Below are 70,543 nucleotides of genomic sequence, written 5' to 3'. Positions count from 1 at the left end.
TCACTACTCGCCGGTGGGTTTTGACCGACAACAACGGGCCGCGTAGCTTGTGGCGTAGGCGGTATGATGAAATGGTGCCATGCCGTCGTATCCATTTAATGTGGCAGACGGGCTCTGCACGAATGCAGTGCATGCGGCTGCACTGTGTACGTCGGTAATATGTGGTCTACAGTGAGGCCTGACAAAAGCTGCCCCACGTGCCGCGGCGGCAGAGCATGCCACAACCACCCGCATTGAATGCGGTGGGTGGGCGAGTCTTCCAGCGGGAGACTCGCGCCCGCGCCTACGCCTGCGGGACACGTAGCGCCCCCGGACCCCGCCTCGGCGGTGTATTGGGGGGGGTCCGAGCCCTCGGCTGTTGGCGCGGAGCTTCCCCTCCTCAGGGACACGTGGCGTCTCCGGACCCGTCCTAGAGCGGGGAGCGGGTCCGGGGCCGTTGGCCGGGTGAGATAAGAGTCTGACCCGTGGGGCCGGCTGCTCCGCCCCTTAGGGCGTAGTTACGGATGACTACGCGAGTCCTGCCTTGTGGTAGTAGGAGTGGGTATCCCTGCTACATGGTACCGACAGTGGCCCCCGGGCCCACCTCGGGAGAGGTGACGAACCCGCAGGTGGGGCCACTACTGTGATTTGGCTCTGCATAACTTGAAGCTTCTAGCGTTAGACTATGCACGCTGCAGGAGTCTTGTCCGGCTTTGACCATCCATCGGGTTTTTCGCTGCCTCATCACATTGCAACGGCTTACTGACTTGTGGCCCCCACATACAGTGGTACACCTAGTCATGCGAGCGACGCTCGGCATTGTTGCGGCCGGGGTAAATGGGATCTTTACCACCAGCACAGTTCCTGAAAAGCCCGGTCTTGCCAGCGCTTTGTGCGCGCACGTCAGCTCAACTTCCGCCTCGCTTCGCGCGCGGGCGACGGTTCAGATCCCTCCTTTTTACACCTTCGTTTGTTACCCGCCTCCCCTGACAGGCGGTCCTGGCCCCCCTGGTCAAGGATGGGGCGGCTAACGCCAGGCGTGAGCGTCGCTTGGCTTCCAGCGACGGTTCCGGGGCGCACCGGATGGATCAGGCATTTGCCTTCTTCCTTCCAAACTTTGCGCCCCTTTGCCTTCGAGCCTCCTCGCCCCTTGCTCTTCTGCGCAGATTGTTCCTCGCCTCCACAGCAAGATGGCGTCCCTCGTTCGTCCCCGTTGTTTCCAAACCGAGAAGGAACTGAACACGGTGTGCCACCTGCTTGGGTGGAGTTCACAGGAGACTGCCTGGGGGATTCGAGCAGGCTCGGTTCCCCTCGGCGATCTACGCACCGGGGAATTTGTGTTGTTTATTTTGCACATTTCCACCGGCTTGGGGCTACCGATCTCTTCGTTCTTCCTGCTGCTGGTGGTGGATTTCGGCCTCCAGCTCCAGCATCTCACACCCCACTCCATCCTCATGACGTCGATCTTCGTCCACCTATGCGAGATGTTCGTGGGGGTCCGGCCCTGCGTCATTCTCTTCCGCCACTTCTTCGTCCTGGTGAAGTCCGGGAAGGGCAAGGATGAAGTGGGGGCATACTACTTCCAGACGAGAAGCGATTTGCGGATGCCCTACATTCCCGGGCTTACTGGCGGGAAGTGGGAGGATTGGCGCAAGGAGTGGGTGATCTCCACTACCGAAGCCAACGAGCGCCTCGTCATGCCGACCGGGGGACCGCCTCCGACCGCCAGTCTTGGAGGGCCAAGCCATCCCTACCGTCGGAGTTTGACCCTGTGCTGAGAAAGATCAGGATGCTGGCGGAGAGCGGCCTCACCTCGCTGCACGTGCTCGGGGACTTCCTGAAGCACCGAATTGCCCCTTTGAAGCAACGCCCGCGTCCTGCCTGGAGCTGCATCGGACTCCAAGACTGCTGCAGGACCCACCGCGGGGAGGGCAGCGATCTGATCCAGGAAGGCCTGGACGTCTTGGTGCGGGTGGTGATGGGGGAGATCTTCATCCCGTAGCACCTGATCCTCCCTCAGGGTGTCGTTCTCCTCTGCGAGGACTCGAGCCTGAGGGCTGCGCTGCTGGCCACCCTGCCGACCCTCGACGACGGTGGGCTATCAGCGCGCCAAACTGTGGGATCCGGATCCCTGGTGCGTCCGGGGAACAGGCCGTGCCGAGCACCGCGGGGTCTGGCACTTCTGCCAAGGGCAAGCAGGCCGTGGCTGGTAGCTCCGCAGCGAGCGGTCCCAGCCATGCCCGAAGCAGCTCCGGCGCATTGCCGGAGGAAGCGAGTCGGCGCCGGTTGCACCGTAGCGACGGGACCCCAGTTATGGAGCCCGCTGCAAAGCGTCAGAGGACCGCTGAGGACGCGGGCCAGGGTAGCTCCCGGGCCCCCGGCACACACGGGACCCCTGGAGTAGCCGCGCCGCCACCACCACTGCCGGGAGGTGCCTCCCCCCGGCAGCAACAGCAGCAGCAGCCACGAGGTGTGCCTCTGCCGCCGCCACGGCAGCCACTACCACCGCCGGGAGGTGCCTCTTCCTGGCAGCAGCAGCAGCAGCAGCAGTAGCCACGAGGTGCGCCTCCGCCGCCGCCACGGCAGCCACCACCACCGCCAGGAGGTGCCTCTCCCCGGCAGCAGCAGCAGCAGACAAGAGGTTGCGCCTCCGCCGCCGCCACGACAGCAGCAGCAGCAGTCGGCCAGCCTCCGTGGACGCTGGAGACCCGGTGCTTTGGGGTAAGTGTTCTTCCGTTCACTCCTCTTATTACCGGTGCTTTGCTTTTTGCTGAAGGGCTTCTTCTCTTTGTTTGCCAGTGCCACTCGCCCAGGCAGTTCTTCCGCTGCCGCTGGCTCGTCAGCGGGAGTCCAGGCAACCGGCGCCTCGGCGGCAATGGCGGAAGCGATGGCGGATGTGGGGAGCTCGGGTGTGGCGACCTCCGCTAACCCGATGGCGCCCAATGCGGCGGCAGTGGATGCGCCAGTGCCAGGCGCAGCAACGCCCGACGTGGTGGCCCCTCAGGCCCCGGTTACGGTGGCAGACACGCCGACACCCGAGGTCCCGACATCTGTGCCGGATATCCCCTCCCCCAGCTCCCAACCTGTAGCAGAGAAAGAGCTGGAGGTGGTCTCTAGTAGGCGGCTCTTGCAGGGTCCCCCAGAGGAGGATGCGGTTCCCCTCCCCCGGGTGCAGGTCCGGGTCCGGCGGACGATAGAAGAGGCGACCTCTACTACCGAGGTAGCATTCCGGCGGGACTGGGCAGCTCTAGAGAGCGAGCGTCAGTGCCTCGGTGACTGGCATATCCACTGGAGGAGCGCACGAAGGACGAAGCCTCCCGTGCTGCCGCCGCCCGGTCCGAGCTTGAGGCCGACCTTGAGTCCTAGAAGAAAGGGCTCCGGAAGGTGTTCGACCGGGAGCTCGCGGCAACGAGATGGGGGAAAGCCCTAGCGCTGCAGGAGGAGGCCAGCCTTATGGCCCAGCGATCCGAGTTCGAGTCTCACAGCCAGGGACTCGAGGTCCGCAAGCTGGAGCTCGACAAACTCTCCGAGTCCCTGCATCAATGGCGCCAGGAGCTGCAGGAGACCGCCAGGCAGCAGGCTGTTGCCGAGATAGAGCTCGAGGGGGAGAGGAAGTCCCTTGCCATGCGGGAATCCCTCACCACCAGCATGGAGCAGGCCCTTGCGCGCCAGCGCGAGTGTCTTAAGACCCTGAAGGAGTCAGCGGCGCGAAAGGAGGCCTCGCTCCAGGAGAAGGCCCGCTAGCTGGAGGCAGCTCAGGCGGCACTGGATGCCCAGGTGCAGGAGGTGGTCCGGAAGCTACAGGAGGACCAGCGCATGGGGGCCCAACGAATCATCGACTGGGCGAGCGAAGCAAGCTCAGCTCTAGTGCCACTTGGAATGAGTCCAATCCAAGTGGCGGAGCCGCCAGCCTCAATTGCTGACGCACTCCTAGTGCTGAACTCTGCTTCAGATAGACTCCGGCGCCTGGAGCCGATCCTTGCTGGCCACCTTGAAGCCGAGGGCCGCGAGCTGTACCGGATGGTGGCGGAGTACATTTTGACCTTCCTCCGGCGCCACGACCCTGCCATCTCGCTAGCCCCCGTCGTCGATGGTCCAGTGGCGGAGACGGAGGCCTCCCCTCGGGAAAGCTTGCGGGATGTCATCGACTTCGTAGCTGCTTATTTCAAGCGGGAGCCTGCAGATTCCTGAGCTGGACCATCACAGCAGGCGAACTTTTGTTTTTTGTGTTATGTAAAAACATTGTACTTGTTGAAATTTTAATAGAAGAAAATTTCAACTTAGCTATTTGTCAGTTGCTCTGGTTTGCGGTACGCAGCACCCCGGCGCCCTGGCCCCCTGGTAGATAGGTTTAGTTGTTAGAACCTATCTGCCATCTGAGCCGAGAAGACGCTCCGAACCCCCATATGAGGTTGAGCAAGTGTCCTTGGGCATAGGTGTAGCATAGATTGCAAGTCAAACGAGCGACTTATTTTCAGTATAGCAGAAAAAACTACAGAGAGGACAATCAAACTCGCTGGGATGGTAGTAATGATACTGCAACTTAGCTGTTTGACGCATGCAGAATCGATCCTTGGTGTCTGGCTCAAAGCGAACGCTCCGGGCCCCCTGGGAGACAGGCTCAGTTGTTTTGAGTCTGTCTACCACTGAGACTGGACCTCGATCTGCATGAAGCCTTAAAGCGGATGCCGGGACCCCCTGGTAGGTAGGCTCAATAGTTTGAGGCTAGTTACCACCAGTCAAGGCCTAAACTGCATACCACTCAAATTCGAAGCTTAGTAGCAGGCCCGCGGGACTTATTCTGGACCGGCCCCCAAGCTAGTACGAGGTCTGGGGCTCCGGATATGCAGGTCCAGGAAGCACAATGCATGTTACAGAGTGGTGGAGTGTGTAGGCTTAGGGTACGGAACCAGGCTAAGGCGTTACATAGGGCTTCGGACCACTCCAGGAAACAAACACAACTTTACCGGACCTGGCTCCTACGTTCCGGACCGCTCCCTAGCAGTGGATGAGGCCATTCTGTCGTACTCGATCCTTTGAGATATGGAGCTGGAACTACCGTGTAGGACTTAGGAAGCCAACCCTTGAGCTAGAACGAGGTCCGGGCCCCTAATTACCCAGCTTCGGGTACTAGAGCACTCGTTACAGGGTGGTGGAGTGTGTAGGCTTTGGGTACGGAACCGGCTAAGCGGCTACACAGGACTCCGGACCACCCCAGGAAACAAGCACCCTTCCACACTCGCCTCCATGGATCTCCGCGAGCAACTCGCAGCCCTCTTCCTGGGAAATACACCGCATGAAGATACCATTGGCGCCACGGCAGTAGAGAACCCCTTCTACCACCGCATAGCGTTTAGCCAATCGTATTATGCGCTCAGCGGACACATTGTCATCAGGAAGGATATTGCCTTTCAGGTAGTCCCGGATCTCGGAGATCCATGCATCGGGACCTCCCTGAGAAAGTGGGAGTGGCTCTATGAGGTCTCCAAGGTCCTCAACAGCGCACACAACCCTGGGCGGGCACCACGGATGGAATGCCGTCGGGACTGCTAGCTTCGAGGTGCTAGCTTGATCCCCTTCACCCAGTTCGGCAGGCTGGGCGGTAGGTCTCAGCAACCGTTTTTCGAAGACGCCCTCGGGCACAGATGCCCAGGTAGATGCTCTCGCGGAGTGATCATCTGCTGCTGAGTTGAATTCGCGGGGAACATGTTGCAGTTCCAAGGCGTCGAAGTCCTTCTCGAGCTTCCTCACATGGATGAGGTATGCCGCAAGCTGGGGATTGTTGCAGCTGCAATCCCCTCGGACCTGCTTGATGATTAGCTGAGAATCTCCCTTCACCAGGAGCTGCCGGACCCCTAGAGACAGGGCTTGTGTCAGGCCAAAGATCAAAGCTTCGTACTCTGCCATGTTGTTGGTGGCCTTGAACTCAAGGTGCACCATGTACTTCAGCTGATCTCCGTTTGGGTCGATGAGGACAGCACCAGCTCCAGCCCACTGCTTGCGGATGGACCCGTCGAAGAAGAGTGTCCAGTGGGGCTCGGTGAAGACTGGTGTCCTGACTTCCGGCTCCAGGGGTCCGGCGTTGTGGTCCAGTCCCCTAGAATTGCTTGGGAAAGGAGCCCATTCTGCTATGAAATCAGCCAGGATTTGGCTTTTAACTGCATGGCGGGGCTGGAAGTCCAGCTGGAACACAACCAACTCTACTGCCCACTTGGCGATGTTGCCCGTGGCATTGGAGTTGTGCAGGATCGCTCTCAGTGGGTAAGAGGTCACTACGACAACTCTGTGTGCCTGAAAATAGTGGCGCAGTTTCCTAGACGCAATAAGTATGGCATAGATAAGCTTATACATCTTAAGATACCTAGCCCTTGCCTCGTGGAGGACTTCACTGACATAGTAGACTGGCTTCTGGATGGTCCGGACCCTGGCCACCGGGTCCGGCTCGCCCTTGTCTACCACGTCAGGTCCTTGGGCCCCCAGCGGTTCTGGGTTCCCACTGGGTTGAGGCTCCTCCGGACCCCCTTGTGCGGGATCCAGACTTTCAGACAGAGGAGTGGTTGCCGGACCCCCATGTCCGTGGTCCGGCACACCATCCTTGGCCAGGGAGACCCTGGTATCCCCCTGGCAAGCTTACTCCGTCCTCTCGGCCACCAGCACCATGCTAACCGCCTCTGCAGACGTAGCAAGATACAAAAATAACGTCTCACCTGGCTCTGGAGCCACCAATACTGGCAATGAGGTGAGGTGCTGCTTCAGTTCCTGGAAGGCTTGTTCAGCCTCTTCAGTCCAAGAGAATGGACCGGACCTCCTCAATAGCTTGAAGAAGGGGAGGGCCCTCTCAGCCAGCCTCGAAATGAAGCGGCTAAGAGCGGCCAAAGATCCAGTAAGCTTCTGGAGGTCCTTGATGCGGCCAGGAGGCCTCATCGCCTCGATCGCCTTGATCTTGGCTGGGTTTGCCTCGATGCCTCGATGTGAGACCAGGAAACCCAGCAGCTTCCCCGCCGAGATGCCGAAAACACACTTCTCGGGATTCAGCTTCGTGCGCGTGGCGCGCAGTTGGTCGAAGACAAGGGACAGGTCCTCAACTAGTGTTGTCCCTACCTTAGTCTTGACTACAATGTCATCGACATACATCTCAACTATATCTCTAATTAGATTACAGAAGGTTTTGTTCATAGCTCGCACAAACACGGGTAAGGCATTCCGCAGTCCATATGGCATGACAATATAGCAATAAAGTCCATCCACTATTATAAAAGCAGTATGTTTCCTACCCTCTCTTGATATCTGAATCTGGTGGAAACCAGAGTATGCATCTAGGAAAGACAAAAGGTCACACCTGGAGGGGGAGTCCACAATCTGATCGATACGTGGAAGAGGATAGGGGTCTCTAGGACATGCCTTGTTGAGGCTGGTGTAGTCGATGCACATCCGAAGCTTCCCGTTGGCCTTTGGGACGATGACCGGGTTGGCCAACACTCGGGGTGGTGGACCACCTCGAGGAAGCCGGCGTGTAACAACTTGCGGATTTCTTCACGGATGAAGTTCTGCCGCTCCACGGACTGCTTCCGAGGTTTCTAGCGTACCGGCGTGGCGTCGGGGTAGATCCTCAGATGGTGCTCGATCACTTCCCTGGGGATCCCGGGCATCTGTGACAGTTCCCAGGCGAACACGTCCACATTTGCCCGGAGGAAAGTGATGAGCACGTCTTCCTATTTCACCTCCAGGTTTCCCGCAATGCGGGTGGTCCTGGAGGAGTCCGCTCCGATCTGCATGGTCTTCACGGGAATATTGTCCGGGTCGGACGGCTAAACCTTAGGTGCCTTTGCGGGCGCCCTGGCTCGCGAGGTGGATGGGTCCTCCTTGGAACGTGCAGCCTCTGCCGCCAGAGAATGCAGTTTCTCAACTGCAGCGACGGCAGCGGTGCGGTCACCCCGCACGGTGAGGACACCGGCATGGGAAGGCATCTTCAGGACCAAATACCCATAATGGGCAATGGAATTGAACGGGAGGTTTACCTCCGCAACATCGAACTGGACGCTCTCTGTGCGGAAGTTCTCCTCGATCCCGAACGTGACCGGCAGAGTGATGCTCCCCAAAGGGAACACCGGATGTGGGCCCACTCTGGAGAATGGGCGAGAGGGAGTCAGCTTGGACTCCGGGATCTGCAGCTGCTTGAACGCTGCATAGCTGATGACATTGAGGCCAGCCCCACCGTCAATTAGCACGTGATAGAGCCTGATGTTGGCTATGACAGGGGCGATGACTAGAGGTAGTACACCAGCCCCGGCCATGTTCTCTGGGCAGTCAGATGGCCCGAAAGAGATGGTGGTGTTCCTCCACCTGTGGTGCGGCGCCGCCTTCGAGACCCCCGGCTTCGCCGAAAGGACCTCTCGGCGAAGGGTCTTCACGTCCCGCCGGGAGACAAGCTCCCCGCTTCCGCCGTACATTATGTACAGCTTCTTGCGGCGGTCCTCGTTGTCAGAGTCGGAGTTGTCGTGGCTGTAAACGCCCTTCAGCTCCCGAGCGGGGGATTGGTACCCCAGCTCCTCTCCAACAGCGGTCTCGCTGTCGGAGGCTTTCTCCTTGCCAGACCGCTGGTGAGCAGGGGGTGAGCCGTCCTTGGAGGCCTACTCACGCCGCCCCCTGACCCGCTTCGCGAGTTTCTGGATCTCGCAGCAGTCAGCGGCGCTGTGGCGAGCGGTGGGATGAACTGGGCATGAACCTCTGTTGCCACCTTGCGGGCACGGGCGCTTGCCATGTGCATTCTGGCCCCCAGCCGCTGCCGCAGCAGCTGGTGCCGTTGCTGCAGCGACTGGACCGCCAGGATATGGCTCCCTGCGACCCCGGTTCTTGTTCTTCTTTTTCTTGCCACTGCCTTGGACGGTAGCCCCGGAGCCACCAACCTTGGCATCTCCGTCTTGGGGGGCTGAGTGCCATGCGCGGCCCTCAGCGGCCCTGGCACACTTGTCAGCCAGGGAGAAAAGCGTGGTAACGGTTTCCACCTCGTGCGTCGCCAGTTTCTCGAGCATCTTCTCATCACGTACCCCCTGACGGAAAGCAGTAATGATAGATGCATCAGAGATACGAGGAATGGTACCCCGTACCTTGGTGAAGCGCGAGATGAATGCCCGGAGCGTCTCTCCGGGTTTCTGTCTCACGGCGTGGAGGTGAGCCTCCACACCATGCTGCTGGTACACACTGGCGAAGTTCGCAGTGAACCTCGCACAGAGCTCCTCCCAGGACTGAATCGTTCCAGGAGTGAGGTTCATGAGCCAAGTCCGGGCTGGCCCAGTCAAGGCTACATGAAAGTAGCTCGCCATGATAGCGTCGTTACCACCAGCTGCTGTGATGGCGGTAACGTACACCTGCAAGAATTCCGATGGATTAATGGTACCGTCGTACTTCTCTGGCAGGTGCGAGCGGAACTTGGACGGCCATGCCACCGCGCGGTGGTGATCCGCCAGCGCAGCGCAACCCACCCCAGCCACCGGGGTGCCCGCCTGTATCCGGGCGTTTCCCGGATGCTTGGGTGCCACTGCATCCTCGTCGGCGTTGAGGTTGCAGCCCTCAATGTTGAGGCGGCGTTCTCGCGCCCTTTCCACAGAGATGCGGGCATCCTCACCCGCGCGCCTGCGGTTGAGCTCCGCCCGCAGGTCTTCTGTTCGTGCACCCCTTGCCGTGGGGGAGCGCACGGACGCTGACGCACCGCCCTGGCGCCGGTGGTAGGGTACCACCGCATTGCCAGGCGGAGGTCGTTACCCAGTCCTTGCAGAACTGGGGGAGGCCCGAGCCAGATAGTGGAGACGGTCAACGTCGTCCCACCAATGCCTCAGGGCATCTGGCGAGGCTGCAGCAGCCGGAGGGTTGCGAAGCAACTCCCTAGCTGCCGCCAGCGCTCCGCCGCTCGCAGCTTGTGAGGGGGGCCATTGACGGGCGCCCTGACTCTTGCCGACGTGCAACGCGCGCCGCTACCGACGGTGGCTGCTCCACGAGCACGGTTGCCCCTGGCGTAGGAAGCCGAGAGGCGTGTGGCGCGGATGACGCTACACCCTCCGTCATCTCCACGTCGTCGTCGTGGTGGGAGTGCTCAACCACCCGAACCATGGAGATGAGCAAGAGATGAACTAAGACCAGCTAAACCCCCCTACCTTGCGCGCCAAATGTCGTGGTGTGCAAACCCACAGCCGGGTGGCGTGGTGCACCCGCCTAAACCCTGAGGATACGTACTCGGGGGTTAGCTAGGATTAGCCCAATCTCGGTGGAAGAACGCAATGAACACAGCAGGTTTAGAGTGGTTCGGGCTGCCGGAGCGTAATACCTTCTGTCCACTGTGTGTTGTATTGTTTGTGCTCTCAAGAGGTTGAGAGCAGGGTTGTTCGGCATGAAACCGAGCTTGTGTTGTGAGATTCTTGGAGTATCTGGAGTGTGCAGCGAGCGCCTCCCTTTTATATCTCAAGGGAGGCGCGTACATGGCCGTTGAGTCCCCGACAGATGGGCCCAATGATGTAGTATAAAATAACATATTGTACATACATTATGGCATTGCAGGCGACGGAGATCTCATTCCTGGATTTTCTCGCTCTGCCCGTGGGAATCTTCCGTCCGGCATAGCCATGCCCTGTCTTGTCGAAACGGCTCCATGGTGTAGCTTGCGGCGTTGCCTGTAGCGTAGCTGAACGGGCCATGTAGCTTGCGGCGTAGGCGGTATGATGAAAAGGTGCCGTGCCGTCGTATCCATTTAATGCGGCAGACGGGCTCTGCACGGATGCAGCGCATGCGACTGCACTATGTACCTCGGTAATATGCGGTCTACAGTGAGGCCTGACAAAAGCTGCCCCGCGTGCCGCGGCGGCAGAGCATGCCTCAACCACCCGCATTGAATGCGATGGGTGGGTGAGTCTTCCAGTGGAAGACTCGCGCCCGCGCCTGCACCCGCGGGACACGTGGCCCCCCCGGACCCCGCGCCCGGCGGTGTATTGGTTCTACGCGCGTGGGAGGTCCGGACGGACGCGGGGAGGTCTCGACCCCTATGGGGGGTCCGAGCCTTCGGCTGTTGGCGCGGAGCTTCCCCTTCTCAAGGACACGTGGCGTCTCCGGACCCGTCCTAGCGCGGGGAGCGGGTCCGGGGCCGTTGACCGGTGAGGTAAGAGCCTGACCCGTGGGGCCGGCTGCTCCGCCCCTTAGGGCGTAGTTACGGATGACTACGTGAGTCCTGCCTTGCGGCAGTAGGAGTGGGTATCCCTGCTACAGGGTACCGACACTTGTAACTCATATGGCTTTGGATAAGAATTCATATCATTGAGGAACTTTATTTTATTTTTATTTTTTTTGAAAACAAATACTCAGGATATCAAGCATCACGTAGTAGAAGATCATAGCAACTCTACTTAACCATATCATAACCCACAACAACCTAGACTTAGTTCTGTTTTTTGCTACCCATAAGTTTCAAGCTTAAGGTTTGAATATTAGCCACCAAACCCAAAACTAGGTAGAGCATAAGCATGTAACTAGGCATACGAAAGAAATTCACAGAGCAACTATTTATCATCTCAACATGGAAAACTACACATGCTTACTACACATATTAAAAAGCAAGTAAATATTTTTGGGTTTTCTAAGTTTTGCAAATTTTTATTTAATTTTAGTTATGCAAATTTTTATGGATTTTCTAAATTTTGCAAATTTTTATGGAATTTCGAGGTTTTGTAAATTTTTATTTTGTTTCATGCAAGTTTATGAAAGCGGTAAAGTTAGAGTTTGATATAAGTTACCTCTCGTGGGGGTCCTCCCCCAAACTAGCTTCAGGCTCACTGCTGTTGGTCGGGATTAAACCCAGCCCAACGGTAGTAAGCCATCCACTCCTCATGTAGCTGCAACTGCCGCTGCTTCATGTTGTGGATCCTCTCGCCTGTGTGTCGCTGCCATTCCTGGGTGGACTAAATATGCTGGCCAAGCGACTCGTCGATGTTGTTGGTGCGGACGTTCAGCTCGCCCAGATGCTGAGTAAGAGAGCTGAACCCTCTGGACGAAGCTGAACGTCGGACGGTGGGTGGAATCCCACCGGAGCTGGAACTGGTGGACCGACGTCCTGTAGCCTGCCGTGCCCACTCACTGGAGCTCGCACTCTGCCACGTCGAACCACCAGCCTCATGTTGATGTGAAGGCTGTGGTTGTGGCTGCTGCATTTCTTCCCTTCTGGCCCTGCTTCTCATAGTCCTGCCAGGTAAACCAGAAACACTATGCCGACGGGTTACCTCTTGTGGAATAAGAGGTATGGTTAGCGAACGACAGTTATACAAATGATATTCTGCATTTGGCAATGGAATTTCATTTGAATAACCTAAGGAAAAGAAAACCAAAGAATCATTCGGGCCTTTCTTGAGTATGTGGCCTTGAACCAAATAAGACTCATCGATCAAGACACGGTCATCCTCAATGAAAGGAACGGGGTTCCCCTCTAAGATGCCCATGTTTGATACGATGCGTGTAACCAATGAAGTGCACTCAATAGGACCCGTCATCCTGAAATTTGTAAGCCATTGCTTAACCATTGCTCTTGCGGGAGAGACTCGGATCTTGTTGAACATGGCATATAATATTTTCAACTCATCGTTCCGCACTAGTCGTGGATCATCTCTTGGAAAGAGAGTGATGGCCACCCACCTGTGCATTAAACAAAGTGTCGGATTTTGAATGTCATTGCACCGAGGTGCAAACTTGCCATGAATAACTTGACTCGAAATCAATCCCCAAAACTCGTGTCGATCAAAACCGCGGCAAGATTTTTCAAGGGAAACTGCAAACAGTCACTAAAACTAAGGAGGTGACTGAAATCTCGCCAAGTATAATAGTATTCGCTCCCAAAGAATCGGAAATGAATACCATTAGCCTCCTCCCATACTGTGCAAAGAAATTTGATGGTGAGGAGACGAGAACCATTCTCCTCAGCGGGCAAAAAGTCATCTCATCCGACCGCATGCCAAACATTAGCGAAGTCAATGTCCATACCTGTTTTCTCAAGGAGGTCCGGGTCGAAGGCTCTGGTATGACCAAAGCTTCGACGCTTGATCATGGCGTAGGCTTGACGTTCGCGATCGCTTCGCAAGTCGAGGTACGGTGCATCTTCATCATCAATCTCCATGTCCTCGGCTTGCAGTTTTGCATCTTGCTCCTCCATAAGTTTGTCTTGTTCATCTTGTTCATAGTCCATCGTTGTTGGTGTTGATGTAGGCTCTGGAGAATGATGGGAGCTCGACCCACCCCGTGAACGGGATGAGCTTGACCCCGTCATCTTCTTGAAAGCTCCGGATATCTTCCGTCCTACACCCTTCATGCTCGCAACAAGAACGAACGAGAATGAACCAAGAACAACTCGGATCGGGTTACGTTAGTGAAACAAAAATGAAACTCTTACCCCGAAAGTTGTTCCTCCAAGTGTGTGGTTGTTCTTGCCGCAAGGAAATGAGAAAGAGAGACTTCTTGAAATCAAACTTGAGTCAAAATCCAATAAAAACCCGAGCAAGAATTTGTGAGAGGGAGTGAGAGTGAGAGAGTGAGTGAGCATGAGAGCTTCACACCCCCTTCTCGGCCTCTATTTAAAGGCAATCTGAAGCATGCACCCAAGTAGTGCCCGGCCACAATAGTCATGTAACCATTGGAGAAGGTGGGGCCCAGGGGCTGTTGGCCCTGGGTCGACCGACCTGTGGGGTCGGCCGGCCCCAGGGTGGGCCCCTGGTGCCCCCTTTGGCCAGATTCCCTTGCAATGGTCATATTTTTTTGAAACTCTGATGCATGTTCAGAAGTTTGCTCGAAAAGATGTTCAAATGATTTCTCAAAGGATTTTGAAACTCAGAAAATATTTTTGGTATTTTTATAAAAAGAAAAAGGTGCTAGAAAATTTCCGGCATGCAGAAAATTTTTTTTTATGCTTTTGTTTTTAAATCATGCAGTGGAGAAAATTCAAAAAGGTGGAAAAACCAAATGCCGAAAAAATAAATATAAGGTAAGTACCATTTACCAATGGTGAGGACGCGTCGTTTAGAGTTCGACGTGGAAGACTTTTCTCCGGCATTACTTACCAATGTTCGGCTTGTCCTGGAGAATTGGACGAAGCCGTACTCTCGACCTTCCGCCACATCTTCTTCTTTGATCTTCTTCTTCTTCTGGATGTGGTCGGCTGTGGTTCCGGCTGGGGGAGTGGTTCACCCCATAGTGCTTGCCCTTCGCTATCCTGGTGAATCAGGAAGCCCTGCTCTTCCCTGTGTATGAATCTGAAAAACATATCCTCCTTCCCGACAAAGAATCAGATTTCTCCTTTTTGACGTCGATCCTTGCCTTGGCGGCCCTTAGGAATGGTCGCCCAAGTATGAGGTGCATTCTGAGGTCGCCCTCCATGTCCATTACCGTAAAGTTGGCGAGGATGAAGGATCCATTAACTCGTACAAGCATATTTTCGACTACCCCCTCAAGGTATCGAGTTGTTGAATCTGCAAGCTACACAAGCATAGACGTTGGGGAAAGAGCAGGGTAATAAAGTTCTTCGAAGATTACCTTGGGCATTATATTTACACTTGACCCCAGATCGCAAAGACATTGCTCGTAGTATTTATCGTAGATCGAGCAACTGATCATGGGAACCCCTGGATCCTCTTGCACCGCTGCCACTAGGCCATCCCAGGAATCGTTCTTTGGGGGATTTCGCCTTCCTGCATTGTTAGTGCCTGATGATTGCCGAGACGGGTTACCCCATCTGGTGAACACCATGCTGACATTTTCTACTAGAGTCTCGGGTTACCCTAGGATCTTCCCGTTTTCAACGGCAGGTAAAGATGCAACAATTTGCGCGAGTTGAGTTTCTATCATTTTATTGAAACTTAACTGATTTTTAAGAGTTGAAGATAAAGTTTCAATTTTAACATTTATACATTCCAGGGATTTATCGTTGGCCAAGAGCTTTTTATTTATATTTTTGTTGATTTTAGCTTCGCCTAAAACTAATTCTATTAGGGGAGGTTGGTTCGAATTGAAATTTGAATTAAAAGAAGAGTTGTAATCGTTACCTCCCTGGAATGGTGGACGCGGCTAGTTCCACCCCTGGCCTCCTTGTGGTGGACGATACCCATTGTTATTGAGGTACGCACAATCTTCACGAGTCTTGGGGCAGTCGTTCCCCGAATGTCTATCGTTGCCACAGACTTCGCCCGTGAAATGCGATCTCATGGCTTGGGCATAGTTTTCTCTGTGTTTCTTGAACTCGGCCCTTTCATTGAGGTGCTTCAGTAGGAGGTCCAGTTTCGCGGCTATCATATCTTTCTCCTTGATGGTATGCATGCCCTTCGTTCGGGGTTGGAGTCGTTCTTCACTCCACCCCTGATTGGAGACTATTTTCTCGACCAAAGCTTTGGCTTTAGTGATGGTCATATCGAGAAAAGCTCCTCCAGCAGCAGCATCAATATGGGCTCGAGATGTTGTTGTTAGCCCATTATAGAAGCTTTGGAGGACGAGCCATTCGTCCATCCCATGATGAGGACAGGCTGTGATGTATTCTTGCAGCCTTTCCCAAGCTTTCGGGATGGATTCCATCCCTGTATGCTGGAAACGTGATATCATCCCTGTGCAAGGCATTCGTCTTGCCCAGCAGGAAGAACTTCAGGAGGAATGCCCTGGAGCATTTGTCCCAGGTGTCGATGTCTTTCTCCTTGTAAAACTACTATTTCGCCTTTCCAACAGGGAAAAGAGAAATAGCTTCAGCTTGACAACATCGGCGGCGACACCCCGTATCACCACGGTGTCGCAGAGCTCCAGAAAATTCTGCAAATGAGCATTAGCGTCCTCATTGGCTTGCCACAGAACGGGCTAGTCTGCACCATGTTGATGAGGCTAGATTTGAGTTCGAAGTTGACGTCCCCAACGTTGATGCTGGGTCCAGTAGCCACATTGGCGGTGGAGAGGACGGAAAACTTGCGGAGAGTCTTCTCAGCCATAGCCTCACGAACAGTTGGTTCTAATGAGCTGGGTTTCTGTACCGGGAGAGTAGAGGGAGGAGGAACGACGCGAGGTCGTGACCTACTCACAAGCTTCTCTGGATTTTCTATGTAGTTTTTCGGCAGGGAGAAACCGGTCATACACTACCCCTATCTTCTTTCAAATCAAAAATAAAAGAAGACATAAAGTGACGTTAGCCTGAAAGAGTAATGACTATATCTTTGAGTACGAAGTCTAGATTAATATCAGCATAATAATTTTGTTCACATGCCATCCCAAGGAACGGCGCCAGAAATGCTTGTTGGCATTTCTTAACGTCGCCACCAGAAGGGATTAGTTCCCAGTAACGGCGCCAGAAACATGTGTTGACTTTCCTTGGCATAATCACTAGGAACAGGGGTGTTAAGCCCATCCATAGCAGCTGCACCAAAGACTGCCACTCTCGTGGTATAGTCTATACAATTATAAATGGGATCCGCAAGCGCACGGATATACCGTTGTAGCATTTCACCCGGAGAGTAAGGGTATTGTTATTTATATTTCCCAAAGGATGGCAGTGGCAAATGTATTGTACTTAACATTAATCATGACATTGTTTCATAAGTAATAGGCAAAACTCTAGCAGGGATAAGTCATAATATAAAAGATAAATCGTGACACGATCACACATCCAGCACCCAAGGAAGAAAGAGAGAAAAGAACAAAAAAAAGGAACTATACTATCCTATGTTATGTTAGCTGGAGTTTAGGCTAGGTTAGGTGTCCTATGTATCTATTCGAAGCAAATGTTATGTTAGAACATGGTTTAGGCTACAGACACCAGGAAATGGGATAAGGGGAGAAGGTCCCGCACTGGAGAACATCCAGTCCTATTACCCTTTTATGTACCTCCTACACCGAACCCGAACGTCGGGGACTTCGCTAAACGCAACAACTGTTGTTCAACGGACAAACATGGTTGTCACCTCATGCCGTCTACCCCTTTCATACCGTGAAGCACGGGAATATCCGCTGGATCCCGCATACCCGAGCACCACGCTCGTGTATGAGGTCACTACTCTAATGCCCCCAGGGCTCCCACCCTTCGGATGGCCAAGCAAAGCACTAAAGCAAGCCCGAAAGCACAACGAACTATTATCCAACCCCCAAACATCTGGCCTAACCATACTCGTCACACGACGCATGATGAACATAAACATGGATTGATAAACTACCAAGATAGCATAACAACCATGAACAAACTCTATATTATTATTGAGTCTAGTTGACGATCAGAAATGATAGTTAACGACCGTCAACAAGTAATAAAATCTAGCTTCTCCAAAATCTAGAATGCTCCACTGCAACTGCAGGTAGGCTGCAGCCTGCAGCGGCCTTGCTGACAGAGTGACCAGAGGGCTCTATCCGGAACCGATAGTCCGCCTTACCCTAACCGAAGGCTTCGAGAAGAAAGTAATCTCATGGGCCTGCCTAAGGTCAGTTTGCCTAAGGTCAGTTTTAGTGTGAGTTTTATGGGCACAGTTATCTAAATTAGGAACTAGGTAACTGTGCCAGATGAGTTTTATAGTGATGAAATTTTACTCACATCTCATAAAACTATATTTTTTTTTCTCTTTATCATGTCAGTAAAATTGATGATATTTAATGTCAGGAAAACTCCATCTGATCCGATGAACCTCCCAAACCGCCTCCAACGGTCACGTGGACACGTGGCGCCGCGTTGAGGGCTGCTCCGCGGATGGGCGGCACGTACGCTTGCTCTGGAAGCCCCACGCGTCACGCCGCTCCTCTGACGAACGTTCCCGGGCCTGTGGGCGGCGGCGGGCGGGCGGGCCTGACCGCCTGACGCGCTGCTACGTCGGGGGCTTCTGGTGGCCGCGCGCGGCGGATAATCTTTGGACGACGGGCGGCGGCCACCGTGCCCTACGGGTCGGCATTCGCCGGGTCTTCATCATCCACTGACATAATTAATCCGTCCGTCCCGCCCCTGCCGCTTAATCGCTCCTCCCCGTTCCAAGGCCAATTCCGTTTTGCCCTCGTGCTCTCGCGTACTCTAGTCGTTAATTAACGAGCAGGAAAAAAAAAAGGAATGTACGGGACGTCCTACTGCTAATAGGAAAGTCATGGGATACGCGCGGCACGACCATCAAATACGAATATAGTGCCCTCCCGGTTCCAAATACAGATTGATCAAGGTTTAAATTGGTCATATTTTTCTAATAATAACTTGACTTAATATGTTACCGTACATCGATCAACAATACATGATTGATATACTACTAAATTCGTGGTGCAGAATACTAATAATATATTTATTCTCTATTTTCAATTGCAAGATTTATTTATGATTCAAATAATACTAATGATATTTTTATTAAATCCGCATAAAATATTTGGATATCATATTTATCTAATATTATTATATATTGATATATTTTTATATACTTAGTCAAATTAGAGATGTTTCATCTAGAACAAAGTAAACGTAACTTATAGCAAACTATGCGTTTTTTTTTTTGAAACGAACCAGGCAGGAGAGCTCCCGATTATATTAAAAAGAAGGAACAACATCTAGATTGGGCACAACCAACAAAGAAAAAAAGACGCACCTGCCGGTTGGATTGGGACATCAACACAGCCACACAACTCCACTCAAACTCTACTCTATAAGACCACCACTCCACGCGACGACGGGAGCAAAACAGAAGCACTACCACAGCACCCACCCACAACCCACACTCCTGTAGTCGTCGAAAACCTTAAGCGTGACCATGCCGCAGTAGAAGTCGAAGGAGACAGACAGCACCACACCAAGAAGGCCACCGCCATGTAGGACCCAACGCCGCAATGCCGCTGCAACATCACACTCCACCCGACGGGGTGAGAAACACCGGACCCGAGCCACTCGCAGGCTGCCTCGCAGTCGCCACCACGACAACACAACGCGCGGGGGCCTCGCAATCGCCTCGTCGCATCGAGGAAAACACTGCAGACGGGGGCCTCGCCACGCCCGCCACAGTACTCCACGCTCTGAATCCGTATCTTAAGTCGCCGTCGAGGTGGAGAGCAAAGATGTCCCGCTTCCTAAGATCTCTAGCAACAACCAAGCCTTCGCCGCATGTCGACTTCACCTCGTTGCTTCACCCTCACACCTAGCAACCACCGCCAAGATAGCGAGCCAGAGAAGTCGCTTGCGCCATCATCCGACGTTGTACCGCACCAAGTGGCCCAGCCAAGCTGAGCAACCCGCCGCAGTCCGCTGCAAGCCAAGTCGACCCACAATGCCGTTGCCGCAAGCGCCGTCCTCCGACGCAGTCCCACACCGCACTGACCGTCGCCAAGCAATGCCAGCCACCGCGGTCCGCTGCAAGCAGCCAACCAACAACCATGTGCCAACCCCTGGCCGCCACCAAGACCTCGATTACCGTTGCGCGGGCTCGGCAACACCCTTCGAGCTTGCTACGCGGCGGAATTATCGACACCGGCTCAAGCCCCCATGGATAATGGGCCGGCAACGCCACAAACCGAGCTGGGTCCCTAGAGACAACGCCTCCAAGGAGGGCACGACGCCGAAAGCGCCGCCATCGCTCGTCCAGGATATGGATAGAGTTTTCACCCAGAGAACCCTGTGCGGCAGAGTTAGAGCTCCAAAATGACGCCCCCAACAGGGAAAACGACGTCCAGAGACGCCGCCGTCATCCCACCGGCAAGAACGCCAGCAAGGGCTTTCCCCCGAAGCATCCAATTCCCATGCTGCACGTGCACGGCGCGACATTTGGGCACCACAGCCACGGCAGGCCTTCCGAGGCGACGCCAACGCCGCGCCTACACACACCATACCGTCGTAGCTCCACCTTCGCTTCGTCATCCCCAGACAACTTCGGCCGCAGGACCTCCTCCATGCCCCTGCTCTTGGCGCAGCAGGCACGCCCCCTGGGCAGGCCGCCGCCAGCCACACCTCTATGGCGCCGCCGGCGAGGCCACGCGCAAGCCACCCCGGCCACAGCACCACGCCGCCACCGGTCTTCACGCGGTCGCCCCTCATGCTGTCGCCTTGCAGACGCCGCGACGGGCCGCCGTCGCGCAGCACAGCCAGCTCGCCGACCGCATCCACGCCGCAACAGGCCGTTGCTGCACTTTCTCCCAGCTCCGGAGCCACCCACATGCTCAAACGCGCCCACGGTCGCTGGGCCGCCGCCACCTCCAGTGCCCGCGCGTACAATTGCCGCCGGTGCTGCCCCAGGCCGCGCAATCACCGGACCATGCGTACTTGATAAATGTTACTTGTGGTGCTGTCCATTCAAATTTAAATTCTCGACTCAGCATGGGTAAGGACCTAGATTTTTTTTAGGATTTGATCGGTGTGATTCTTTAAATGGTATGACTGCCTACTCGGTATGGGCTAAGAGCTCATTTTTCTAGATTTATTTGTAGGATTTAATCGGTATGATTCTTTAAATGGTATGACTACCGATAGTAAAATGTTTGTAGTGACTTCATTATTCTCAGGTTCTATTGATTTAATCTCTCAAAGTTGCTTATAGTGGTGGAGTTGCGAGCATGTATTCATAGCTAGGTACTAGTGAACATGCTGGAAAATAGACCCATGAGAGGTCCATTTTATAAAATTTCAAAGCAAGAGTGTATAACATGAGCATCTAGTAGTCTTATACTGCTAGTTTGAGTTTGTGCAAGGCAACTTAAATAGGAGAGCACTCCCATGTGGTTGAACATACAGTAAAGGAAGAATGAGGCTGCTTTACATAATGCGCGCACGCAAAAGCGCAGATGTTTTCGCGTGATGAACTGCGTAACTTGTGACTTGCAAAGCCTTTTGCCATCTGTGTATATTAATCTTTTGAAACAACCACTAGAAGCGATTAGTATGCAGTGAGTCTTATAATTCTGAGTTAAATGGGCAGTATTAACCTAAATTATTTGGGGGATTACGACTGCTAATGAGTAGTGAATTTATAGTGAAAACAGACAGCAGTGGACTAGCTTCTCGTTTATAAGAACTCCGAGACTTCATAAACACATGAAAAACCCACGAACTCCTCTAGCTCTATCCTTTTATCTGGTGAACTGTGTTGTGGTATTGAGCTGCTGAATCTCATCGGCTCTTCTCTTTGACGTGCACTGAGAAGAAGGGTGAGCGGTATCTCCGAGCTGTTACCGTCATGAAGCATGCACGAGGGACGACAATAAGGTTTCTGATCAGCGCAACTGCGCGACTACTCAAGACCGATCGACTACGTTTTGTATTGCTTCAACTACGATCTCACTGCGTCGTATCTACACGAGGACGGGCATTTAAGTGTGATGGATTTTTACATGAGTTTGTTTCAGCTTGTTTTTATCTGTCTCACTTCCGATTTGAAACACATAGCAGTAGCATTATTTTATCTAATTTATCTCACATTAAAATCTGATTTATTTAAACGCATATTTCTAACAGGACATGCTTATTTGTGAGCATCCGCGTATGACCTAGTATGTCCTTAATCACGAGCATGTACATGTCTACTACAAGTAAAATGATTGATGGACAACACACTCACATCTCCCGTGCAAGTCGTAAGGACAAGATGATAACCCGTAATGGATGGAACCATACCCTCCTTCCACTCGAAGGCGATTCACTTGGTTTTACATACCGTCGTAGGTATACTTTGCACCGTAATTGTGGCGAAAAGGCTACAAGCCACATTGCCACCACACGGACGCTCTCAAGCAAAAAGCACATAGGACAACGGAATCATGAGCGGTACAGCTGTTTGCAACCGATCCCCAGCAGTGCCTAGCCAATCGCTCACATCGGCTCAATATTTTTGGAGAATAATTCCCCCCCCCCCCCCCCCCCCAGAGATTGTGGTCTCCTTTCGGCTGCTAATGTGTAGAGGCCTAAATAAACCAACCACTAGCAGGTAGGGGAGGATATCAGGATAGTATAGCAGCCAAGTCAAAATGTTAGAGCTGGATGACACACTCCTAAGGCCGGTGTCATGGCACGGCCTGGCCAGCCTGATGCCCCCCATTGATCCCTCACCAGCTCTCCTGTGTTCAGGCCGGCTGGTTATACTAGATATACACACATAGCTGTGGTGGTGTCTGTTGACATGATCCTCGTCCACATTGGTGTGACGATAATAATGCCACTTGTTTAGCCGGTGCGTGGCCGACCAGGTTAGTTGGAGGCCAGCTCGGCTCCTTGGGACATTCATGCTCTCCGATCCCTAGCTTCTCCTACTACCAACCTACACAAACATCTCATCCTCGATCGCCTCTGGTCGGTGGGCCCCACGTTTGTAAATGGATTACTCTTATTCCTAGCTCCTACTATCCAGAAGCATGGTTAACATTCTAATAAGGCACTAATTAACTAAAACCCCACGCACATGCCTCGCAGCTAAATCATGGAGCGCTCTGTGTCGGAGCCGGAGTGGCGTTTTCCGATGGAAGCAAGGTGTGGTAAAATAAGGGGAACACTTTTGTAACGGTAGGATTGCCGCCGAATTATGGGAGCCGCGCGAGATGAGACACCGCAGACACGAAACGCGCGAAAACACAAGAGGTTCGTTGGCCCAAGGGTCACCTCATTTGATCCATTGCCTTGGCACCTAGCTCTGCCCGGCAGTGTTTGCCTGATCTCATCTCTAAAAAGCGGGTGGAGCCACTCGATTGGCCACCAAGAACAATCATATCTCCTCTCCTAGTCTCCTGCTTGGCTGTTACGAGGGGGGGTGGGGGGAAGAGTTAGGACCCGGCTAACGTACGGCCGGCCGTAAATTAGGCCGGCCGTACGGCCTATCCTTTTTTGAAAATCAGAATCTTTCACCTTTATCCACTTTCTCTTTTTGGAAAAAAATAACACTGCAGCTCAAATACGCTATCACAGGATGATCTAGGACCAGAAAAAACAGTACGAACATAACAAGCAATTTTATTCAGAATGTACATATGTTTAGGTATACAACATGGACCCAGCTAACGTACGGCAGCCTATCCCTTTTTGGAAACCAGAATCTTCCAGCTTTATCCACTTTCTCTTTTTGGAAAAAAATAACACTGCAGCTCAAAAACACTGTCACAAGATGATCTAGGACCAGTAAAAACAGTATGAACATAACAAGCAATTTTATTCAGAATGTACATATGTTTAGGTATACAACATATAACTTAGAACTGCAAATGATTGCAAACCTAGTAATTTGGTACATAATATGCTATTTACACAAACATATTTGCCTCTGCCTCCGTGAATCCAAACTACCTCCACAGACAAAACTGAACATTCATGACTCGTAGTGCTGCGATTGCCTAATTGCCTCCACTTTGTACTGATCAAAGAAAAGATAGAGCTACTACAACTACTATCAAGCTACTCGTAAATCAAACAAGGTTGAGCTGCAACTAAACTGCTGACGATGACAATCCAATAAACTTTGAAGCCACCAAACACAAACCGTGAGAAAAAAAAGTCTTTATTATGTATCGAAGTTGGAAACTTATAAGGGATGAAGAGCATGTTATAGTGCCGATTCGCTTAGGAATCTTGCAAGCAAAAAAAAGCACATCAGATTTCATGTCCTAAACACCATTTTGTGTGACTGAAATGAGGAAACGAAACATAGATTAGTGAAAGAATAGCAAGTGCAGTTGATATTAGGAGTAAATATTAGCTAGGTTGACTATCTCTAGTAACAAACATTGCTAGTTCTATATGACCTAATTCATTAATATATTTTTGCTAATTCAGAAACACATAATTGCATAAGTTTGTGGCCATGTTATTATAATTCAGAGCCACAATATTGCCTAAAATAATTTCATAATTTGTCTAATCTAAATAATATTACTGCCTAATAAAGTACATATTTAGACAAATAAGACAAGAAATATACTCGCTCTTGCTACATATGTACTTATTTACTTGATCTGGTTCACCTGCACATCATATTTGCTCCATACTTTGTACTTGATCTCCCCTGCCAGATAACTTGGGGACCTATAATGTAAGAACCGAAAAAATAAACCAAAATTTGAGAAGAAAGAATGTTATAAAAGATGTCGAGCGATTTGCACTATTTTGCCTTGACCTTACGACAGTATTGCTTGATTATAGTACCATTATTTGCCTCTTCTCATAGCTATTATTCCTTTCTGACAGTCTAATAAAGTTAGGTAACTAATCAGATGCAACTATAGGCATGTCATACTGGTGATATCTCAACTATAAGCCTTGATAACTCAACTAATCTAACTGCCGCTAGTCGTGCAATACATCGCTAAACATAAACAACCCACTAAAATTGAAAGTTAAATAGTAAAAGAAGAAAATTGTGCTAGCTAAGGGGATGAATGCTCAGGCAAAAGAGGAAAGAAGTGCGAAATTTGCAAGTCAACCAACTCCACTGCTCCAAAAATGTATTGAGAAAATAAGCAAGGAACTTTTGATTCGGAAAAAGGCTTTTGCTGAACCTAGTCTATTTTTCTTGTGATTGTAATAATGTAAAGATTTGGTTCCAGACAAAAGTAGAGTCTATCAGCTGTCACGTGAGACATATGAAATGTAAAAAGTTTGCTTGATCTGAACACCGACACTCTGCATTAGGTTTCTTTTTGTCCATCAATGCATAACAGGAGTTCTAGGCACAATATAATGAACTCAGAAGCAACTTAAAACAAGTGAGTAGGCAAAAATAATCAAAACCCACACACAACCTAATTCCTTGCATTTTATATCCTGGTAATCAACTCAACAAGTTACAATAAGCAATTTTCTTAAACCTCCTAAGCAAAATTTTGAAACATTACGAGACTGAACAAGATCTGTTTTTCTATATTTTAGTATCTTATAAATTGCCTATATCAGACTGAAAAAGGACATAACTAAGCCAATTAAAATGCTTATGAATTTTTGTCAAAACTGCTTACATCTCTAACACAAAAATCATGTATTAAAACTCAAAAAACTATAGATTGGTTGCATACCTGGTTTGTGAAATCCTACTCTAATACCAAGCACCATCGTCGTGAGCAGCAGCATAGATTGGTTGCAACAATCCCTAACCAAAAACAGATGGCAAAGTCAACAACAACGCTAGAATCACACAGTACCAAATAAACCAAATCAAGTGGTGCACCATTGCTGCAGGTCGTCCACGCTGCTGCTCCTAACGAGGCGGAGGATGCGCTTCCCCCATGTTCTTCCTACACATAGACACCCAAACAGCATGGAGGAGTCCATCAAAATTACCAAATAACTCAAAATTTACCTCTGCGCACGTGCGTACAAACCAACAAGCAGGAGCGTGAAGCAACACAGCATACCGGAGCCTAAGGGGCGGACGACGGACGATGAGGGAGGGGCGGATGAACGGCGACTTGAAGTGGACGTAGCGGAGGTCATCATCGTCCTGGAAGTCGTAATCCACGGCTCTGTTCATCTTGGCGAGATACTTCCTGACCTTGCGTATGGCCGAGCCTCAAGTTCCTCTCTGATTTGGTGATCGATGTGGTGACGAGAGGAACACCAATCGCTGGAATCACTGCCAGCTCTCCGCCGCCTGCACCCCCCAGCTCCATCCTTCCCTGGGTGATGGAAACGAAGCCAAAAGTCAAAGGCACCCCAAATGAGAGAGAGAGAGAGGGAGGGAGGGAGAGGGAGAGAGAGGGAGGGAGGGAGGGAGGGAGGGAGGGAGGGAGAGGGAGAGAGAGGGAGGGAGGGAGGACAGGGAGGGGGAGGGCGGGGGAGGGGGAGAGGGAGAGGGAGAGAGAGATTTCAGGTGTGGGGGCGTTGCGCAGGAAGGCACCCCAAATCAGAGACGAACTGTTTTTGCTCCTGTTACTAGCAGCATGCAGAATCCGGATGTAACATTCTACGGAAAAATACTCATTGTAACACATATTATTGCCTAATTCCTATATATTATTGCCTAATAAAAAACTAGTGATGCTTGTATCATAAAAAATGTAGTATCTAGAACAAATACTACCACGACAAGAGAAAAAGAAGCATATAATTGAGAGTAGAAACATGATGTATATATCATTCTGGTTAAATTTATATGCTTCTAGATCAGAATCATATGATGGTGCAGATCTCAGTTTTTTATATCCAGTTCTGATTAAGATTAGCACAAAACACAAGAAACACATTTGCCAAAATCAGAAAATGTAAATTGCTTATCATAAGCTATAGAAATGCTATAAGGAATGAGTATAATTGCCGGTGAAAAATAGTATAGTTGTCATCGTAATTAATATTTGTTAAATAAAAATAGGAATAAGTATAATTGCTTGATTGAATGCTGATAAAAAATGCTTGATTAGATTGATTTGCTGAACAAACTAGCAAAAACTGACATATACGAACGTCTGGACAAAAACTTAAATCATTCTTATTAAGTTTTCAGTTAGGCTACTGTACTAGTCAAGTTATAAAATATAAATTAAAGGTTGTTCCTGTGGTATCGATAATGCATAAGTATTCATTCAAATGCTTCAGTAAAAATAATGCATAAAAGTATGAGATATTATTGCTTATCTAGAACAATGTTATTGCCTGATTCATAGCTATATTATTGCCTAAATCATGTCCATGGTATTTGCCTAATGGCATGATCCTTTAAGCTAAACAAAGGGCGTACCCAGTGCCGTAGGCTTCCCGCACTGTGCGGGGTCTGGGGAAGGGCTGTTTTTAAGCCACAAGCCTTACCCACACAAATGTGCAGAGGCTGGGGCTCGAACCCGGGACCTTCCGGTTACAGACGTTAGGCTCTACCGCTGCACCAGGCCCGCCCTTCGGCATGATCCTTTAAGCTGAACAGAAAAAAAAGATGCAAAGCTAAAAGATACAATGAGGTGCCAGACATGTAGAAAAACCATATTACAAAACTGAATATGTAGTTTTAGAATTTTCCTAACCCTTAACTTTGCTAGATTATCAAAACACTATCAATTGCAAAGATCAGATTCCCATGTTCATGTATTATCAGGACACATCTTACAAAAACAAATGTAACTAACAATGATGGGCTCTCAAACATTAAATGAACTGATCAACCCATTCAACGCCTTCCATGTGTGCTTTGGAGAAAAAAATAGTGCAAATCAGTAGAGCCCCTCTCCCCTTATTGTCCCCAATTTCAATTCCCTATGCCAATTAAAAAACAAATAAAAAATCAGGTGATTCAGATACCAGGGAGTGTGAACGTGGAATGAATACCCATAACCCCAAAAAGGAAAACTCATCTTCATGTTGGTCTGCTCCTACCTCTAAGTATCGATCTGTGCTTTAGTATCCAGTAAATTGTCCACAAAAAAATACTTTCGAATCAGTTAATTTGCTGGAATGATTGGGTAAAAGATCCACATAGAACACAACCATGAGAGGAGCAGTAACCTTCACTTGCATCGACCTCCTCGGTCTTAGGCTTTGCGCTTTGCAATCCACCAGAAATCTGAGTGGAGAACCTCCAAAATCAGTCGATTCACATAAGCCAAGGACTCACCTCGAGTGTGGCCCTCCCTATGCTTCCGATTTGTGGTTCCCCTTCACAAATCGATGGGATCTGGAGAGAACATGGAGAGAAAGAGAGCCCCCTTCCTGGGAATGCAAAGAGAGATATGGACAGAGAGAGACCTAGCAAAGAGAGAGGAAGGCCAAATGAAATCAGCATGTGTCCCAAATAATCGTGGAGAGGTCGTCGGAGTTCAGAGATGTCTAGGCGGGCGTGGCAGCAGCAGATTGCCGGGGGAGGGGGGAGGGGGGACTTATCTCTTCGAGGTTCGGAGCTCGTCATCAGGCGGCCGCGCGGCTTGGCCTTGGCGGCGAAGCAGGCGGCGGCGCACTTGCAGGAGCGATAGAGGCTGAGCATGGGCAGGCACTTGGCGAGGGCGTCGCCCAGCCGCGGCGACCGCCGCTGGCCCCGGCACACCCTCCAGTCCTCCACCCCAGGCACCCCCGCGCGGTCCGACGGAGGGTGGATCCATCGCGGCGGCGGCGGCATGCGGCGGCGGCGAGAGGGAGCGCCAACCCTAGGGTATGCGAAATGGGGAACGGAAATACGAAATGAGAGAGGCAGAGGAAAAGGAGGATGGGCGTGCGGGATCGTGGGTCCTCAAACCGGGTGCGTGGACAGTTGATGAAGCCGGCCGTGTGGATGCACTATCGTACGGCCGTGTTAGAGTCATTACCAAAGAGTTGCTCACCAAAAACCTAAATCCGGCTCACCAATCTCTCTACTTTGCTTTCTGTCTAGCCTTTGTTTAAACTTAAAAAAAAGTTGTAGAAACAAAAACCACGATGGCACCCGATCTGCCACGCCTAAAATAATTTCTTATTGAGAGATACGTTTCTCACAAAGGTCTCTTTTAATATAAAAAAACGCTGCACACCGCTCCCCCTCAAAGTAGGGGGGGCGTTTAGTTTCCAAAAAAATTGTGCAGTACCCATGATATCGAATTTTTGGATATATACGTGGAGTATTTAATGAAGTTGAAAAAAATAATTAATTACGTAGTCTAACTGATTCTTACGAGATGAATATAATTATACTAATTAATTCATAATTAATCATTAATTATCAAATAACAACAAAATGTGATACTATAGTCAAATTTAAATTTTTTCACCAACTAAACACAACCTAAGAGAGAGGAAAGGACGAAGCCTGACGCAGCGAAAAGTAGCACTTGAGTGCTACTCGTACTGACCGCCTACGCCGCACGTATGCCGGTATGGCTACAAATTTACTCGGCACGTAGGCACCGGCAGGGGCGTCCGCGTGCATCGAGCCCTGCCCGGAGGAGCCAGCCCGTGCCATGCCTGCCGCCGGGGGCCGGGGCGAGCTCCGAACTGTCGCGGCCGTTCCTGGCGCGGCGGGCCCCACGCCCCGCGCACCATTTCGGATTGGAGCTCTGCCTCTGACGCCTCCTTTCGGTTTCCCTTTCCCTTGCTCCAGATGATTATTTAAAGCCATCTCCGTTGCGTTCAGAGGAGAGAGAGGGAGCAAAGGCGAAGCAGCCAACAACCAGAGGCGCCCGAGGCCGAGGGAGACGAAGCTCTTGAGAGAATTGGGAGACAGAGAGAGAGGGGGAGGGAGGAGGACGATGGAACAGGCGGCGGGCTCGCCTTCCTCCTCCATGGCCCTGAGGCAGTGCAGGATTTGCCATGACGAGGAGGACGAGGGCCGCGCGGCCATGGAGTCGCCCTGCGGGTGCTCCGGCTCCCTCAAGGTATGGGTTCCAGCTTCCCTTGTCCGTGAGCTGCTTGATGCTCCGCTCTTCTGTTCCATGGCTGACGCTCTTCTACCTGATGGCCTGTCTGAATTGACGTGTGCTTTCCTGTGGCTGCAGTACGCGCACAGGGGATGCGTGCAGCGCTGGTGCGACGAGAAGGGGAGCACCCTCTGCGAGATTTGCCTTCAGGTTAGCGCAGCTCTGATCGATCGCCACCCGTCCTTGTTCATCTGATCAACTCCGATCCTAGCTTCTGTGATTCTGCTTCAGTTTTCACTGTTCCCCACTGTTTTATCCATGAGAGTTTCACCCTTCCTTCCTCGAGCATGCTGCAATTTATTCTCTAAAGAACACTTCAATTCAAATAGATGTTAAGCTTCTGTGTTCGGCTGGAGGCTCCAGCCTCCAGCGCTACAGTGTTCTCTCTCGTACTTTCAGCTCCAACTAGGTAATAGTGTTTTTCTTTCACACCACTCCAGCTCCAGCCTGCCGAACACGGTAGACCCAGCGATTCTGACTTGTTGATCACATCATGCGAGTGCCTCTTTTTTCTCTCTCTCTGTCGTGGTTTGCAGCGCAAAGTATCGTACTTTTCTCGTAGTCCAAGTAATCAAACCTGTGTTTGCCTTTGTTTAACATCTCGGTGTTCTACTGTCTGTCAGAATTTCGAGCCTGGCTACACCGTTCCTCCCAAGAAAAACCAACCTGCCGATGTCGCGGTCACCATCAGGTAACTCCCCTTCTCCCACGCACAAACACACGCATTGGTATTGGGACCCGTTTGGTTGCCTCCCTTAAAATTTTTTTAAAAATATTTTTCTACATTTGAAGTACTAAACATAGACTAATCACAAAAATAATTACAGAATCTGTCTGTAAATCGCGAGACGAATCTAATGAGCCTAATTAATCCGTCACCAGGGGTTATTTACTGTAGTATTACTGTAGCAATTTTGCATCTAATTACAGCCTAATTAGGTTCATTAGATTCGTCTCGATATTTACAGACAGCAGTCGCAATGCGTTTTTTATTTCGTTTAGATTTAAGTCTCCATGCAGGTGCTGGAATTTTTTTTTGGAATTTTGGTTTTTGCAACCAAACACGGCCTTGAATTACTGACACGCGCATTAAGGCTATAGAACCAAGTGAATGTTGGGTTTAATTGTTGGTCAGGTCTAGTGGTTGTGGTTCCATGAAACTGTCCATTCTATTGCTGGGCATCCAGTCCTGCCATTTCGTTGTTGGCGTCCTCATCTGAACGGAGTGAGTGGTCAAGTTTGAGGGGGTGTGATCTGGCTCGGTTGCTGACCAACCTATCTTTATCTTCAGTTGGTTCATTAGTTGGAATCTTCCAGCCAGACAGCCACTTAGACGACCAACCACCAGCCATTGGTACCTGATCGCATACCACCACCAGCAAGTTCCCAGATGGCCCCTCATCCTCATGCCAGAGCCAGACACTGCACACATGCCAGCAGCCCTAACACTGATCTGATCTGAACCTGAATGCATTCTGATAAACAACAACAGTATACTCAGCGTCCGACCCTGACCATCATTATCAAAACAAAAGACACAAGAATTCCAATCAAACGGGTCGACGTGATCCAGCACATTCCATTCGAGCAGCTGTCGCCGCATCTTCTCTGTTCTTGAGAACATGGGTTCGGAGAGACGGAGAGAAGGGGCTGGGTGGCTGCCAGGTGGGCCCGGCCCAGCTGTTCCGTTAGGCGAGCCAACCACCGGGTCCCAATCATTTCCTACCGGCATGAGATGGCAGATAAGCTGCAAATGCCCCTGCATTGTTGCTGCGCATCTGTTGTTGTACAGCTCCAGCCGTGTCCTGCACTCGTCTCGGCTGTCTTGCACCGTTGCCACTGGAGTCAAACCGCCCGTGCATCAGTAGTTGGCGTGCAGCACGGCCAATCATGCACTTGCAACCGCAATGTGATCGAGATGGCATGATCAGGGTCAAAAAAGAAGAAAATTCAGTCGAACATGTCGAGCTCAGCTGGTCAGCAACGACCCATTCAGTAAAGTTACTGATGGTACTCACCAGCCGACCACCGCGGACGGTTGCTGACCTGTGCTTGCGTGGTGTGCAGAGAGAGCCTGGAGGTGCCCAGGATGGACTACGAGCCGGACGAGGAGGAGGACGTCGACGCGGCGGTGGCCGGCGCCGGCGACCCGGAGTACGCCGAGTGCGCCCGCGCCGCCGGCAGGAGCGCGTCCTGGTGCCGCTCGGTGGCCGTGACGGTACGGTGACTGACCGGAAATCGAATCACATTGTCAGGTTTTAAAGTTGATTGAGCTGCACGCACAGTGCACGGCCTGAACTCTGAGCTCTTCCTGTCCGTGGGTGCAGTTCACCGTCGTGCTGCTGCTGAGGCACCTGGTCACCGTGGCGACGGTCGGAGCGGCGAACCAGTTCGCCTTCAGCCTCCTCACGGTGAGTACTCCTGCTCCGAAAATGCAGAGTGGTTTCTGCAATCGACTCTAACAGTTGTCCCTTGCTTCGCTTTGAAGGTGTACTTGCTGCGGGCGAGTGGGATCCTGCTGCCGTTCTACGTCGTCATGAGGCTCATCTCCGTGATCCAGCAGGGTCAGCGGCAGTACCGCCTGCAGGTCCTCCAGGTTGGTTGGTCGCCACTTCGACACTTCTGAACATCGAATCGGGTTGCCTGGACGAGTGTTTGTTTCCTGAACCTTTTCTTGCTTCTCATCTTGCCTGAATGTTGCCGCCGCTGCTGCTTCAGGAGCAGAGGAGACACGCGTTGAGATTGGCCCGGCTGCAGGGTCAGGAACAGCAGCAGCATGTCATCCTGGTTCGATGAGGAAGAAGAGGGCATTCATCAAGTGTTCATATGTCTTGTACAAGGTTGTAAAATGTACCGCTACATTGTTCAGAGGGACTGGAAAGCAAGCATTGTTTACAAGCTTCCAGTTCATGTGCGTACATCACTTGCTGTGAAAGCTGCATCGACTTGAGAACTTGACGTCGTCGCATGCCTAAAACCTGAAAAAAAAATCCTGCTCAAAAGGTCGACAAAAGAAAAGAAAAATTGGATTACTGTTGAGTCCATCCTCCCTCCTGTTCATGAATTATGTACTGATGTGATGTGGTACTAGCACTGCAATGTGAATAAGAGCACGACAGTGATCCTGCATGGATCCACCCATCTGCATTATTCCCTTTTCAGTTTTCACTTCATTTGATGGTGGGGCCCATGGCAATCCCACTATGCATATCCTAGTGAGGAGAGGACCACGAATGTAGTAGTTTAGCACAAACATAAACACAGCAACAATGCTTCCTGTTAAACTCTCATGTATGACTCTTGCAACCAGTTCCGGCCACCTGAAGGTATTGTTTCAAGTAGAATGAGTCACCCTTGCAGTTTGAATTTTTTTTTTTTTGATGATGGATCATCAAGCAATTCTGATGATAAGTTGTCAATATATATATGTATATGGTTGGTCGGAAATCTTTGTATGGAGTAACTCCAATGATATGTTGTCGATGTAGTATATGGTTGGTTAGACATCTTTATAAGGAGTAACTGTGCAGCAGCAAAATGCGAAGGCAGTAACGTGCGTTAAGAGACAACTAGAACAGATTGAAACAGAGTTGGGTAACAAAAACAATTCAAGTCCCTTTCGAAGAGCTAAAATTTAGCATTTACTGAGGTTAGCCCAGCTAAAATTTAGCATATGCTTTTGATTAGAATTTGATATATTCATTAGCACTTCTGTTTAAATAAACTAGTATACTTTCATCCATTAGAGCACTTGAATTGAAACGAAAGCTCTAGCAACAACGCATTGTGCGCGTAGACCCGCGGCCGATATCTGCTACGGAAAAGCGTACCATGCTATGGACATACGCCGATGCCGACCACACACGCACGCGTACGCTCGTACCAAGCTGGGAATCATGAGCACGTGACTGTGGCAGCCAGGGCGAAAAAGGGAGTTTTAAGCACGTGATCTCACGCGTGGAGATCAAATCCCTGCCGCCCTGAAAGGATCTCGTACGTACAAGGAGCAGTTTGGACATGGCATGAATGACAAGGGAGCGCGTATCGCGTGACTAGACTAGCAGGCAGCACTCACTCTAGCACGAGTGAAGAGAGGGCCGCTGGGGACGACGGAGCAGAGAGTGCAATTAATTTCAGCTGTTCCACTTCATGCACGTACTATGACGATTTGAGGATGGCTCAGTCGGCCAGTAGTGAGTCGGATCCAGGGCATGGCTGTGATGAACTGAAAGGCCCCAACACTCCAGCAGGCAATGCAGAGGACCACCCCACTGATCCTGCAATCCACTATGGAGTATATATGGAGCCGCATATCTGAGATCAAAAGGCGTGCGACATGCAAATGTATGGCGCATGAGACTGGCGGAAAAGGGTGATTCTTCTAATATTTCGATAATGGCATATCATGGCATTAGTATTTCAAAAAAAAATCATGGCGTTAATTAGTGAAGCAGTTAGCGTAGGGATTCGAACTAGTACATGCCACGAGCAGATTTATATTATTACAACACGCCAATATACCCTCAGGTTGCCAAGCGCTGAGGCCAATCTCAATGGGAATATTATAAGAATGTCATAAATATTAAATTTACTAACATGTATCAATATTATGATGAGAGAGGAAAGATGAGTGTCATAAAATATGAGAGGAGTGTCATCACTATGACACTCCACTGACACAGTTCTCGTAACTGTGTCGATGACACTCCCACTGAGACTGGCCTTAGGCCAGTTTCAACGAGGGTTTCATAAAAAATTTCATAGCATTAAATATCGTCAATTTTGTTGACATGACAAGAGAGAAGGTTGAAGTTTTATAGGATGTGAGAAGAGTTTCATCACCGTGAAACCCATCTGTCATATTTATCTAGTTTTTAGTTTAAATAACCGTGCACTGTCTGGGCTAAACTCGAAAGCATGGCATGTTGTCTGAGTTGAAACAACATTTGCACAGAAGCAGAACCGTCACCGTGGGCAAGTCACTGCACCTGCCTCTGATCCGATCCATCGCCGTGTCGTGCGAGAAGCAGCGCATCAGACTTTTTTTTTTTAAAGAAAGCGCATCAGATTTGTGGCAGAAACTCCCCCCCCCCCCCTTTTTTTTTTAGGGAAAATGACCTTGGAAAAACCCAGCCGCGCAAATTTCAAAAAAAAAAAACCAGCCGCGCGTCAGCCCAATATGCGTGCGGCCCGGCCCGGCCCGCTGGAAGGCTCGCCTGCCCCTCCCTAGTAGAATCGGAATATAAAAGGAGCGTGCGGTTTTCTTATTTTTATATTTTTTATTTTCATTTTTTACAAAAATATATTTTCGATTTGGAAATTTATAGAAATATACTCCGACCGCCCCGCTGCCGGGGCATTTCTGAAAAAAAATTTCGCGGAGAAAATTGCGCGCAGGTCCCTGGGGGCCGGTCGCCCGGCAGCGGAGCGGCCGGCCCTCAAGGCCACCCGGCAGCGGGGCGGCCGGCCCTGGCCGCCCGGCAGCGGGGCGACCGGCTCTCTCACCTTTATATAAGGGTTGGCTGGTCCCCTCACCCCTCATTTGCATCACTAAAATTCCAGAAACCAAGAAAAAGAGGGAGAGAGGCGAAGCCCTGCCGGATTTTCGAGCCAGCGACTGCAGGTAACCAAAATTCTTCTACGCTTTACAAATAGATTATGTTGTAATTATTTTTTGTTGAAACAGTAGATTAGCAGTAACTACACCTAAATGTACTACTAATCACTCCTAATAATAATTAAACTGATTGCTAAACTACTGTTTCAACAAAATACTTTCTACAATTTTCTAACATTTTCTAAATTTTTTAATATTATCTTCCAATTTTTAAGACTTTCTAATACTTCTCTAATAATTTTCTATTACTTTCTAATACTTAATCTAATACTAAATGTACTATATCAACGCTAATCATTACAAGTAACTGCATCTAAATGTACCAATAATCACTCCTAACAATAATTAAATTGATTGCTAATCTACTGTTTCAACAAAAATAATTACAACATAATCTACTTGTAAAGCGTAGAAGAATTTTGGTTACCTGCAGTCGCCGGCTCGAAAATCCGGTAGGGTTTCGCCTCTCTCCCTCCCTCCCTCTTTTTTCTTGGTTTCTGGAATTTTAGTGATGCAAATGAGGGGTGGGGGACCAACCAACTCTTATATAAGGGTGGGAGAGCCGGTCGCCCTGCAGCTAGGCGGCCAAGGCCGGCCGCCCCGCTGCCGGGCGACCGGCCCCCAGGGACTTACGCGCAATTTTCTCCGCGAATTTTTTTTCAGAAATGCCCCTGCCGCCCCGCTGCCCGGCGGCCAGGTCCCGGCTGCCCGGCAGCGGGGCGGCGGGGTATATTTCTGTAAATTTCCAAATCGAAAATATAATTTTATAAAAAACGAAAATAAAAAATAAAAAAATAAAAAAACCGCAAAGGAGCGCCACGCGCCCGAGGTCGGAAAGCCCTGGAAGCGCGCCCACCGCCGTGTCCACGCGCGCGCCGCCCCCCGGAGCGGTGCGACCGCCACGACCGCGGACACGTGCCGGGCCCCGTCCACGCGTCCCCCACGCCCGCCTCGCGGGCATTAAACCCGGCGCTGTCGCTCGCCCAGGACGTACGCCCGGCACTTCCCCACCTCTCCCTCACTTGGTGTGCGTGTTGCTTCCCGTCGGCCGAGTGGTAGAGTCGCAGAGAGCGCCGCAGGGCAGAGCAGCAGGAGATGAGCCGGCTGGACACCCGGACGCTCAAGGACGAGCTGACCAGCATGGACCGGCGCCCGCTCCTGGACCTGGGCCACCCGCTCCTCAACCGCGTCGCCGACAGCTTCATCCGCGCCGCCGGCGTCGGCGCCGCCAGGGCCGTCTCCAGGGAGGCCTACTTCGTCACCGTCGAAGGTACGTGCGTTGTTCGTGGCGTGGCCGTGTGCGAGTGAGGAGGCAACCTAACCAACAACGTTGTTGCTCGCGCTCAAACGTCCTCCGTTTCGATTCGATCTGTGCAGGCCTTTCTGGGGACTCGGCCGGGCTCGACCCCAACGGCGGCAAGAGGAGCCATTTCTCCAGCATCAGGGGCGACGATGGCCAGAAGTCGCTCGACGTCGTGGTGAGTGAGACGAGAGGAAAAAAAAGTAGCAGGCTAGCTGTTGTTGCTTGACCACACACTTTCACTTGCTCGATTTGTGCAGGTAAAAACGGCCGGCAAGGAGGCCTTCCAGTGGGGTGCGTGTTCAGCACAAGCAAAATTTCGCATGGCGATTGTAATTGTTCGTCTCCTGACAAAAACAGGATGTACATGTCAAAGCTTATTAACCCTGTCTTTGTTTGGCATGCAGGCCTGGCAGCCGGGGTGTACTCCGGGCTGACGTACGGCCTCAGGGAGGCCAGGGGTTGCCATGACTGGGTTAGTGCCACTTCCCTAATCGAACCGATATGATGCTCTAGTCAAGCAAACATGAAAACTTCCACCCGGCAACAAGAACACCGGCTCCTGATTCCTGCTCGTTTAATTTGTTTTTTACCTTCCTCCTGCAGAAGAACAGCATGATCGCAGGTGCCATCGCCGGCGCAGCCGTGGCGCTGACGGGGGACGCCGGCGGCCACTCCGACAAGCTCGTCCATTTCGCCATCACCGGCGCGGCGCTGTCCAGTGCCGCGAGCCTGCTCTCCGGCGTATTCTGAATCCAGGGACGGGCGCCGGACACGGGAGCGGTTGTCCGGCAAGGTTCTCGAGGGTGTTTAGCATAAAGAAGTTGCATTGCAGCTCACCGACCATGAAAAATGTATTCCTAGATCCGTGTGTCAGCTTCCTGCAGCGAAGTCTAGCACCATGTGGTTGCAGTGTAATCCTTGCTCGTTTGTTTCCAAGGCATTCTACATTTACCTTTAGGTTTTACCCCAGTTCCAATAATCTTCTAAGTTGATGACTTAAAATGTCGCCCGTGTGAACTTGTGATCTACCCATTCATCCTTGCCTGTCGACGTCGTGTGAAAACTTTTTGAGTATGAACTACGAAGTTTGACACGTCGTCCTCCAATTCTTCCAAGTTCGATGATACGGTGGCATGGTAGCAACTTCACAGTCCCTGTGAAAACGAGAACAAATATAAAGTGGTGTCCCTCTGCGACTGCAATTTGCTGTAAAGTGGTGTCCCTCTGCAATTTGCTTTGAGAAGGGTGAGCTATTGCAATGGGTACGGTGATGCTGATGCACAGTCACGACCTCAAGGAGCTAAGTAATTAGCCTAAGTAATTAGGCCTAAACAGAGGAATGACCCTCGCACGAGAACAGGATTCAGACTTGCAGCTGATTGCTTGTCATTTCTGTTGCGCTGCTTCGGGGGTTTGAAGGAAATCCCGGAAGCCGAGCCAACACGTCCATGACGAAATTGACATGATCACAAAAAACCAGGGACCCAACGGCCGTATTTACTGCAATGAAGAAGCTGTGCTAGCATTCAACAAACTGCATCACAAGAAGCTGTGCTAGCATACAACAAACTGCATCACAACTTAATTTTCACACTGCAAAAATCTGCGGCCTTTCATAACTATAAACACGCCTCAAGTAAGCAGCAAAGAATCTTGGAATAGCACCACGCGCGAAGAAATTTCACACACAAGTGAAAAGTAGACTAGTATACTGGCCAAGAAACCTGCAAGTAAAGAGAGAACTTCACGTCAAGACTCGAGACCCAAAAGCCCAACGCAAAATCGAGATATGGAACAATATTGAAGTCGTCTAACGCACAGGGTACAGTTCGAAAGGTATTTGTGCCAACATCCCAATTCAATAATATGATGGATGAGGTCCTTGTTTCTTATATTTTCATGTGACTATGTGTAACAGTCAAAGGGAAAATGTTAAATGCAATTTTACGTTGGACATATAGTTCCACAAATACCATTTATGAGCTCCTAGCCTTTTTACCCAACCGACTGGCACCTGTAGCCCATCCAATGATTTGAAGCTTTATATAATATATAGATATGGTCTCGAGAAAAAAAATCTCAGTATGACCGTCTAACATGTACGGACGCAAGTTTTCTTTTATTTGTGTTACTGTATAAACCTAAAACTCATCTAAATGTACGAATCTGAATTTCAAAGCAAGAAAACTACCAGTGAATACCCCCTTGCATCCTGCTAGCATAAAACAATCTCAAGGATCCATTTAAGCATGGTATCTAGGACTGATCCCACAAATAGAGCATCAACTTGAAGATGTGAACTTACATATGATGTGAGTTGATAGCTTCAAAAATTGCATCCCCAGTTGATGAGCATCACTGACCAATTCCCATAAAAGTGCTTGGTCTTAGTGTTAAAGCAGCCACCCTCTAAATATTCTTATCGATCAACTTGAGGATATTGGAATCACAATGGCTACAGTGAGCTATGGACACATGACACATCACAGCAATGCTGATGAGGCCGCTGATGCCTCAGCTATAAGCTGGAGAGGTTGGCGTGCTTGAAGGCAAGCAGCAACATCAAAGGGATGTAATTCAGCTCCATCAAATATAAGATTTAATCCTGGTAAGACTACATCCTTGCTGCCTGTGTCCTCTGTATCTGATTTTGCATCATGTAAGGATGGTTGTTCTTCAGAGGTAGGTCTGCTGGCAGCCTCATTGAGCTCAGGAGCAAGTGCATATGACCTTTACAAATTTGGAACGTAGCATTAAGTTACAATGAATAATAATCAAGTAAACATATTGCATGAAAGCTTAATGTAACGTATTCAGAAGTACCTGACAGTGCTCCCATCAAAGCTCACAACTTCTGTTCGACATCTCTGCCGTCCAGAAAATCTCAGCCTCTCGTTTTCACTTGGGGCTCCTCCGGTAGGTGTTGAAGGGTCATTATTGAGATTCCATCTCCCACTAATACTGTTGATTAAGATGCGTGGTAAGTCCCTTGAGCTTCCACGCTTGTTAAATAATTTTGCTATTGGCCCAGTTGCTTGATATTCACTACAAAGTTCTCTCAGAAGCCTTCTAATATTTTGCATCACGTCACAATGCTCATTGAGGTCATCCTTCTGAAGCATATGGGATGAAACCACCATTTCACAAATCCTCTGGCACAACTTTGGATTGAATAAGGGAATTCCGAACTCTAAGCTCAAAGGCACCCACTGATAACTAACATTCTCTGGGTCAATTTTGTCTGATTCATCTATCCTGTGAAGTCTTACTAAATGAAGGTAGCCAAGTGTGCTCAGATCAAATTTACTGGATAGGTCTTTCAATACAGATGTCAAGTTTAAGATCTGATCCTTTGGCAAATTAGTTTGAGCTATCACACATGCAATTGATTGATCATCATTCTTTAGAGGTAAAGGGATCTCTACAGTGACAAGGTTTCCTGCTGTGTCAAGATCATTAACACTAAGTGGTTGCACCAGCACAGCAGATTGTTTAAGCATTGAGTTCAAGCAGTGTAACAATAGGTTGCCCTTCACCAAGTTCCCCTCAAACTTCCCTCCTAGTCCACCCACCACAGAACCATCCCAAGACCATATTAGTGCTTTTTCACAACCAGCTAATGGTTCAGGTAGCAGTCTAAAACGTAGTCCTTTCATGAAAACAGCAGATACCGGTCCACAATTCCCTGCTGTATACAATACAAGCTTCATCCAAGGTGTCATGGAGGAATAAGAAGGTGGACCAAAATGAATTGGGCCTGAAGGACCTGGAAGAACTGACGAAGAAGGAAGAGGAACCATTGAAACAATAATGTCATAGTCCCGGAGAAACAGCCGTTCCAATGTAGCTGGGGCAAGTGAGGCTAAGCTCTCACATCGAAGAATATCAACTTTGTACTTCCTTTTGTTCTTCAACACTCGTGTGTCACTTGATACATCTAGTTCTGATGTAGCCACAGTTGATGACATTATATTCCCATCATTATCATCTAAATTACATGTCACCTGGTTATGCTGCGACAATTCATCATGGTTATCATCAGCAACACCCTCCATGTTTACTTTGGCCAATTGGCTAGTAGCGTTTTCAATGTCACACAAAGAGCTTCTTGGAGTCTTTGCTTCACCAGCATCATTGCTAATTTCATTTGAAGAAACTCCACCAGATTGTAGACACTCCAAGAAATATCGCAGACTGAATGCATGATTTGCAAACTCCTCTAGGACACCTTCAAATTTCTTTCCCTCTAAACTAGCAAGATCACTACAAAGTTCTGCAATGCAAGAATCGCCTAGTTTTCCAGCCTCATAGAGTGTGACAGCATGAGATTTTAAACCTGCAGAATGTTGGTGAAGGCACTCACTAGTCACTACAGTATCATCAAGGCATTTGGCTATGTATTAGCTATTGACCAGTACTGCAAATCTATCATTTGTACCAATACTGTGCAAGAAAAGAAATTGATAGATTCTGATATCGCAATCAACCTATTTGGAGGATACATAATTGTAACTTTCACAAACAGTAATTTTCAAAATATAAAGGTAAAACGAAAAATAGTATAGTGAAACTTGGAACAAAAAGTGCCACAAATATTGTGCATTTGTAATCATTTATATGCATATTTCTCAAAATAGATAGTCAAAATTTGAATTGCAAAATCAATGGTGACAGTCATTTGGATATGGGTGCTGGATGATTTCCAAGAGATTTCAGCTTAAAATCCTAGTACTCTGCATTAGGAATACGAGTTGAAGACTACTAACCTGGGGACAGTGAGCCCATCATCAAGTATGAAGTAACATTCGCATCAACAACAAAGCCCACATGAGCAGTACCAGATATTTTCCTGGGCCCATCAGAATCCATGCTAGTAAGTTGTTGACCAGACTTTTCTGAGTTGATGCTTGTATTTGAACCTTCTTCGTCATCACTAAGAATACTAGCAGGAAATGCAGGCGCACCTTCATCATTAAGAACAGAATCTGCCTCCACTAGTTTTACAGCCCACCCCAATCGACAAGCAAATGATGCAGCTGCCTGCAGCTGATAAAGGTCAGCTTGTAAGGTTGCAGCCAGTTCAGCAACAGTAGCATTAGCACTTGATACAACAAATACAACATACAATAGCCTGCAACAAAAAATTCAAGTTATTGCTATGTTGGCTATGGAAAGTTACAGGTGAAAGAAAATTAGACTGTCAGTTAAATTAGATATGAATAGCAAATGGAAGGCCATCATACAGAAAAATGAAAGCACTTACTCTTCAATTGGGTCTTCATATGATTGATCCTTGTTAGAAACAAAATTTTCAAGCCTGGAAACTGAACAAATAGTAACAATGTAAACTCTTTCAAATGCTATATTACTAAACTTAATATAAGATCTATAAACACAAATCTGCATGACACATAGCAGTCTAACATAACTTCAATGAGCATTTTACCATTTATTCTGATGAAGGAGGCTCAAGATCAGGGGATTTTGATATGTTGTTCGAATAAAACAACATCATTACAGGAAATAAAAAGATGTTGAGCTACGCATGCAATGGAAATAGAATACCATGATATTCTTCAGGAAACCTCTTTATTTAGCACATTTATATGCAATATTGATCTATCAAATATGAATTTGCAAATACACATAGAAGGCTCTGATGTTCTAACTTTTCATCCAATCTTTATATTATATTTTTGCATAATCACAAACTAGGTCATACGACAAACAGATAATCCAAAGGATGTTTATCTACTGATGATGTGTCATAAATGATGAATGTTGAAGTGTCAAGAGGGTATAAACATTCAGTATGACATGTATTTATCAATTTATGCAATAGAAACAATTTGTTCTGGCATAAAAAAGAAATTGAAAGATGTAATTTGGGCTATGACACATTGATAGAAGAATTGGGTGTCTACATCATTCCTTGGCACCCCACATCGCATGACATAAAGAGAAAGCATGGGCACAGAAGTATAGAACAGACACAAAACATCATAAGCAACGATGCCAGTAATTAGGTTAATTCTGCTTGACTAATTATATCCTCAAAAGTACTCCATTAATACCTTTGAAACGGTCATCTGGGAAAACAGGGACATCAAAGTACACTAGCCCTCTTTTATAAAGGCCATCAATAACCTTCGGATCAAAAAGAACATATGAATTGGCTTCCTCTTTACATATTTTGTCTATTGTTGTTGTCTCTTCTTCTGAAAGTTTCTACAGAAAACCAATAACATCAACTCTTATCAAAAGACTTCATATGGAAAGATCATTGAGACTTCATAAAGAGATAATAGCTTTACGTAGGGAAAAGGGAAGTCAGGCATTTTATGTTGTAGCTTTCACTTTACAAGTGAGATTTCATCACATTTTATATCAAAATTGCATTGATGCATAGCAATAACGAGAGATATAGCGAACCTGACCTTAAACTCTTCCAGTGTAAAGTTAACAAGACAAACCCCCCACCAAGGCTCGACCGGGAAGTCAACAGGCTGTGTAGGCAGCATTTCTTTTGCAATTGATTTGTTCAGCTTCCACATCAACTTCTGAAGAATTCAATACAGAAAAATTATCTGTATCTGTAAAATGAACAATCTTGCTGAAAGATACTATCTAAATATCAAATAGAACTCAAAAAATCACAAACAAAAAGGTTAACCAAGAACATGTATAGCATGCCCATATATTTATTATTCATCACTTTTCACATCAAATAGACTCATGCCCGCATGCAATTGTTTAGCATAGTCTAGTATTCTTTTTTGTGAAAACTTCTGTTGTTATCGTTTCATTTGAGATTTGAAAATGATGTGTCATCTATCTGCAGCTTGCACATTTTAGTATGAAATAAATTACTTTTTAATTCACACGATCAACTATTTGAAACATATGTATGTTAACAAGATTGCACGAGCATCTGACAGTGTAAGAACCAAAGATCATGTCCAGGAATACCTTTGATCTGCATTTGTTCATGATATCAATAAACTCGTTTCTCCCAACACCCGTAAGCCTTAGCGCATCAGCAGCAGTGAAGTTTGGAATACTATCATATGGTTGTTCTGCCACAAAATCAAGCATGTAAGCATATAAGCATGTATTACGAAAAGTGGAACAGTGCTCCAGTTTTACAGTCACACATCAGTAGGTTATGCTGTTGTAATAAAAAAAAAGAATATAGCACAGTTTACCAACATGGACTAGCAGTCTAGGCCAGGCACTGCCTAAAATTGCAGTAAATTAAATTTTAACAGCAGGATACCAGTACCACCACTGAGTTGTACTCTAATTATATATGTGATATTTTACATTTTTACCACCATAAAAATGATAGGAAATTAGAGCAATTTATAGGCTACAGGATGCTAAAGGGACATAACTTCACAAAAAATATCTTTTAAGAAAGGGGTTACCATTCTTCATTGCTTCAAAAAGGATGTCACAATAATATCTGAAAGGTGAGATCCTCAATACCCGGCATATATAATCTGCAAGGTGGTATGGGTATAGCTGCAAACCAATGTGCATGGTGTTGAAATCTTGAAAGCTTTCGGGTAAACAATTCAAACATACGAGAAAATAGTTATTATACACATATTTCAACTCACTGCAGAGGGAACTACATAAACCTTAACAAAAAATTAATAGAGATGTTAACAGGGTAGATCCCGTATCCAAACAATGTGCATTAAAAATTTATCAATACTGGCAGATGTTATGAACAGAAAATTGAAATAACCCCCAACAAGAGAAAACCAAGCCATCTCACATTTGCCAGCCTATTGATTACACAGAAAGGGGAAATTGAGGACCATACTGCAAGATTTCTCCGGAGGTAGCGCATCATTTCTTCATAGTACTCCCCTTCTCTGCATACTCTACGGGCAAAGCAGGTATTCCATTGCAAGCGTTTTCGGATACAAAAATCCACAATCCTGCCACCAAAATAAGTAGAACTGGATATTATGCCTGACAGTTTCACACTATATTAATGACAGGAACTAGGGCGCGCAATTCAGACACCTTAAAAGTACATGAGAAGGGTTATTCATGAAGTCCTTCAGAGTACTACTACCATCCATTATTCAGCTCATATTTCGGTACGTAGAAGTCTTATAGAGTAATTTTTTACCTTAAGTATTGGAAAAATTACAAAGACACCACTGTGTAAGACCCCAGTTTGCTCTTCTACAGGTGGGTCCCAGTACCACCTGTCATTGAGACATAAGGGCGTACCCAATGCCGTAGGCTTCCCGCACTGTGCGGGGTCTGGGGAAGGGTTGTTTTTAAGCCCCAAGCCTTACCCACACAAATGTGCAGAGGCTGGGGCTCGAACCCGGAACCTTCCGGTTACAGATGACAAAATAGAAAACTAGGGTTTGAACCTGTGGTATGTTTGCAAAATCCTGTTTAACGTTCTTACAATATATTATCGATATTACAAAATCAACATCATTACCAAATGATATACAGATCTGTAGATACAACTTTTGCGCACGAAACATGCATACAATTTGACTATTGTTTGTCAAAACTTACGAAGTTCCACTTTTTGAAATCAAAATATCCGTTATAGAAATGGATGGAGGAAGTAGGCACATTAACACGATTCTCCAATATGGCATCATGTAACCTTATCTGGCCCTTATTGAACTTGCCACGGAAGTCTATGCTTTCCTGTGCCGATAGGAAATCCTAACTTCTGTCATTTCACGTGGAAGTATATTATGAGCAACATAATGGCACATGTACAGTATGAATTAATATTTTTTACTCATTTCATATAGAGTTTTGACTTCATGGTAAAATCACACAGATGTTCCTCACAAAAAACAAATTGCATGCATGCATATTTGGTTACTTTTTTTATCATGAGGCCATGATGGAACACAAACTGTCAACCAATGTTAAAAAAATGTTATGCTGCAAAAAATCCGAGCGGTAAAAGCATTACTAGTAGACAGATGGCCAGAAAACACTGCATGTAATGTAACAGAACAGTAAGAACGAAGGTTGCATAATTGACTGAATTGTACTTTTCTTCAAGAATGAAATATGATGCCATTTCCAGGACTCAGAGTTCTACAGTTTCCCTCGAAATCGGTCAATGCGCTGAAGAGCCATGGTTCAAATTTGAACCACTCCCAACATGACCTGAATGAAACAGCCACAATGTGAAGAGATGTAACTATACAAGTCATGATTCGCCTATCTGCCATGCCAGATGAACCCTGCGACCGTCCCTAGCAAGATTGAGGCCAGCATCTGCTGCTCGGAGACCTCGCACGTCAATGTAGCTAGTTGAGGACGAGATCTAAACAAGCCCAAGGCAGTTGGGCAAACTCGAACCTCCAGTTGCTGCTCAAGCGGCACCGAAACAGCTATTTTAAGCAGCGCTGGCGTCTACTAACTACGGCAACTCACAGAGGTCACAACTAAGCGTAACTGGTTGCAGCAGCAGAGGCAATCCATAGTGGAGAGCAAACGCAGAATAGTGGTTACCTGCGGTGCCACTCCTCCTTGGTCTGGAGCGTGGCTTGAAGGCGCTTGGGGAGCGACTCCCAGGGGCACTCCTCCCGGATCGCCTTCACCACCATCTGCTCCTCCACCGTGGCCGACGACATCCTGCACCTCGTCCACCCTCCGCCCGCGGGACTGGTGGTTGGGTGGGGCGGGCGGATCTGGCTGCTGCTGCTGCTGCGGGATCAGATCGCGATCTCGCGGGGAGGAGTGGCAGGTGAGGTTCGGGAGCGCGAAGGACGTTGCTGTCCCCGGATCGAGACAAGAGCGGCGGCGCGGCACGGCACGGTCGCTGGGGGCTGGAGAGAAACGGGAGCCCGGATGGGAAGTGGCGGCCTGGTCCCCTGTTCGAGTCCGGCAAGCCGCAGCAGACAAGACATGGACTTCGAAACTGGGAGCGGCACCGCGGTCAGTCCGATTTCCGCGATGACGGCTCCGCGAATATTTTTTTATTTTTAACCTATTTTTCAATTTTATTTTAAAAATAACCCACCTGTAAATATTTTTCAGATCTAATCTTTTTGGTCGCGCTGGTCTGCGTGGCGTGACAAAAACACGCTGTCGCGCCACATGCATTGGAGCGCTTCGGAGCGCTCGGACGGGGTCTGCCAGCTCATATTCCACGTGTCAACCTTGTCACGCCACTCCCACCGGCATGACATACAGCCTTGTCACGCCACCCCCGATGGCGTGACAAGGTCTGACTTTAGAAAAATCATATCTTTTTCATACAAATTCGGATGGAGATGATTTTTATACGAAAATTGTAGCTCTCAACGAGATCTACAATTTTGTAGTTTTGAATCTTTTCATTTGAAGTCATTAAGATGGTTAAATAATTGATTTAAACTTTTAACTGCATATTAAGCATTTTACCTTTATCGGATTCATCTCTAACTTGACATGTTTATCATAGTTCTACAAATTAAGTTCTATATAATATTTGATATTTGAAATAATATGGACTAAATAATAATAGTTCGATAAGAGATACAATGAGAAATCAAACTATATCATCCTTGTGTATGAAATATAATGCAACACCCTAGATATTAATTATAGCTATAAGCTAGATCAAGTATTTTTTTGAAAGATTAAGATCTTAAAATATAATAACAGTTTGAAAAAGATACAAATGTGTAAGTTTTATACTAGTAATTAAGTGGTTTAGATGAAATGAGTACTTTGTTGTTCTCCATCTTATGGCATTCTTTTCACTGTATCTCCTTTGGTCAGCGCAACGCTTATCATTGCACTGCTTGGTTTGGCTAGCCAAGATCATCGCTCAAGGTGCCTCCATGGTCCCACCACTCTAGATATATATTATATTAATAAGCAAGTGTTGTTATAGAAAAAAAGAGAGCCACCACGTTCGTCGAGAGGGTCTAGAAATTTATACATTAATCTAAAAAGGAGAAGGATTTACACAATTGGATTTTACGAAAAACTAATGATCTAAACTGACTCAAGAGGCTATATTATATACAATTGAAAAATATCTAATTTCATAATTAAAGAATTAAAAAAATTAGAATATAATTATAGAGTCCATGCCGAATACAAAAATTCGTCAGACTTTCCCACCCAATCAAGACTACGCCGTATGGCACGTCTAATGGGGATCAAAACAGGTTGATCCTGATAGATGGAAGTAAAAATGATGGGGGCATGATGATGGGTCAAAACAACATAATATATGGATGCAAAAAATGACACAATTATTGATTGTTTTATATGCTTATTTGTATATGGGCTTCCAACAACGTTAGGGACCATAAGAAATTCGGCACAATTGTAGTAGACAAGTCTCCATACAGGTGGTGGTGGCAAAACGATTGTACATATGCACATATAATTTCGGAGTTGATTTGTACAAAATAGATATAATGTATATGCACGTAATTTGATAGGCAATGTGAAAATATGTATAATAAGACTTAGTGATGTATAGTGGTTGAAGAACAAATTCTAGGGGAACAAACAAAATAGCCTGCTACAACAAAGTATTTATAATAAAAAAAACAAACATAGCAAAACTAGCCACGCTATTAGCATGGACCAACTCACAAGTTAAAGCTATAATTAATAATACCTAGAATGTTGCATTATATTCCGTACTCAATGATGATATAGTTTGATTTCTCATTGTATCTCTTATCGAACTATTATTATTTAGTCCATATTATTTCATATATCAAGCATTATATAGAACTTAATTTGTAGAACCATGATAAACATGTCAAGTTAGAGATGATCCGATAGAGATAAAGTGCTTAATATGTTGTCAAAAGTTTAAATTAATTATTTAACCATCTTAATGACTTCAAATGAAAAAACTCAAAACTACAAAGTTGTATATCTCGTTGAGAGCTACAATTTTCGTATAAAAATCATCTCCATCCGAATTCGTATGAAAAAGATATGATTTTTCTAAAGTCAGACCTTGTCACGCCAGCGGGGGTGGCGTGACAAGGCTGTACTGTCACGCCGGTGGGAGTGGCGTGTCAAAGTTGACACGTGGAATATGAGCTGACAGACCCCTTCCGAGCGCTCCGAAGCGTGCCAACGTGGCACATCTTGTCACGCCAATGCATGTGGTGCGACAGAGTGTTTTTGTCACGCCACGCAGACCGGCGCGACCAAAAGGGTTAGATCTGCAAATATATATGCAGGTGGGTTATTTTTAAAATAAAATTGAAAAATAGGTTAAAAATAAAAAAAATATTCGGGCTCCGCACTCCGCAGGCTGCGCACGAGTCGCATACTCCAAACTCGCACGGCCGCGATCAGCACGTAGTATCTTGATGTTATTTACGCAAGTAGTGCAAACAGGCTCCATTTCGTATGAAGCCTCGACAAGTAATATCTTCATGTTATTTACGCAATACCTATACATAATCTATGTATATCTCAGCTTACAAAACTGCTACCGCGATTTTTGGTCAATAAACAGATAAAGCTGAAGGCCTGAAGCCGCTAAAAAAACCTACTAAACGAGCTCTTGATAAATCTTAGTGTCAAACGCTCGTTTACATCCCACAAGCATTTCGAGTTAGGTCGACGTCCGTTATGAAGAGGGGGAAATTATGTAGTAGCGTATTTTGTTCCCCCCTGTCCGGCCTACTTCATAAAGTTCACATATATATAATGAAATATATAAAATAAAATAATACTAATATTAATAACTCATATCTTTGGAAGATTCTACATGGTAACTTGTTCCAGAAAACTAAAGCAGCAAAGGTCATGCGTCGTACAAATTAAGCGCCATGTAAGTTAACGTCGTGCCGTGCAAGTTAAGCGCTCATACCAATGAAGTTTGCGCCATGCCGCAGTACGATAAGAAGACAAGAAGCAACGAAGGTGTCAGCGCTCTTTGCAGCACTATATAAGGAGGACATGCTTGACAAAACGAAGGCATCGGTAGAAGTCAGAGCCTCCAGGAGCGAAGTTCTTTGGACAACACACTAGTACAGAAAGACTAATTTGTCCCGGTTGGAAAATTTTTGTTATTCCAGTTTCCCAACCGGCAACGCCAGGCCGGGGTCCTTTTGTCCCGGGTCTGGCAACCATCTTTTGTCCCGGTTGGTAACACCAACCGAGACAAAAGGTGCTGCCAGCGCCACGTGGCTGGCGCACTCTTTTATCCCGGTTGGTGAGGTTTTTTTTCTGTTTTCTTTTTCTCAATTCTTTTTCTATTTCAATTATACTTTTGCATTTCAATTAAACTTATGTATTGGAATTCAGTGTGTATGATCTCCACTAATATATGTATGTATGTATATATGTATATATATGTATATATATATATATACGTATATATGTATACACATATCTATACATGTGAATTCCTTTACATATGAAAATGTCCAGGACCAATATTATATAAATATATATATACACATATATATTATTGGAGTGCTTATATATAATACATACATACTCATAAATAGAAATTTAATACATACACACATATATATTTACATAGGTATATTCGTTCTTAATTACATATATACGCGTATATTATCATATTTGCTGCGATTGTCAATATTAGATAGCCCATCATAGTAGAATTCGCCTTTTGGATCGAGGACTTGCTCAATAATAAATCCGGACAATTGTTCTTGAATCGCCATAATCTTTTCCTCCGGTATGAGTTTATCGCGCATCTCCTCGACTTATGGAAAAATGGGATAATTAATTTCGACTAATTAAAATACGAGTTCAAATATTAACAAGTTTTTTACTTACTACCTCCTCCCAATCTGTCCAGCCCTTTGGAGGACCTATCAGACCATGGATGTTCTCGCATACATAGTATGCGCATAAATTAGTGCCTTGTTTCTGCCTCATACACTTTAAGAGAGAAGAAATTATCAGGTATTTACATGAATATATAATAAAACTAATGAATCGTGCAACGAATCATCCAAGTGCGTACCGCAAAATCTGTCTTGATCTTCAATTCCTTGTCAAATTTGTCTGGATGATTTTTAGCGAATTGCTTTCAAATCCTGTGCATGATTAGAACAATTATAGTCAAGTAACAAAGTGATTCAAATTATCGGTCATCGATGGAGTAGTGGTAGAATTATTTTTTCATCATGTTAAGAATATTTTTGTATTGTTCTGGAGGTCTCCTTAATGAGTCCATAACCACGAGTAGGCTCTTCTCGGGAATTATGACAATTAGGACCCAGTGTTCACTGCAAGATTATACGGAGGTAGTTCTTGGTAGTTAAGGTTTAAATAATTCGATTACAGAATAGAAAGAGTTAGACGGTGCAGCTACCTTCTTTGCCGGCGGCTGTTTCTGCTTCTTTGCCGGCGGCGGAGGGGGTGACCATGGAGGCGACGGTGACGCTTGAGTGTTCATCGGCGCATGAGATGATGGTGATGGAGAATGTGCCGGTGAACCTTGCCGAGACAGTGCTGCCCTTGAGGAGTTTTGCCGTTGGCTCGGCTGTGGAAGCGCAGCTGCTTTTTCGCTGAGACAGATGATCGGCTGCGACATTAGGCTCTGGAGGCACCGTTTGCGCTTGATGTTGCTGGCTCATTGCTATGGCCACTTGGCGTTGAACCTCTTCCTCCAGTCTTTGATCGTGTGACATGAGCCGTTCCTCTAGCTTTCGCAAGTGCTCCCGCTCATCATTCTTTTTTCTTTGCCGGCTTCTATATGATTCAATGTAATCCTTGAACCCATACTTCCACGGAACCACGCCTTTGCCTCTTGTGCGGCCCGGATGCTCTGGATTCCCAAGGGCGTAAGTCAGCTCGTCCCTCTCTCTATCCGGCTGGAATGTTCCCTCGGCCGCTGCTTGTATGGCCTCCTGCAGTATCTGGGCTGCTCGCTGGATGTTTGGCCCATAGACGCAGTCACCAGTCAATGGGTCCAAGTTTCCCCCGTGACCATAAAACCAGGTCCTTGACCTTTCAGGCTAGTTCATGGTCGCAAGTTGGATGCAACCTTCTTACAGTGAGTCAACCATATATTATCGGTATCATCTAAACAGTGTGTGCATGCTTTGTATCCCTTGTTCGAATGTCCTGACAAGTTACTAAGAGCATGCCAGTCATTGATCGTTACGAACAGCAATGCTCGTAGGTTGAAGTTTTACTGTTTGTATTCATCCCACATCCGTACACCTTCATCGCCCCAGAGCAATAAGAGTTCTTCGACCAATGGTCTTAGGTACACATCAATGTCATTTCCGGGCTGCTTTGGACCCGGGATAAGCATTGGCATCATGATGAACTTTCATTTCATGCAGAGCCATGGTGGAAGATTGTACATACAAAAAGTCACAGGCCAAGTGCTATGACCACTGCTCATCTCACCAAAAGGATTCATGCCATCCGTACTCAAACTGAACCTTATGTTTCTCACATCCAAATCAAATTCAGGGTACGTTCTATCTATTTTTCTCTACTGCGACCCATCAGCGGGGTGTCTCAACATCGAGTCTTTCTTGCGTTCCTCTTTATGCCATCGCATCAATTTAGCATTATCTTTATTTCTAAACAGACGCTTCAAACGTGGTATTATAGGCGAATACCACATGACCTTCACATGAACTCTCTTTCGGGGAGGCTCCCCATCGACATCTCCAGGATCATCTTTTCTAATCTTGTAACGCAATGCACTGCATACGGGACATGCATCCAAATTCTCGTACTCGCCTCGGTAGAGGATGCAGTCGTTGGGGCATGCATGTATCTTTTGCACTTCCAATCCTAAAGGGCAAACAAGTTATTTGGCTTCATATGTTGTGGCAGGCAATTCGTTTCGTTGTCCTTAGGAAGTATTTTTTAACAAGTTTGAGTAATTCACCAAATCCCTTGTCGGATACACCATTTGTCGCCTTCCATTTCAGCAACTCCAAGGTGGTGCCAAGTTTCTTCAATCCATTTTGACAATCTGGGTACAACAACTTACGGTGGTCCTCTAACAACTTCTGAAACTTCAACCTCTCCGTTTCACTCTCACAGTCTGCCTGCACATTGTGCAATGCCTGCCCCAGATCGTCACTGGGATCATTTTCTACTACATCTACTTCGGGCTCTTCCATGGGAATATCGTCATCGAATGCACCGATTCTAGCATTCCCCGGAAAGTGGTCGTCAAAATCTTCTTCTTCATTGTCTTCCATGGTAACCCCCTGTTCTCCGTGCTTCGTCCAACAAACATACTTCTCCATGAAACCATTTGCGAAAATATGGCTGTGTAGGATTCTTGAAGATAAGTAATCCTTGTTATTGTTGCAATGAATACACGGGCAGCACATAAAACCATTCTGCTTGTTTGCCTCAGCCACAGACAAAAAATAATGCAGGCCATCAATGAATTCTTTCGAACGTCGGTCAGCATTGTACATCCATTGCCGGTCCATCTGCATTTTAAATAAATCGATTTGAATTCTTTACACGTATCGAATAAATAAAATATATCAAACCTAAATTAAACTAAATGTAACATAACATGAATAATTAAAAGATATGCAATATCCATCATACATCTTGATTAATTAAAAGGAGTACTTGATCCATTACAGAACTTAACAAAGGAGTAATATACATGAAACTTAAAAATTCGAACAACAACACATAGGTTTTCAACCGTTCTTGCGTTGGAACGCAGAATGCTCTAACGGATTTCTTGCTGGCGCAGAAGAAGATGACGGAGCTGAAACCTCCGAGTTTGGTGGTGACGAACCGTAACGCCGCAATAAATCCTCAAGATCAAACGGAGGTTCCTCGCCCCTTGCCATGCATTCTCTATATTCTTTTTCCAAATAACGGAGCGCTGCCCTATGAAAAGCACTAGGTTTTTTGGACCGACGACCTACTCGAGTTGTGCCCTTCTCTCCAGAAGGACAACGATCACCCCCACCGGCACCACTCCCTCCAGCTGCTGAAGCCATATTTTACTAAAAAATACCTTTATTTTCCACAAAATTATAAATTCTTACCATTGCAATGCAAAAATTATTTACTATTACAATTACAATGATCAGATTAATAACTCTTGCAAATAACAATGAAATCATATAAAAAAGACGAAATGTATCATTAATTGAAAGAAATCTCTATAACTTCTAATTACTTTACCACCATTCAGTTCCAGGAGTACACTCTTTTCAATATCCAGAAACCCTCTAGAAGAAAAATAAACCTTTATTTCTGAAAATGTATATGTCAGTAACCTCAACACTGCATTTCGGGGGGACACGGTGCGGTACAAGGATGTCACCAATCGGCCAGCCGCAGCACCAACATTTACGATTAATAGGCACAACACTTGGCACAAGCAGCGTGCTCGTTGATATGCTCTCAGTACAACAACGGTCATGCTGACTGCGTCAAATGCTGTCTTCTTATCAATCGGAAGTGTGGTGATGCGACCAACCGATTCACGACGTCCTTATAGCGCATCGTGTATCCCCGAAAGATAGTGACATCACCGTTGGATGGAGATTAACGACGTATACTTGTTTCGAAATAAAGATTTTTTTAGCTTCTAGATGGTTTCAATGTGAGCCTGAATAAATACATCACTAGAGTGTCAAAATAATCCATTCATAATACAAAAAATTCTAATATACTCATTTCATTAATTCATTCATGAATACAAAAATCAACTATCCACAATATGGTCATATATACAAGTACATCACATGAAATGTCTACACTCATCCTAAAAATTTCTACTATCCACATACTCATCTAAATCTAAAAGAAAATCACACCTACATATGCAATCTAGCTAAATGTCCAAGAAATGAGCTAGCTACACATTTTCTCTATTTCTAAAGCATTAAATGAGCTATACAAGCCAAGGAAGAAGAGAAAAACAAGCCCCAAACCTTTAGCGCCGATGGATGGACGGGGAATCAAAGATCTTCACAAATGTGGTGAAGAAATGAGCAAGAACTCCTCTCTCCCGAGCCAAGAACAGCAAGAAACAAGTGAGCTGAATGGCTCGGGCGGGAGGGGGGGGGGGGGAGAGGGAAGGGGATAAGGGGGCCAAGGTCTTTTGTCCCGGTTGGAGCCACCAACCGGGATAACAGGCCGACACCAACCGGGATGGTCCCGGTTGGTGTCGGCCTTTTATCCCGGTTGGTGGCTCCAAACCGGGACAAAAGGCCATTGTCCCCCCTGCTGGCCCGGCTAGCTGTTGGACCCGGGACAAAAGCCACCTATTGTCCCGGGCCCAAAGGCTGCCGGGACAAATGGCCTGGAACAAAGGCCTATTCTGTAGTAGTGACACCTAAATCCAATAAAATTCCTTGTACCATCCCTGTACCAACTACAAGAAATTGTATTGGGTTTAGGTGCTCTCGCAGGAACTTCTCATACAGCCTTCGTTTTGTGAAGCATGTCCTCCTTATATAGTGCTGCAAAGAGCATTGAGGCCTTCGCTGCTTCTTAACTTCTTATCCTACTGCGGCATGGCGCAAACTTCATTGGTATGGAGGGAACGGCGTTAACTTGCATGGCTGTTAACTTGCACGGCGCGGCGTTAACTTGCATGGCGCTTAACTTATACTCCCTCCTTCCCTGTTTATAAGGCATACACGTATATCAAGATTCAAACATTGTTATCTTTGACCAATAATTTGACTATTAAATTTTTATTTTTATAATGCAAATTTCATATGATTGGATTCATAATCAAATATATTTTACAATGATTATAAGTTTATAATCAAAAGTGATATAATATATGATAAATAAATGGTCAAAGTGTTGTTTAGAAGACCGTGTCATGTTCCACCATGCCTTATAAACGGGGAAGGAGGGAGTATGACGCATGACCTTTGCTGCTTTAGTTTTCTGGAAAATCTTTCAAAGATCTGAGTGTAGACTTATCTATACAATGCTTTCTGTGATACTTGTCTATACAATGCTTTAGTATTATTTTATTTTTGGATTCTGCTCTCTCTCGCTGAGTAGCTTCTTTTCCAAAGATGAGGGGAAAACTTGTTTAAATAAGTTCTCTATAAACTTATTTGAGGTGGTTTCGCCAAAAAAATTTCTAAAAAATCCTAAAAATTTATCCTATAAAGGTTTTTGTAAGTTTTTAAACTCAAAAGTCACATGAAGTAGTCATGAATAGTTTAATAAAAAAGTTACTACAAAAAGTTCTTGGTAGGTGTTCAAAATTTAAAATTTGCTAAGGAGAAAAATTACCCAAAATAGATGGAAGGGGAGCATCATGCACACACTAACTAGAATGCCTTATCAGGCATTTAGTTTTCAAAATAAGAGATGATTATGTCCAATAATAGTATAATAGTACAATATCTTACCGTTACTCTCTTGTTTATCGGGTTTCTTAGACCAATCTCAATGGAAGTGTCATAAGTATTAAATTTGCTAACATGGCACAAGAGAGAGAATGTTGAATGTCATGGAATGTGAGAGAAGTATCGTCAACATGACACTCCTCTGACTCGGTTATCTAATTTACAATCTTGACAACCGTACGAACACTCTCTACTAAGACTGGCCTTAAAACCTGGTGTTCCTTGGAGCTCTCTCTGCATCTCACGTGGCACGTGTCGCTCTGTGCTGCTGTGCGAGTTGCAGGAGCACTGCACCAAGGGGACGGCATGCACTCGGGTCAATGGGACTGTGGCTGAACACTGCAACCTATGAGACAGGGCAAGGGCAATGTTTCTTGCCAAATCGGTCTACAAGGGTAGGTCTTATGTGAGTGAGCTATAGTCTATTTCATTCTCCACAATGAGCAGTCAATAAACATGAGACCTACGAGAAATAAGAAACAACACCCTCGCTGCACCGGGAAGAGGAATAAGGTGGAAGCAAAGAGTACTATGGCAGCAGGAGAGAGATAATAATATTTTTTATTCCATATGGTCAGCCCATAACGCCATGGATGCCTTTAGTCTCTGACACATATAAAACCACCTTCACAGTGGCTATAGGTACCCATAAGTAAGAGCTTAAGGACTGCTTTTATTTCCGCATTGTGGTCGCCCGCAATACCATGCTTCATTCGGGTTCGAACGGCATTTGGCCGCTGACGTGCGTAGACCCTAGTCTTGACCGTGTACCATGCCACGTGCAGTCATCCAGACTTGCAGCACGCTCCACACACCGTGCTTCGTCTACTCGTTCTAAAATAAATGCACTTCTAGGCTCTATTTGGGTCCCACCTTCTAAAGCAAAGTGATTAAACTTTTAGTCACTTTAGGGATTAAAGTTCCAAACAAAATGACTAAAGTGACTAAAATTATTTTAGTCCCATTAGCTCCCAAAGAGTAGCTAAAAGAAGTTAAAAGGAGTACTTGAGTGGGCATGCCCCTTATTTTAATCACTTTATTTGGAACTTTAGTCACTTGATCCAAATAGAGGTGACTAAAATTTTGTCATTTTGATTTAAGAGGTGGGTTGGTGTAAATGTGTAATCATTGTACTTTACGAAGAGAACTAGAGTTAGGTTGCCTCGTAGTTAAAGATGCATTTATTTTAAGACAATTTTGAACTCTAAAAATGCACGACGGAGGGAGTACACTTCCTGCCTGTTCATTTAACTAACATTTGGTCCTAATTTAACTAACATTTGGTCCTACTTAGCGTGAGCCCCATAGAGAGCACAGAGAATCAGATGGCAGATCGTTCGCCGTGAGAAAAGAGCGCAATAGCCTCACCTCTTGAGCCTAAACATCTAAAACCAACAAAACAAAATTAAACTTGGTCCAAAAGTGGTCAAAACTAGCATCCAATCTTTTCGCGAATGAGTCTCCTCTGCACTACTGCAGAGGGACTCACCCGCTGACACATAGGCTCAAGTGCAGTGGGTCTACGCGTTAGAACAAGTATTATAATGAGCTGGGAGCCGGCAAAATCAGGGGAGAGAAAGTAGGAGAGAGAACCACACAAGCGACTCACGAAACGTCCGCTGGAGCGGGCGGATAAACCCTCCAACCTGCTCCTGTTGGCTGCCGCTTGCATGCACATGTCTCCTATTGACTGCCCCATTTTTCTGAGCATTAAATGCAGTGGGATCCACTGCTATCGCGTCAGTCATTCCAGCCGGCTACCCGCGGAATCATTAACCCTGCTCTTAGTGAGGGAAGTCTCTCTGTAGAGGAACTACCTCCCTAATTTCGTGCGCCCAATCGAGATGATGTTAGTGGCTAAATTATCACAAGCCCGTCACACTCCCAGTCAACCAAAACTCAGTCCTGCCGCTTCATCATCGTTGTCTGTGCGCACTAACTTTTCTGGTCCCTCCCCAACTCCACCCCATCTGTTCTTCTCCAACGGACGAAGGTGGCACAGGCCGTGTGACCTATCCGCCTTCCTACCATACAGATAGTGGACACGCGCATCCATCCTCCGGCTCTCCTCAATGTGCGTTGAGGTGTCAGTGCCTTTGAACACACATTTATAATTCTATTCATGACTATATGGGATTATATCTTTAAATAAAAAATTGATAATACATGTCTACATGCTCTAAATGCTATTCGCACTCATGTTATTCCTGCTATAGAAGAATTGCAATATTGGAGCCGTTTAGTTCCTAAAAATTTTCACCTCCCTTTTAAACACATGTATGAAGCACTAAATGTAATTAAATAACAAAACTAATTACACAGTTTGGATGTACATAACGAGACGAATCTTTTAAGTCTAATTAATGCATGATTAGCCATAAGTGCTACAGTAACCCCCCATGTGCTAATGACGCGATCAAAGGCCTCAAAAGATTCGTCTCGTGGTTTCCAAGTGAGTTCTGAAATTAGTTTTTTAATTAATGCCCGAAAAACCCTCCCGACATCTGGTCAAACTATTAATGTGACATCCAAAAATTTTCGCGTTTGCAACTAAATGGCCCCTAGGTACTCCTATTAGTACATTCATCGTGTAAGCATTTATTTTCAGATAATGAGAAGGGAGTATGCCTCAAGCATATGCGCATAGTGTTCGCACTGCTCAGCTTTAGCCCAGAGAGAACAAGCTCCTGGTCAGACTGCTCATTGTGATTTGAAGTATTCATAGTATCCATTTGGATTTGTTTCATTAGAGCATCTCCAGCAGAGCCCTACTTCATGCCCTTACTTTTTTAAGTAGGGGCTGATCCTAGTTTTTTTGGGCTATAATTTTATTTCCAACTCCAGTAATAACCTCCACTTGCAGCACCTTTTTTTACTATGACTAGTAGGACCCACACATCACATCAGTGTCTATTTTCTTTTTCTTTCATGACAGGTGGGACCTACCCACTCTTCTCTCCCTGACTCCTTTCTTCCTCCTCTTTCCCAGTCACTGCCCCATCTAATCCTACGATGGCGAGCTCGGGCGGCCGGCCGGCTCGGGCGGCACAGAGGACAGCGAGCTCGGGCGCCGGCCGGCCCGTGCGGTGGAGCGGAGGAGCGGGGACGCGGCGACCGGCCAGTGCGGCGGCACCACGAGCTCGGGCGGTAGGCATGTGCGGCCGCACGGAGCAGCGGGTGGCGTGACCGTGCGGCGGAGCGGAGGAGAGGAGCGGGGACTAGGCGGCCGGCCCGTGCGGCGGTGTGGCGTGGTGGGCTCGAGCGGCCGCACGGAGGAGCAGGGGCGTCGCTGCCGTCCCGGTCCGCGGCGGCGGCGCGAAGGAGCGAGGCTGCCGTGCTCGGAGCTCCGCCGCTCTGGTCGGCCGCGGGGCCGCAGCGGCGCGGGCGGGCATGCGCTTGGGCGAGACGGAGGTGCACAGCACAGGGGAGGAGCAGCCGTGGAGAAGTAGCGGCGGCGGCGTCAAGTAGGGGGCCCCAAGCCACCCGTGGGAGATGGGGCTGGGAGGGCAAATTTGAGTGCCTCCCTATACTACAGGGACTCTAGTAGGGGTTCTGTTGGAGTGAGTTTTTGAACAATTAGCCCCTACTTTAAAACTAGGGACTCAAATAGGGTCCTTACTGGAGTTGCTCTTACTAGAAGATGGAAAAACTTTAGCTATTCCTGAAGTGTAAGATGTTAGGTGTAAGAGTTGCACATTTGTATTTTTCCAAAATATTTGTATGGCACATGAATTCATGATGAATTTCAGGTATTTTCCCAGTTTGTTAGCCACGGTGTCTGTACATAATTTCCTATATCTTATGTTTATATCTTTGTAGTTAGTGCTGAAATAAGATGTGTTATATCTATAATATTTCATTTGCAGTTGGTCATTTCCGTGCATGCTCCATTTATTAGCAAGCTCAAGACAATATGAATCCACTTCCTTGATGCAGCAGGTAGTTGAAATTGAAGTCCTCGATAAGCTCTCGTTCCCTCGTTTCCACAAGAGACAGCAGCATCGAAGTTGAGGTAGAGCCTCTAGCGAATAAAATGGCTGGTTTGGGGGTACAGTATTGCAGAAATTAATAAGCGAGTGAGGTTGCAATTAATATATCTTAAGCTATAGTTTCAACACCTTGGGAAACACGATACTAACCTACCAAAAGAACCACCTCCTCCCAGCTGGAGCTGATTTTGTCGCTTCCCGCATAGAACTTTGGTTCTCTCTTTTCCCAATGCCATGGTTCAGTGCCTCAAGTCTTTTTCTGCAAGGACGAGATTGTAAAGTAGAACAGAAAACACAAGCTGATCATGTGATTTGGTAACTTAGATACATTATTTGTATGTAAATTAAGAAGCTGCCGACTTTGAGTTATTATCATTCCATGAATCTGAATTTTGAAGCCCACTACATTCTCATGGTTTATTTTTCCAAGGCAGAACTTTGCATTATAAAGGCCAGAATGAGCGCAAGTCAAAATAATTACCTTGTATCTTCAAGCTGTCCGTGCAAGCTCCATCTCTGCCGAAATCCTTCCATACCCTCAAGTCCACTTGCAAGAATCATGCGCCTACAGAGAAGTATAAGACCCCCACACAAGCAGAATTTAAAGACTTGTGAATGAACTAATAGGAAATTCATTACGATTCAGGATTCCTGCTGTTTACTCTACTGTAACTAACAGTACATTAAAAAATGTATCTTAACAGTCTTTCAGAAAAAAAATGTATCTTACCAACACAAGGCCTCCATTTTAAAATGTAATGCCTGAATGTTTCCTTTCCTAATATTATTTTAAAATACCAGATTCAAATGCAGGTTTGGTAACTTTTTCTCTCTTTTGCCCTGTTTTGTTTAGAGCTTTACTTTGACCTCTCAGCATTCATGAGTAACATCCACACTAACTATTCTCTCTTAGGCCCAAGAGATTCAAAACCAAGGATACCCTGGCCATGTCAATCTACATTCTTTTTTGTTTGTGACTTACTAATTCCTGTGCTTAGCAAAATATGACTTATAAAAGAGAAACAATAGGTACTACGCTAAAACATCATCAGCAAGTAGTTTAACTGGTGACTCTTTTGGACGGTCAGGTGTTACTCATAAGCCTGTGGAACACCAGAATAAAAACTACTCATCGGAATGAATAATCAGTGTGCATATGAAGGTCTAAAAATCTACTTCCTATAGCACTCCAAGCAGGAACTGTGCAACTAATCAATCTAAAAGTACTTAAGTGTACCGAAACAGCACCTTGTATATTAGTATTTTTTATGATTCTGTTGGCATCAGCCACCAAGCTCAATGAGGTAGGGTAGCAATTTAGTCTGAAAGTATGAAGTATAAGAAAATAAGCAATTATGTATTTGGCAGAATAAAACTAACATGCATTGTGTTGCAATCCATTATTACTCATGAAGAGCTTGAATGTTTAGGGTGGTAAAAGCACACTAGCCTCGTACTACATTGGAGAGTTACTGAATATAACTTTTTGTCTGCATTCTCAGCATGGTTACTATCTCTATCTCTCCACAAACTACCCAATTCACCCCCAGTAGAGTCGTATAAGTTTTTGCTCATGCAGGGCTCATTTCCCACATAAACCTTGCTAATAATATCATAATGCCAGTTAAGTTTAATAGTTATGATGATAACCGTCAAAGCATGATAAAAGCAAAGAGCTGCCTTCTGCTAATCATCAAATGGATTAACAGATCAAGGGTGAAGTCAGAGACTATGCTCCCATGCACCTGCCACCAGGGGCGAAGCTAGAGCTCAAATAACCCTGGTGCACTACTTAGTATTTTACTCTAAGCACCGGTGAATTCTAGCATTGATAGTAGAACAATTCGTTTGTACCCTGGTGCCAGTGCACCAGGCACCATAAACGTAGTTTCGCCCCTGCCTGCCACTTTTCTCCTGTTCCCTCTCTGGTTTACTAGTTCAAACTGGAAATAACCGTGGAAAAAAAAAGCATTCAGCATAAAGACATTTGTTGTTAAGTGGATCAATCCAGTACAGCTCCTAAATCTCTTATGAGAAAGAAAAAAAACCTGAATGTTCATCTAGGAGACAGGACTCATGACATGATGAGGATGTGGTAGTATAACAGGCAAAATCATCAGTCACTAAACTACCTTTCTAGCAGTGTGACTTCTGATTGGAGTTGGGTAGCTCTCACCATTGCTTGTTCCAGAGGCATTGAAAAACCCAGTTTATATTCACTATCTTGCATCTGTTCTCTTATTTCCTTGTCCTGTTATAATAAGATACAATGCTATATGGTTGAATAAACACCAAACAAAATCAGATAGCAGGCAAATGGTTTTAATATAACTAACCCTTTTCTCAGCACATTGTTGGTATAGCACAATTTCATCTTGGCAGAATGGCTCAATATCATTTATTTGTAGGCCTGGAGAACAGAAATGATGTTTTTCTCAGAACATTTTTCCACATAAATGCACAAGGAATAAGAGAAACATGATATCGATGTAAGAAAAAAGCAATTACTCACATAAGAAAAGATTCCTTAGTATACCATCACAAAGCTCAACACCTTCAAGGACATGTGATGCAATCTCTTTCGGTATGACAGGTGATGGTGGCCCTCGCATGAGATCATCACCAACAAGGATGGTCTCCTCCATTGTTTCTTGCTTATCGACTGTTTGAAAAAATAGTCATGAGAAATTGACAACATGAAGCAGAAGCAATACTCAGGGCACACAATTGAAAGCTGTGAACTGTGATACAATTCAGCAAAGCTGTGTGGTAGTATGATTATTCTAATTGTTTCCCTGCTTCTTTTGATAGCATCGATCTACTTAATGCATAATCAGCGAAAAGGGCAGCCTTTTATCATGTACGCCTCAATCCATTTGTAAATAGGACAGCTATTTTGTTCAATTTGCTGTAGCAACGCTGCACATCGTTCCCCTTCCGTACTCCTGTAATGAAACTTCACCACTGTGCAATTGCAACCATAATTCCAGATTATATGCTAGAGCTGTAATTTCTGACCCAAATCTAACATGGCCGATGGCCATGTTAGCACAAGGGTTCGACACACTAGCTCGCCGAGCATTTATGATAATCTCAACCGCAACCAACTCCCCAACCCCAATACCGACACATCACAGTGCATGTAACCAGGAGGGTTGGGGAAATGAAAGAGACAAAGTTCTTTTACCATCCATGGTGGCCGATTAAGCTCGCACTCCCCTGCGAAGAAGCAGCCTGCAGCCAATCAATTGAAACGTTAATATAGAAAAATTAGGCTCGCTACAATCCTAGGAGAGTCAAGGAGGGAGAAGCGAGGGAGAGGGAGCACGCGCACCTACCAGCTTCGGCGAGCGCGCCGCCGCCGGCCCTGTGGAAGGGATCGGGGCCGACGGCGAGGGTTTATGCGGGCTTCCTAAAGGTGTCCAATTTCTAACAACGAGACTAGTCAGCCCAAAAGCCCAAATAGTTGGGCCAAAATTGAACTGCCCAAATACAATACAATGCCGAACAGCTTAACAGCGCACTCCCTCCAGAGTCCAGACATTTTTATTAGGGTCCGACTGGAGTGCAAGTAGCACAACCGTGCAAGGCTGCAAGCAACGCTTGCTAGGCCTCCGATCCCCCATCGAACAGTGCATGTAAATTTTGCAGAAGAACCCTCCCGCACCAGCAGATCCGCCCCATGTACACTTTGCACAAGCCCCCTCCAAATACTATACCTCATCCTCACCGGTTCGTGAGTTCATGTGCCTGGTGATCACGTAATCTCCACGGTTCGGCGTGACGAGGTGCCGCCGCCGCCCTCCATCCAACCACAAGAACGAGCTCTGGCTGGGCACAGACGGAGGACACTCTGTCTCTTCCCGCAGGTCGCCAGAACTCGGCCGCCGGCCACCACTCGGCTGCCGCGCACCACTTCCTCAGACTCGATAGTTCAGGCTTCTGGTCGGTGTGGGTCCCTGCTGCGGTATTGGAACCTGCGTCCACTGGTTTTAATTTCAACGATCAGCTCATCGCCTACGTGCGCCCGGCTCAGGTGAAACAACGATCATGCTTCTTGCATCAGGTGAACAACGCGGAATGATTAATGCTAAATCCTATTTGCTGCAGGAGGAGAATAGTTAGTCGTATAATAATGGATGAAGTTGGGCATAATAGGCGTAATTGCCCAAACAAGGGGAGCTGAAGCAGCGGCTCAAACATGCTCGCATTTACCTGTGGCAATGAAGCAATGTGTTTAGTGCTACACTTTCAGGATGATTTGCTAAAATAATGTGCACTTATATTTTTTTAGATGCCAAAAACAATTTGGATGCTATGTCAATTCTATAGTTTTATTTTCTCTTTGGATCCTGGAACACATTTGTATTCAAGAATTCCTCCACTGTAACACCTGTCCCAACTTCCTGCCTTCTCTGCTCTTATTTCATATGCAGCAGCAGCATGTTACCTATACATACAACTCGATTGCTGAGGCAAAAGATCATCTATTTTCATTCTTGATCACTCTTTCATTCTCATAACTCGATTGATGTCTGCAAACACATACACACACTATGCATCTATGCTTCTCAATTCTCTGAATTTAGCTAACATAAGAGAGAAAACAATCTTGCATTATCGAAGCAGGGAGCATTCTCACAAGCCGATTTTTATTAGTGACACAAAACTGATGTACATACTCAATTTTACAGTGCGTCAAAGTTGTATAGATGTTCATTACAATGGCAGGAACAACAATTTTGTCTGCACAAACAAGGATTACAGCAACTACCACCTCCATGTTGCGTCCTCCAAAATCATAGAATGAAAATGAAGCAGTTATTGCCCACGGAGTGCCCTTGACAACGGCAGGGAAAGAAGTTTGTGGCCAAGACCTGGGGCATCTGGAGGATGCCAGACAACGAACTTGTCAAGGCGTTGCCCTGCATCATAGGGGTCAAGGCGTCCTGCATCTTAGCCTCTTAGGGGCCACGGTGGCGGCGCTCCGAGGCCTGATGGCGGGCGGCGTCCTCCATCCTAGGGGCTGCGTCGGCGGTGCTCCAAGGCCTGATGGCGGGCACGGCAGCCTGTAGCCTTGTGGAGCAACGAGGAGGAGGAAAGTGGTGCGCGGCGGCCGAGTTCTGGCGAGCTGCGGTAGCGCTCGGATGGAGGCAGGCCGGCGGCCGAGTTCCGGCGAGCTGCGGCAGCGCTCGGATGGAGGCAGGCCGGCGGCGGTTGAACGAGTGAACACCACACCGATTACGATTGGGATTAATCTTGCCAAGGGGGTTTTCGTATTTTTGTTTTGCATCTCTGATGGTGTGCTGGGAGGGTTTATGTGTAAAAAAGTATGTCACCGTTGGATAGTCATCGGACACATCACAACAGCTGCTTGCACGCTTGCACAATTGGCCTGATTGCACCCAAGTAGCCGCCTTTTTATTAGGGTTAATTGGATTGGTGCCATTACAATTTAAAAGTTGGATACTATAATTCTTCATATTCGAGATATGCTACTAGAATACATTCACTTTGGATCCACACGTAGCGTATACGAGTTTGGATTTTTCACATAAGGACCTATTTGCCCCTCTCCCTCTCTCTCATATAGTATGTCACGGCGCGCCACTCAGGAACCCTAGTGATAAGGACACGCCTACGATGCCCGGGAATGTGTCCGATCTTTCACAGTACAAACCAATAAGATAAGGAACTTATTTTCCAAGCACGCAGCAATTAAAATAAATTAATCAATAATCTTTTGTGTTCAACAGCAGCAGCCGCAGCAAACAAGCAGACAACCAGTAACCCGATAACAAATATTTTCCTTTGTTCTAAATAGCACCCGGTTCCCAGCTCTTGAATAGCACACACGAATCAAAAGTATATTGTGTCACAGGATAGCATCCACAAGTCTCTTTGAATATAATTAAGTAGCAACGCTAGCAGTATTATTTGTCAAATCTGAAACTCAGGCAGCGAAACCAAGTTCAATAGTGCACAGATTGACCAGGATAGAATAATGATAATTTGGTTCACAAGAACAAGCCGCAAACTCACGAGCAGATTTGATTCACAAGAACAAGCCGCAAACTCACAAACAGATTTGATTCCACGCAAGAGAGAGAACAAAAATCTTCCCAATATCAAAGCTTGCACCAAGATAAATAGATAAATAATGGATCTGGCTTACAACAACTGCAATCCAAATCACAAGCAGGTCCTTCCACCCGTGAGTAGCAACTCACGATCAGAAGAGGAGGGATCTCACCAAGAAATCCAAGCTGACGCGCCCGAGATGTAGCAACTCGATCACGCGCTCCACACAAATCCGAGAGGGATCGGAAGGGTAGATGAGATCAGATGTTCTCTCGTTCGTAGGAGAAACCCTAGACAAGAGACACAAATATATTCCAATCTAATCTCCTATTACAGAAGATGACTTCTAATATAGGCACGCAGGCCTCAACTCTGACTTGGACTCAACGCACACACACCACCTGGTTGGACTCGACCAACACATGGAAACCACCACGTACGTGACCAACTAGCTATCCCAAAACCATTACGTACGTGACCAATTACCTAGGACTCAAATGACGTGCTATAAAATAATTAAGTAATAAAATATTGCGGCTACTATATATGTGAAATATAATAAATGATGCATCTTCACGTGAGCTCAGTAGCCGGCATGGAACCAAACTGAATAATACTTGGTTTCCACTTCATCTTATCTTCTAGTTTCTTGAGTAGATTATTTCCCATAAAGGTCAGTCCGACTTTGCTGTTCTTGACCTCCTTGACACGATTCAGGTCAATATAAAAATCACCAAGCTTCATATAAGAATGATCTTCCAAATTATTTTTTAGTAATTCAATTGGAATAGAAATATTTGCCACATTGGAATTCTTCCTAAATATAATAGCTGAAGCCTGAGGAGCCATGGGTTCATCATCCTCTCCCCCTTGAAACAAAGCCGTCCTCGGCTTTGGCGTAATCTCAACTGGCTTCTTTATTACAGTGATCTTCGAAACCTTCTTTGCAGCAAGAGTGTCTTTTGTCATCGCCACATTCTTCCCAAGAATATTAGAGATGGAACCCAATTGGATCGGCTCCTTGCAGCTGACTACAGACTCACTAGGAGCAGCATTTAGAGTAGAAATTTCCACACCATTCTCTCCCTCTTGAACCAAAGCCGTCCTCGACTTTGAGGTACTGTATACACCAGATTTCTTCCTTGTTGCACCAGCAAAAACATGGGCCTTAATATCACTTTCCTTCATTGGCTTTAGAATATGATGCACACCTTTATGCACAAATGAATAACAGTTGGAATGGCCTTTATGTGTCGCATCAAGATCAAACTGCCATGGTCTGCCAAGCAATAAATGGCATGCACTCATTGGTGCCACATCACAGTTCACGGAGTCAACATAATTTCCCACTGAAAATTTTATTCGAGCCTTGTGAGTAATTTTCAGTGTACCACTTTGGTTCATCCACTGCACATAACGCGGTTTTGGAAGCCTCCGAGTAGATAGGGACAATGCGTGCACTAAATCTGAACTAACAACATTTGTAAAGCTACCACCATCGATAATGAGCTTGCATACCTTATCTTGAATTTTGCATTCAGACTGAAATATATTGGAACGCTGTCCCTTCACCATAATTGCAGTACTATCAATATGTGCCCGGTACTTTTGACATTATTGCTATTGATCTATGATGGATCAACTTTATTTGCTCGATGAGATGAAATTTATGCCACAACTGTCTCTCGCAACAAGTCCTAGTGAATACTTTGCTTGGCAAGATGCCATGGAGAATTTATTTGCGGGCCGTGGATTTAGCTCAGTTGTCAAGATGTATTATGCCGAAGAGACATTTAATAAAGATGATTTGCAATGGTGGCTTTGATGTGGATGACCCTTGTCGGACATGGGAAGATATGAAGTTTTTACTCCGACAATGATTTATTTATTCATCTGATGCCATTAAAAGGGTTGTTGCAGCTGTTACCCAAAAAGCTTTTGCTACCATGTCACTTATTAGCTCGAAAGCAATACAAAATGAAGATTCTCAGTTGGTATTCAGAGACAGGTTGTTCACGGTACTTTTGAAATTATTGCTATTGATCTGTGATGGATCAACTTTATTTGCTCGATGAGATGAAATTTATGCCACAGCTATCTCTCGCAACAAGTCCAAGTGAATACTTTGCTTGGCAAGATGCCATGGAGAATTTCTTTGCGGGCCGTGGATTTAGCTCAGTTGTCAAGATGTATTATGCTGAAGAGACATTTGTTAAAGATGTTTTGCAATGGTGGCTTGATGTGGATGACCCTTGTCGGACATGGGAAGATATGAAGGTTTTGCTCCGACAACAATTTGTTTATTCATCTGATGCCATTAAAAAGGTTGTTGCAGCTGTTACCCAAAAAGCTTTTGCTACCGTGTCACTTGTTAGCTCGAAAGCAATACAAAATGAAGATTCTCAGTTGTTGCAGAAGGTTGAAGTGCTTGTGGTCGAAGTGCAAGTTGTATATGAGAGTGATGATTTTTTCTTTAGCATCCGGCTTGGATTCTGGTGCTTCTCCTTGTGATACTAAATCTGAAATTAAAATTGATGATACTAATGTTGTCTCAGATGGTTTGTCTTTGATGTCACATGAGGTGTGTGGTGATGGCACAATCGTTGATATGAAGGGGCAGCGTTCCAATATTTTTCGGTCAGAGTGCAAAATCTAAGACAAGGTATGCAAATTAATTATTGATGGTGGTAGTTTCACTAATGCTATTAGCTCAGATTTAGTACATGCCTTGTCCTTGTCTACGTGGAGGCTTCCTACGCCTCGCTACATGCAATGGATGAATCAATGTGGCACGTTGAAACTTACTCATAGAGCGAGAGTAAATTTTTCAGTGGGGAATTATATGGACACTGTGGACTGCGATGTTGTTCCTATGAATGCTTGTCATTTGTTGTTGGGAAGACCATGGCAATTTGATGTTGATGCAACACATGGTGGTCGTTTCAATCATTATTCATTTGTGCACAAGGGAGTTCATCATGTCCTCAAACCGATGTCGGATACTGCTATTAATGTGGAGGTTTTTGCTACTTTGAAAATAAAGATAAAGGCTACTGAATTTTCTCCAAAGCTGAAGACGGCTCTATGTTCAGAGGGAAAGAATGATGTGGGTGTTTCTGCTCCCACTCAAGACGTTCCAATGTTAACATCTGTTGTTCCTGAAACTAGTTCGGAGGATTTGCAGGCTGATATTAGAAAATTAATAATTTCCTGTTGTAATTCTGAAATGGCTAAGAATACAACAGAAGATGGCGTGACCATTTTTTCTCCAATGGCCACTAACATCTATTGTAAGGAGTCTGAAGTTGCAGTGAAGGTTGCAAGTAATAACCCATCTATCTCTGAATTTTTGGCACATGCAGACACCACGAGGATGGAAAATGTGATTACTGCAAATAAGGTTGAGGTGTTTCCTAATCAAAGTATAGAGCCTTGTGAGCATATCTCAAAGCCGAGGACGGCTTTGTTTCAAGGGAGGGAGAATGATGAGCCCAAGGTTCATCAAGTTACTTTAGATATGGACGCCAAAATTATTTTTGATGATTCAAATATTAGAGCTGGCAATATTTTGAAGTATCCTGATATTCAGTTTGGAACACTTTGTTCCGATGAAATACAATGCCAGAAACAAGGACTATGTTCTATTGGATGCCAGCTAACTAAAGGAATTTTTATGGGTTCTAATTTTCTCACGAAAGTAGAGAAGATGAAGACAGGAAAATATGTCAATATTGGCTCCCTGCATGTCAAGATCACAGGTGCAGATCCAACTTAATTATGGACGCTATATCTATATTAGCTTTAAAGTGGTGCAAGCATATCACGGTATTAGCCATCTGGCTGGTATATTATATTTTTATGGGTTCATCACGCAGGAGCTAGTTAGTTTAATTATGGAAGTGTAGTCCGAATATGTTAGGTGCCTGCGTGCACCTGTGCTTGTGGGACCTGAGTCAAGGGCCTGCGTGCCTTTCTTATAGGGCTGGTTTGGTCATGTAGGAGATTATATTGGATTTTATTTGTGTCTCTCGTCTAGGGTTTCTCCTACGAACAGCGAGACGCCGATCTCATCTACCTTGCCAATTCTTCTGGATCGACTGGGAGCGTGATCAGGATTGTTTCCTGGGTGCGCTACTTCGGATTCTTCAGTGGATCCCCATCTTCTGATCGTGGTTCATCGTGGCCGCGGGTGAAAGATCTATCTAGGATTTGGTTTGCGCATCTGCTGTAAGCCGATCCCTTCTATCATTGCTAGCTGCTGTTGGTGGGTGGTTAATCATTCAGAGTGAATTTATCTTTGTCCGTTATACCGCTATTTCCTTGTGTTGGCACATCAACAGACTGGTTTTGGCGTGAGATTGTATATATTGCAATATATCATCTGTCCTCTCATTGGTTGGGAAAATAAAGTAATCTCTACTCTATTTCTCGTGAGAACATTGCTGTTGTCTGGATTCTTCCGTGGGTTGATAGCTGCTGGCTGAGGGATGATCTAGTACTGTTCCTTGTGCTATATTATAAATTGTTAATCAATACCAGTATTGCCACTACACCAAAATAAAATAAAGGACCGTGTTTGGCAGACAATAGAAAGTGATAAGAGATCAGTTGATTTGCTTGTTGTTAGTATCGTGAAAGATTGGGACATATCTCGAGCATCATAGCCGTGTCCTTATCACCTAGCCCCGCCGGAGTTGATCCCACTGCCGCACGGTCGACCGGAGCAGAGGAGGCGCTGCCTGCCTTTCTGCTGCCGCGGGCGCAGGCCCCTGCCGCGGTCTGCCGCTTGCCTGCTGCCGCGGTCTGCTGCCGCGTGCGGGCGCAGGCCTGCTATTGCCGCTGACGCAGGCCTATGGTCGCAAATCAAGGCTCCGTTTAGTTGAAATGTAATTTTTTTCCAAAGAATCTTGCTAATTTAAAGTACTAAATGAAGTTTATTTACAAAACCTTTTGTATAGAT

The 70,543-nt window shown here is 46.7% G+C and overlaps 4 protein-coding genes, 1 long non-coding RNA gene and 1 other non-coding gene across 10 annotated transcripts; 4 read left to right on the top strand and 2 right to left on the bottom strand.

Moving 5' to 3' along the window:
- The first annotated feature begins 15,499 nt into the window (after positions 1–15,499).
- Positions 15,500–15,604, top strand: LOC120677066. Its single transcript, XR_005676134.1, has one exon. It is a non-coding gene; the product is annotated as a small nucleolar RNA R71 (small nucleolar RNA).
- A 13,193-nt stretch (positions 15,605–28,797) lies between these two features.
- LOC120673743 lies at positions 28,798–32,403 on the top strand. Its single transcript, XM_039954736.1, has 7 exons — positions 28,798–29,211; positions 29,332–29,403; positions 29,877–29,944; positions 31,321–31,471; positions 31,581–31,664; positions 31,742–31,849; positions 31,972–32,403. Exons 1-7 carry the CDS (start codon positions 29,086–29,088, stop codon positions 32,047–32,049), a joined length of 687 nt encoding a protein of 228 aa, XP_039810670.1. The 5' UTR covers positions 28,798–29,085; the 3' UTR covers positions 32,050–32,403.
- Positions 32,404–35,765: 3,362 nt separating this feature from the next.
- Positions 35,766–37,192, top strand: LOC120673742 (outer envelope pore protein 16-2, chloroplastic-like). Its single transcript, XM_039954735.1, has 5 exons — positions 35,766–36,140; positions 36,248–36,348; positions 36,431–36,464; positions 36,578–36,645; positions 36,777–37,192. Exons 1-5 carry the CDS (start codon positions 35,966–35,968, stop codon positions 36,921–36,923), a joined length of 525 nt encoding a protein of 174 aa, XP_039810669.1. The 5' UTR covers positions 35,766–35,965; the 3' UTR covers positions 36,924–37,192.
- Positions 37,193–37,636: 444 nt separating this feature from the next.
- LOC120673741 (protein FAM91A1-like) lies at positions 37,637–46,118 on the bottom strand. The gene is made up of 11 exons (XM_039954734.1): positions 45,690–46,118; positions 44,005–44,122; positions 43,601–43,697; positions 43,143–43,249; positions 42,611–42,733; positions 42,248–42,401; positions 41,437–41,497; positions 40,940–41,304; positions 38,997–40,509; positions 38,479–38,903; positions 37,637–37,897 (listed from the first exon to the last, which is right to left on the bottom strand). The coding sequence occupies exons 1-10, from the start codon at positions 45,809–45,811 to the stop codon at positions 38,657–38,659; spliced, it is 2,907 nt and encodes a 968-aa protein (XP_039810668.1). The 5' UTR covers positions 45,812–46,118; the 3' UTR covers positions 37,637–37,897; positions 38,479–38,656.
- A 13,097-nt stretch (positions 46,119–59,215) lies between these two features.
- Positions 59,216–62,953, bottom strand: LOC120673740. 5 transcript variants are annotated; one of them, XM_039954730.1, is made up of 8 exons: positions 62,837–62,953; positions 62,690–62,736; positions 62,015–62,164; positions 61,839–61,912; positions 61,635–61,753; positions 59,984–60,067; positions 59,653–59,761; positions 59,216–59,550 (listed from the first exon to the last, which is right to left on the bottom strand). In XM_039954730.1, exons 2-7 carry the CDS (start codon positions 62,694–62,696, stop codon positions 59,653–59,655), a joined length of 543 nt encoding a protein of 180 aa, XP_039810664.1. In that variant the 5' UTR covers positions 62,697–62,736; positions 62,837–62,953; the 3' UTR covers positions 59,216–59,550. The 5 variants fall into 5 exon arrangements, with proteins under 5 accessions (XP_039810664.1, XP_039810665.1, XP_039810666.1 ...); XM_039954731.1 differs by having other exon boundaries at positions 62,841–62,951; XM_039954732.1 differs by lacking the exon at positions 62,690–62,736 and having other exon boundaries at positions 62,841–62,942.
- A 434-nt stretch (positions 62,954–63,387) lies between these two features.
- On the top strand, positions 63,388–64,008 carry LOC120673739. The gene is made up of 2 exons (XR_005674824.1): positions 63,388–63,538; positions 63,613–64,008. It is a non-coding gene; the product is annotated as an uncharacterized LOC120673739 (long non-coding RNA).
- The last annotated feature ends 6,535 nt before the right edge of the window (positions 64,009–70,543 follow it).

The sequence above is a fragment of the Panicum virgatum genome, chromosome 5N, assembly GCF_016808335.1.
Source record: "Panicum virgatum strain AP13 chromosome 5N, P.virgatum_v5, whole genome shotgun sequence".
In the NCBI taxonomy this organism is placed as follows: Eukaryota; Viridiplantae; Streptophyta; class Magnoliopsida; order Poales; family Poaceae; genus Panicum; species Panicum virgatum.
The sequence above is the reverse complement of the archived record's forward strand: the minus strand, read 5'-3'. Positions and strand labels throughout refer to the sequence as shown.

Coding starts and splice junctions, on each gene's coding strand:
- LOC120673742 (XM_039954735.1), top strand. CDS start 35,966: ATGAGCCGGCTGGACACCCGGACGCTCAAGGACGAGCTGACCAGCATG. Junction 36,465..36,577: donor CAAGGAGGCCTTCCAGTGGG/GTGCGTGTTCAG, acceptor TTTGGCATGCAG/GCCTGGCAGCCGGGGTGTAC. Junction 36,646..36,776: donor CCAGGGGTTGCCATGACTGG/GTTAGTGCCACT, acceptor TTCCTCCTGCAG/AAGAACAGCATGATCGCAGG.
- LOC120673741 (XM_039954734.1), bottom strand. CDS start 45,811: ATGTCGTCGGCCACGGTGGAGGAGCAGATGGTGGTGAAGGCGATCCGG. Junction 42,734..43,142: donor TGAACAAATGCAGATCAAAG/GTATTCCTGGAC, acceptor TGAATTCTTCAG/AAGTTGATGTGGAAGCTGAA. Junction 40,510..40,939: donor GATGGGCTCACTGTCCCCAG/GTTAGTAGTCTT, acceptor AACATTCTGCAG/GTTTAAAATCTCATGCTGTC.
- LOC120673743 (XM_039954736.1), top strand. CDS start 29,086: ATGGAACAGGCGGCGGGCTCGCCTTCCTCCTCCATGGCCCTGAGGCAG. Junction 31,472..31,580: donor GCCGCTCGGTGGCCGTGACG/GTACGGTGACTG, acceptor CCGTGGGTGCAG/TTCACCGTCGTGCTGCTGCT. Junction 31,665..31,741: donor TCGCCTTCAGCCTCCTCACG/GTGAGTACTCCT, acceptor TTCGCTTTGAAG/GTGTACTTGCTGCGGGCGAG.
- LOC120673740 (XM_039954729.1), bottom strand. CDS start 62,584: ATGCTCGGCGAGCTAGTGTGTCGAACCCTTGTGCTAACATGGCCATCG. Junction 62,165..62,520: donor ATCGGCCATGTTAGATTTGG/GTCAGAAATTAC, acceptor TTTTTCAAACAG/TCGATAAGCAAGAAACAATG. Junction 61,913..62,014: donor ACTAAGGAATCTTTTCTTAT/GTGAGTAATTGC, acceptor TCTGTTCTCCAG/GCCTACAAATAAATGATATT.